This window comes from Nelumbo lutea, chromosome 4 (assembly GCF_056320005.1).
Source record: "Nelumbo lutea isolate HS-2025 chromosome 4, American lotus-T2T, whole genome shotgun sequence".
Classification (NCBI taxonomy): domain Eukaryota; kingdom Viridiplantae; phylum Streptophyta; class Magnoliopsida; order Proteales; family Nelumbonaceae; genus Nelumbo; species Nelumbo lutea.
In genome coordinates this window covers 49,424,237-49,496,325 of record NC_142687.1, presented here as the reverse complement: position 1 = coordinate 49,496,325, position 72,089 = coordinate 49,424,237, and the positions used below count along the sequence as shown (strand labels likewise).

At 39.7% G+C, this 72,089-nt stretch overlaps 1 protein-coding gene across 14 annotated transcripts; it reads left to right on the top strand.

Moving 5' to 3' along the window:
• The first annotated feature begins 20,051 nt into the window (after positions 1 to 20,051).
• LOC148855670 (uncharacterized) lies at positions 20,052 to 71,275 on the top strand. 14 transcript variants are annotated; one of them, XR_016112886.1, is made up of 9 exons: positions 20,235 to 20,376; positions 28,510 to 28,599; positions 28,677 to 28,794; positions 29,543 to 29,677; positions 37,587 to 37,643; positions 65,844 to 65,978; positions 69,544 to 69,618; positions 69,729 to 69,818; positions 70,039 to 70,356. XR_016112886.1 is itself a non-coding variant. In XM_088984371.1 (8 exons), the coding sequence occupies exons 2-7, from the start codon at positions 28,589 to 28,591 to the stop codon at positions 69,607 to 69,609; spliced, it is 522 nt and encodes a 173-aa protein (XP_088840497.1). In that variant the 5' UTR covers positions 20,052 to 20,376; positions 28,510 to 28,588; the 3' UTR covers positions 69,610 to 69,618; positions 69,729 to 70,012. The 14 variants fall into 14 exon arrangements, 8 of the variants coding, with proteins under 8 accessions (XP_088840497.1, XP_088840492.1, XP_088840491.1 ...); XR_016112883.1 differs by lacking the exon at positions 70,039 to 70,356 and adding an exon at positions 71,259 to 71,275 and having other exon boundaries at positions 20,052 to 20,376; positions 28,510 to 28,794; XR_016112882.1 differs by having other exon boundaries at positions 20,052 to 20,376; positions 28,510 to 28,794.
• The last annotated feature ends 814 nt before the right edge of the window (positions 71,276 to 72,089 follow it).

The window sequence follows — 72,089 nt, the reverse complement described above, 5'->3', positions numbered from 1 at the left end:
TCCCCCAAGAATCCAAAGCAACAGGAAACCCTCTCTAGTGATCTCGTCCATCATCGCAAAATTCGTAGTCAAAAGGATCCTCGTTGACAGTGGCTCCTTGGCGGATATCCTCTTCTACGAAGCCTTCCAGACGATGAAGATAGCACTGGAGCACCTCCAGCTAGCCGATGTTCCTCTAGCTGGCTTCTCCAATAACGTGGTCATATCAAAGGGAAAAATTACTCTACTTGTCACGGTAGGGATTAAGCCTTGGCAGGTAACGAGGATGATTCCAAGTCATGAAGATCGACTCACCCTACAATGCGATCATGGGGAGGCTGACCGTTCACGTGCCCAGGGCAACCATCTCATCATACCACATCACCCTCAAGTTCCCCACCGAGCATGGCGTTGGAGTCATTCGAGGGGACTAGCAAGTGGCCTACCAGTGCTATGTGGCAGCACTAAAAGGCAAGAATAAGGAAGCATTGCCACTACAGGGCTTCAACCTTAGGGAGGAACTAGCGAGACAAGGCCAGCCAACGAAGGACCTCATCTCGATTCCCCTAGATGAGACTGATCTCAAGAAGACCGTCCATGTTGAGTCCAACCTTCCCCTAGAGAGCCTATTCAAACTAGCCGAGCATGAACCCAAGCTCTAAGAGAGGAAGTTGGCAAGCTACTTGACATTGGCTTCATCCGAGAGACCTAAACCGAGCCTGCCCTAAGGACGATTTTCCTTTGATGAGGATAGACCACCTCATCGATGTCATTGCAGGGTACACTCTATTCAACTTCATGGATGCCTTCTCCGGATAAAACAAAATAAAGATGCACCTAGAGGACGAGGAGATGACCTCATTCTTCATTGAGCACTACACTTACTGCTACAAAGTAATGCCCTTCGGCCTCAAAAATGCATGAGCCACCTACCAATGCCTTGTCAACAAAGTGTTCAAAAATCAGATGGGGAGGAATGTCGAAGCTTGCATAGATGATATAGTGGTGAAGAGCTTGAAAGCCAAGATGCACTCCTTGGACCTGGCCGAAACATTTGACACCTTGTGGAAGTTCATCATGAAGCTTAATCCCAACAAATTTGTCTTTGGCATCACCTCAAGCATGTTCTTAGGCTTCATCATTACTCAAAGAGGCATTGGGGCTAACCCTGACAAGATACAAGCCATACTAGGCATGGCAGCCCCTCGGTTGGTGAAGGAGAATTAGAGACTCACCAGCCAGATAGCTGCTTTCAATCGTTTCATGTCGAAGTCATTGAGTATGCACTAAGGTTCGACTTCTTGACATCCAACAACGAAGCAGAGTACGTGGCCCTGCTTGTTGGTTTGCAGCTTGCTAGGGACCTCGGCTCCCTACACCTCGAAGCCTTCAGCAACTCACAACTGGTGATGAACCAAGTCAACGACAAGTATGAGGCAAGAGAGTAAAGCATGTCCAAGTACCTTACCAAAAGTTCAAGAACTAGCCCGCCACTTCTAACACTTCTCCCTGCAATAGGTCCCACGAGCCAAGAACACAAGAACCGATGCCCTTTCCAAGTTGGCAAGCACCTCGGATGCAGCCCTCAGCCGTACAATCCGCATAGAGAAGCTACCTTGGCCCTCTATACATTTTGCCCAAGTATTTCCAAGTCAAACCATCATTGGTGGACCCCATCATCGACTTCCTACTGACAGAACAACTGCCTGACGACAGGAATCAAGCCAGGAGACCTCGACGTCAGGCAGCCCACTACACCTTACTAGAGGGAAAATTGTACAGAAAATCCTTCACCTTGCCTTACCTCTGATGCTTCCGTCAGGAATAGGGCGAGTACGTGCTCCGAGAAATTCACGAAGTCATTTGTGGTAACCACCTCGACGGTTGAGACCTAACCCAAAAACCACTAAGGTAGGGGTACTTTTGGCCGACCCTCCACAAAGATGCAACTGAGCTGGTACGGAAGTGTGACCAATGCTAAAGGCATGTCAACCTTTTCCATCAGCCGGCCACAACCTTCTCGGCTCTCAGTAGCCCTTGGCTCTTCTTCAAGCAACAGTACACCTCGGTAGGCTATCCCCAAACAAATGGCCTAGCCAAGGTCACCAATAGAACTATATTGGATGGACTGAAGGCTGGACTTGACCAAGCTAAGGGCCTATGGGCTAACAAACTAAGTAGTGTACTTTGGGCATACCGGACCACACCTAGGATGGCCACGGGAGAAACCCCGTTTGGCATAACCTTCGGTATGGAAGCCATTATCCCAGTAGAGATCGGCCAGTCGATGCTCCCAATTGAATCATACGACGAAGCTGAGAACAGTGAAGCACTCAGAGCAAACATAGACCTACTGGAAGAAGCTTGAGAGCAAGAACAAGTAAGGGTGGTTGCCTATCAACAACGGGTGGCCCGCTACTACAACTCAAGGGTAAAAGATAGGAACTACAAAGAGGGAGACCTCGTCCTCAAGAAAGTCATGGTCCCCGACCCAAGTGTGGGTAAACTTGGTCCCAATTGGGAAGGCCCCTACAGAGTCAAGCAAGTCATCGGCCTCGGCACCTTCGACCTCAAACAATTAGATGGAAGGCCCATCCTTCAGATGTAGAACTCGGAGATCCTCTGGATGAATACCAGTAAATGCAAATTGTAATGAATTAAATGCAAAGCTCCTCTTCGGCTCAATGTTTAGCGTGTGTTCTCACTAAGTCCCTAGGACCCCTCGTCTTCGCGACTGGCTAAAGCGCGTAGCCTCGCCCGAGGACCATGCGCTCATGCCGAACCGTCGCCAGGGCACATAGCTTGCGACGAACACCCTAACTTAATGTCTTTCCAAACTAAAATATACCAGGATGGTCGAGGCATCGCACGCCTCGCTATCCACCTTGGCGGCAGATGGCCTCCTAGTCGTATATACTAAGCGCGATTAAATAGATGGCAACCCTGAATAACTCAGCGGTTCGCCTTGGCCCGAGAACCCGACCTCATTGGAGCGCCACCTTGGCCTCATCGAAGTAACCACTTGGGAAAGAGACCAGCCAAACAAGCTACGTCTCGGCCTCGGCTTCCCTCCCATGCTTTGGTAGACCACCTCAGCCTAGCCTAATAAACACTTGGGAGAAAAACGAGCCAACCAAGTTGCACCTTGGTCGCATACCTTTGCCTCGACCTCGGCCCCCTCAATAATCCAAAACAAACCATCACGAACCATTTTTTTGAACTGTGATCTCTTCATGGGCATGTACTGTATACTCATGGGCATGTACTGTATACCTTTGCTCCTTTCTTTACTGGGTCTAATGTCTCTCCTCCTTTTGTACTTCCACTTCTTGTTCTAGTTGATGATCTCATTCTTCTTGTTCTATTTGTGACTTAGCCCTCGCCTCTAGTTCAGCTTCCTATCGGACGACCACCAATCAGACCACTGTATACTCATTGGCATGTACTGTCTCCTCCAATTTCTTCTCCGCCGATAGATCTAGCAGTTGGTTCCACATCAATTTTGCCTCCTTCTAACTATGATTTTCCCATTACTTTGTAGAAAGGTAAACATGGTTACACTCTTCATCCTATTTTTAACTATATTTCTATTTCTCGCCTTTCTACTTCCCATTACCAATTTGTTTTTCTTTTATTCCCTATTTCTATTCCTAAGAATATAATGTATAGGAAGCTCTTATCTCTCCAAAGTAGCACCAAGCAATGGAAGAAAAACCCTCTACTCTTGCTCATAATCACATATGGATCTCACCACTCTTCCTTCTGACAAGCATGTTGTAGGCTATAACTGGGTATACACTATTAAATACTTATCAGATGGCAATGTAGAGTGGTTAAGAGTCTGGTGGAATGCAAAAAAAAAAAAAATCACATGTTTCATTTTTTTTTGTTTGTATCAATTCAATACAAGCCTATATTGAGTCATTTCAGGCCTATATCGGTTGATATAGACCCAATTAATATAAGTTAATACTGCATTTAATCAATATTCAAATTCAAATTCGAATTTATCACATGCCTTTAAACATGCCTTAAAATAACTCACATTTAAGCAATATTCAAATTTGAATTTATCATTTTCATTAATAAAAACTATAAATGAGAGCAAGGTTTTAGAAGGCTAAAGGCATAACTGAGGTGTAAAGGCCAAAAATGATGAGACATAAGTCTATAAGATTAAGAAAAAAATTAATTAAATTTTATAAATGATAAAAATAACATGTAACATACCAAGTAAGAATGCTGAAAGGTATAAATATCCATAACATAAAAGTTTATAAGCAATATGTTTTAACTTTTAAGCATTAAATTAAAATAATAATTAATCATCTAAAAATTATAAGAGTTTTACATTTTATATTTCAAAATGCAATCTTATGAAATTATTCATATGAAGAATCATATATATAATGGACATTGGATTTATGGTCATCCAAGAGTTGGGATGAAAAGAAACAATTTAGTTGATTTGATCTATGCAAAAATAAATAAATAAGAAAGAAAATAAATCCATTATGAAAAGAAATGAGAAAAACAACAAATTTGGGATGTTAAATTAAAATATTAAGAAAATTTCCACTTGATTTATCCAAGAGAAACTAATAACTTAATTGGATCTTTTTTTTTTTGCATAGAACTCTCTTAGGATAAAATACTAAAAGAAATTAATAGGACTTAATTTGCAAACCCTAGTCATTAATTCGTAATGGTCATAAGTCTACCATTGCACCATATTATAGTTGCTTGTCATAAATATATGTACTTCAATTCTTAATTAAATTTTCTCTTCTTAAGGAATCTTCATAATAAATGCTAAAATTGATTATTAACATTTATATACAAATAAAAAATAACATAAAAAATATATTGATTTTATGAAGATTAATACATTAAAATTTTAATTCTTCCATCATTTTTCAATAGTAATCAAATGTGTTCTAATGTGTCACAATGTATATAAATCATTAAAAGTATGGTTTTTTATGTTTAAATAACTCAATAATAGCCATATAGAATTTATATTTATTGTTATTATTATATTTTTTATGATTTCTTTGAATTTTCTAGTGTATCTACACGTATCTAGACTTTTTTCCATATCCATTAGCATCCAAAGAGTATCTTGATATGTCTCTTAAAATTGCCTTACCAATACATCTTATGTTTCTGATACATCGAACCTTGCTCTCATTTATAAGGAATAGATTATACAAAGACCTCTATTATTACTAAGATTGGCATGGTTCCTATTTTGATATCCCTCGCAACTATGTATGATTGACCCTTGTTTCAACTCGACAATAAGAATGCCTTTGTACATGATGATCTTCTTTAGGAAGTTTATATGGAGCAACCACCAAGATTTGTTGCTCAGGGAGAGAATGGTAAGATGTGCAAAAACAAGGAGGCAATTTATGGGCTCAAGCAGTCTTTGTGTGTGTGGTTTGGTAGATTAACTAAGGTGGCAAAAGATCTTGGCATGAGATAATACTAGGTTGATTATTCAGTGTTCAACTATGATTTGGATGTTGGAAAGATTTTGTTGGTGGTATATGTAGATGACATAATGAAGACCTTTTAGCATGATCACTTCCAAACAAAGGGCCTTGGTAAACTAAAGCATTTTTTTTTTGAAAATAGAGGTAGAAAGGTTGAAGTATGAGATTAATTTGTTCTAAAGGAATCAATGTTCTTGACATATTAGAGAAGATATGATTGTTGGGTGCCAAACCAGCTGAAATACTTGTGGAATCAATTGTCAAATTGATTACTAATGTAGGCAAGGAATTTGAAGATCATGGAAGGTATGGGAGGTTAGTAATAAGTTAAACTAGTTGACTATTATTTGGCTAGATATATCATTTGTAGTTAGTGTGGTAAGCTAGTTCATGTAGAATCCTCGGGTTCCACATTGGGATAAAGTTCTAAGATACTTGAAGGGAGCTATAGGTCATGGTTTGTTATACAAGACTGAAAGAAGTCTTGAGATAAAAGGCTACATAGATGCTAATTGGGCAAGTTCAATATCTAATAGGAGATTCACTTCAGGGTATTGTACCTTTCTTAGAAGGAATTTGGTGATATGGAAAGAGTAAGAAGTAGACTATAGTAGCAAGGAGTATTGCTAAAGCTAAGTATAAAGCCATGTAACACACTACGTGTGAATTAGTATGGTTAAAGAACCTCTTACAAGAGATTGGGTACTCGAATTGATAACCTTATAAATTTGTATTCTGACAAACAAACTGCAATCCACATCTCTTATAATCCAGTTTGTCAGAATACAAATTTATAAGGTTATCAATTGAGTACCCAATCTCTTGTAAGAGGTTCTTTAACCATACTAATTCACACGTTGTGTGTTACATGGCTTTATACATAGAAATTGATTGTCACTTTGTAAGAGAAAAAGTACTTAATAGTGACAAGTACTATACATGTGAACATAGAAAGTTGATGGATAGATTTATCCACTATAGGATTGAGTTAGGGAAGAGTGGATTGCATATGTAACAATATAGGACTATATGACATATACTCACTAGCTTGATGAGGAGTGTTAGAGTCGGATGTTAAAGAGTAGTTTGGTCCTTTTATCTCATTTTAATTGAGTAGTGTTATGTCTTTTATGTTTCACTTTAAGTGTTATGCCCCATACTTAATTAGGGGCATAACTAAACATCATTGTACTTTATATTAGAAACATATAAATATAACCTATCCAACTAGAGAGAAAATATTGATTTATCTCTAGATCAAACCAAGGTTTTCTCTTTTAACCCTTCTCTCTCTCTCTCTCTCTCTCTCTCTCTCTCTCTCTCTTATTTTACTTCTAGGATTGAAACCAATGCAGATCGAATCAATAACACCTTCCTTTACCCACATATCAAAGTTACTATTAATGATAAACAAATGTCATTCTAAATTTCTACGATACCATAACTTCATATTCTGTCTGAAATAGCACATCATTTATGAAATTATGGAAACTAATAAGAACCATCAAGGTAACAATTAATAAGAGTTAGGAGAGAGAGAGAGAGGATGAACTTGTAAATATTCAGACGTGGTGGTTCAACAAATGATTATAGAAATTGCATCTTCAACGCCCACTGTAAGAAGGGTGAGATTTAGACTGCAACAATGCAACTTATAGCTTTACCTCACCTATAGGGAAGAAATATTGTGGCTTGTCCTTCCATTTAGGTGATGGGTTATCTTCAATGATCGCAAAAGAGTGAGATCTAGATTTTTTTCTTGCAACATACAACACCATCCAACATTTACCATACAACCGATTTAGGATGAAAGAACAAGGGGGTGGGAGAATCGTATGGTTTGGATAATGACCCCAAAGAACCTTCAATAGAGAGGAAGAAAGAAGGGGATTAGAGGAAGGTTGGGAAGTGAAAAGGGCTATGTGTAGGGAATTGTTGGAGGGAGATTCAAAATTTTAGGAATCTCTATCCTACCTCTCTTGTTTTAAGTTTTTGTCTTTTCCTCTTCCCACTCTTGAGTGCATGGGAAGACTCCTTGTTCGACAATGCTTGGGAAAGGAATAGAGGTAACGTATATCTATAGCTTTGCACTCTCTATGGGTAGGGACCCATAAGAGGAAAACACTATAGATATCCCATGCATGTGAGGGGGGTTGGGGCACGTGGGATGAGTCGAGCCAGGCCGGATTAGGGCGAGGGTTCGGGTGCCTGTACCGTATGCGATGCATTGAATTAGTTATTGTTTTTTATCGGTTTAACCATTTGACTTTAAAATTTAAATTTACTTTTTGAACGGAGTTCTTTTCCTGTTCATGTCTCTTTCCTTTCTGTGTCTCTTCAAATAGGTGCACTATTCTGAAGAGGCACCTGTCTGAACAGACACCTATGTGTCCATTCGGGTATGAGAACACTTTATAAAAGGAGTGTTGGTCGACCCAGTTTACACACACCAACATTTTTGATAGTCTTGTTCTCTGTCTTTTGGGAAAATCTGAGCATCATCTCTTTATGGTTCGTGGAGGTCTAGTAAGCGAATGCATGCCTACCAGAAATTTGTGGGCAGTTTTATCTTGGCAACTGATTTGTGATCACTCGACTGCACCGTAGGGGAAAATGTGGTTTTAAGGAGAGTGACCAAGTGACATGACTCAGCCCTCCTTCTCTTTGTTTCACAGTTCTGCAACACCACACTCCTACTAGTGCTCAGTTTGGAAAGCGGTTAACAATAAGTTCCACCTGCCTTCTTTATTATTTTCCAACAATATAACACAAGGGAAGAAGAAGACAAGGGGTGGGAGGGTTGTTTGGGTTTGGTGGTGGAGTGATAGATTGAGGTCGGTGAACATGCAAGAATGTAGTACAACAAGTAAAGGATGGAGGGGGAAAGGGAAGTGGTCATTGGATTTGGTGGTTAAACAATAAATTGAAGCTGGTGAACATGCAAGAATGGAGCATACAGACAAAGGGCGTGCGAGGGGAGTGGTTGTTGGGTTTGGTAAGAGAAAGTGGGGCCGTTGGATAGGTAAGACTCAGGGGTCATTTTGATACATTGGTTACAAATCATCAAATGTACCACTAGTCATTCAAAACACTAAAGAATAAGGTGGTATTTGGTATTGTGGTTGTCCATGATATATTGCACTTAGAAACGCACTACAACTCATTTGTGTCATTTGGTTGTAGTGTGGTGTGGGCCGAACCACAATATATCGTAGAATGATCCACACCATATCGCAAAATCTCAACAACAAGTAAGTATCATGGACCACTCCACGCAACAGTGGAAAACTCTAGGATACATTGATCACTTGCTTTGTATCATTGTTTTACCCTAAGAAATATTACCGTTGTAGCTTTTGCTCTCCCATCACTCTATCTCATTGTTGCAAACCCACCACTGGAAGAAGGTGGCCTCCGCTTGCTGCTTGTCATTCCATGACCGCCACTATAAGTTTTTATTCATCCTTATCACCCTTGTTTTCTTTGTTTTCCACTCATTGTCGCTCTTTTTTCTTTTATTCTTAACCTTTATTTTCTTCATTATCCCTCTCTTTTCTATCGTCTTTATCACCACATGACAACAACAAGTGTTCCTTTCACCCTTACTACCTTTGTTCTCGACATCTCTCATATATAATACTTATTGTCATATAGATTTTTATTGAATATGTCTATATTTTACTAATCTTTTATAATTTTTATAAATAAATATTAATTGTCATAGAATTATTAATTTTTATAAAATTATTGCTCTCAACAATTTTTTTTATAAGAATAAGAATTATTCTTATATTTTGGTGTATTTTTTATTAATTTTTATATTTTAGTCAAAAATAAAATACAATATATTGTGTTGTTATGATTTAATTATATTATTTTTTATAATTTATATTGCTTACAAACAATATGTTGTTTATTTGTAATTAATAGTGTAAATCATCTCATATGTTGTAGGTGAGATGCATGGAATAAAACCATAATGTGGACTAAGCTACATTGCATCTTGTAGAATGCCTATGAGGGTGTGGAGTGGTTCAGTCCATCCATTTTTTGTCTATGAAAAATAGAAACCCTACTATGATTTGGTGTGGATGCATCCACGCCACAGGTGTGGTATGAATGAAAATACATCACTCAATTTTTCATCCACACTACAAAACATCCCTTTATAAATAAATTGATTCAGGAGGAGGGCAGCCAAACGATTTATCTTGTATGGTGACCTGGGGCATAAAAAATTCTGCCAAGATGAAACAATAAAAATCCCTATTTTTTAACCCAACAACAAGAATCCAGTTTTGGCAAGGCCCAAGCTTGGTTGTAACTCCTATCATAGGTGCTAAGCCCTTTTATACCCCTAAACATTTGGGTCTTTTGTGTGCCCATACTCTATGTACAAGGCATCATAGTCGTACATTGCACATCACAACATCTCCCTGAGTGACACCACCCATGTGAGTTGAGATCTTCTGTCAACAAAACATATTACAACCCTCTACCAACTTGATCTAACACCACACATCTCAGTATAAGACTAGGACCTACCATAAAAGTGGGACCCGCTATGTATGAGATGTGTAGTGTGAGAATTTAAGATTATGTTGGTAGAGGGTTGGAACGTGTTTTAATTGCAGGTAATCGGGACTCCACCCATGTGGGACATGTTTTGGATGTACCGTTTTAGTGTCTTGTGGTTGTGGGTAGTAGACACAGGCTCAATTATTGAGTTATGTCAGGTTAGACCCAGTAAAAAGTTGACCCAACTGTGAACCCGACCCTAACCCACCTAAAAAAATAGGGTTAGGGTTCCCATGTTCTGACCCGAAAGTGCATTTGACCCAATCCAACCCGGAAAAGATCGGGTTGTGTTGGGTTGGGTCACGAGTCACCCGTTAGGTCAGCCTAAAGCAAGGTTTGTAGAGTGAAAATTAAAGCTTGGATGGGGTGGGTAATTTTGTAATTATAGTTATAAATGAGTCCTATTACCAATGGGGCTAGGAATAGGATTAGGCTAAAAGCCTAACAATAAGCCTAGGAGGCTAGGAGTCTAGGATTAGAGTCAAACCAAGTCATTTTTGTTTTATTTTCTTCTATTAATTTTGTTTTTTCAAAAGTCTCTCTCTTTCTACTCTGTATTCTTCTTTAATCTTCTCCATTCTCACTTTTACGTTTTAGCCAAAAGAAGTAAGATGTATTTTTTTCAAGAACTTCGAAACTGTTGGTCTTGAACAACGAGGTATCACAAACTCCAAGGTTTGTTTTCTTACTCCTTTCTTTTCTATTTAATGTATCTAATTTTTGTATTTTAATTTTTCATTAATAGATTTTAGTTATTTAATTATTTTAATGGTTTATTTTGCATAGAATGATGAATGATATAATTAATCTTTTCTTTTCTATTTAATTATTTTTAATAGTTTTTAATGATTTTAGTTATATTTTCCTAATGATGAATGAACACAAATTTTCATAAAATTATTTTTTCATTTTTCTCTAAAAATATGATTTAAGGAATGAAAAATATGACTTGCTTGCTTTTTTTAATTTTGATTTTTTCCTAATCTTGTACATTTTCTTTATAAAATTCGAATGTTCTTTAATCTTCTTTTTTAATTTTATTGATCCAAAATGTTTTTGTTGCTTTTTTTAGCCAATGAATAATTCATTCAAAAATAAAACTCCTAAAAATAAAGAGGGAAATTGGCTAGAAATTTTGATTTTGAGGTTTATAAAGAATTGATAGCATTATCTATTATACAACATAGATATCCATTTTCATATGTTGAGCATGAAGAGACAAGAAATGTTTGGTGTTATCTAAATGAAGATGTCAAAACATTGACTAGGAACACTACTAAAGCACATTGTTTGAAAATCTATAAGAGAGAGAAACAAAGACTTGAACTTTCTTTAAATAATGTTCCTAGTAGGATTTGTTTGACATGTGATATGTGGACTTCTTTCTTTACTCAGGGGTACCTTTGCCTCACCACACATTATGTGGATCATATATGGAAGTTGAATAGCAAAGTTTTGAACTTTTGTCATGTTCCTCATCCACACAATGCATTTGCTTTATATGGAAAAGTGTATGATTTATTCATGGGGAATTGAGCATAAAATATTCACAATCACCTTAGATAATGCAAGATGCAATGATAATATGCAAGATATTTTGTGTGATCAACTTAAATCTTCTTTGTCTTGTAATGGTGTTTTTTTCATATTCGATGTGGTGTTCATATTTTGAACCTTACTGTACATGAAGGTTTGAAGGTGATTGGTGATTTTATATATAAAATAAGAGAGAGTGAAATATGTGACAGGCTCGAAAGCAAGGAAGATAAAGTTTGAAAATTGTGCAAAGCGTGAGTGTTGTCTTTGTTCCAAGGGTTTATGTTTGGATTGTCCAACAAGATGGAATTACACTTATATGATGCCTGAGAGGGCACTCATCTATCGCCGTACCTTTGTTAATTTGCAAAATGTGGACCAAAATTATATTTGGTGTCCAATAGATGAAGATTGGTCAAGGGTTGAAAAGATTAATAATCTTGTGAAGCCCTTTTATGATATTACAAATCTTTTTTCGGGAATTGAATACCCAACAGAAAATTTATACTTAAAAAGTATTTGGAAGATTGAGTTTTGTTTACTTGAAGAAATGGACAATCAAGATGATCTCTTTATAAGTGACATGGAACAAAGAATGAAGAGTAAATTTGATAAGTATTTGGATTGCTATAGTGTGGTAATTGCATTTGCTATGATACTTGATCCTCATTACAAAATGGGATTTGTGAAATTTTTTTATAAAAATTAAATGAGGAAATTGCAAATGCAAAATCAACCTATCTTTATAATCAGCTGTGCAGGCTCATTAATGAATATGCAAACAAGAACTCTAGTGCATCATCATCAATTACACATTCAGTAAAGAATAGTGATGTTAGAATTGATTTAGATGAATATGACGACATTCCTATAAGTTTAGTGTGTATAATGTAATTTAATTCCTTTATATTTCATTATATTTATAATTTTAAGACTTATGACTCTTGATTTTTTATGTAGAAATTTAATTACTTTGAGAAAGAGCAATTAAATTCAAATAAGTCAGAGCTGGATGTATATTTGGATGAACATAGACTTAATCACATGCAACAATTGAATGCTCTTTCTTGGTGGAAAGATAACTGTATCGGTTTCCTAATCTATCTTTTATGGCAATGGATTTATTAAGTATTCCTATAACTATTGTTTCAAACATTATAATTTATTTAGATGATCATATATATTTTTATTTAAGGACAAATCTCTTAAACTACCCTTATTGTTTAGTTAATTGACACCGATACCCTTACTGTTTAGCTATTTTCTTTCGGTACCCTTAAGTTTTCTGACAATTGTCCAAGCCCTCCCTTGCCGTTACTCGACCGTCGAGTCCCGTTTGCATGTGACACCACATGATTGATAATTTTATCCATAATTCCCAAACTACCCTTTTAAGGTAAAAAATATCCTTTTGGTTTTAGTTCGGGCTCGCTAGCTCTGTCAGCATTGGACTGATTGGACCGTTACTTGTCACCAGCACTAGAACTGTGGTGTAGGGCTCACTGGCGTCCTGTTTCTAGTCACCAGCACTTGACCGTTGTTTGTCAACATCGGCATCATCGATGCAGTGAACGTTTTCTTAGAGTAGGGATTGTCACCAACATCCTCTTTCAGAACGACGACGGTGTCGTTTTAACTTGCAGCGTCAGCACCGTCATTGGTGACCCCAAGGAGGGTTTTGAAACTAGTGGTGTTTTGGAACTGTGATGTGGAGGAGGATAATGGTAGTGACCAATGCACTGCGGTGTGGGGGAGAAGAGAGGAGAACGACAGTGGGATTCTGTTCGACGAAATGCCCAACCCTCCATCCTGGCACGCCGAGCCCCCTATGCCGCACGCCCAACTCCCCCCCCCCTTCCACCCCGTATGCCCAGTCACCCGTATGTGATATTTAATATATTCTTCTAATGATTGTAGGTACACCAATTGTGATCCATCACTATGAATGTGGTGTGTCCATGCGATGGAGAGTGTATCATTGTTGTGGTTAGGCATGGAAAGTTTAAGAACGTTGGCCGACAGTTCTATGAGTGCCATTACTATGTAGGTTATCAGTTAGGTAATTTTGTTATAGTTTGCCCAATATGTTCTATGTAGGTTAACATGTTCTATGTTAAATAACATGTATTTGTTGTAGTTTGCCCCCGATAAATGATGCAACTTTTTCTTATGGAAAGTTGAAGCAATGATGTGTCCCTGTGGCATTCGGTTATGCTGAGTGTTCACATCGAAAAAGCCTAGTAGCTAAGGAAAACAGTTCTGGGTGTGCATAAAGCCTTAGGTAAGAAAAAAAAATTATTCCAAAATTGTTTTGTTCAATGACTTATGAAAATTCAACTATTTTTGTATGATGCAAGTGGTTGTAAATTCTTTTCATGGGTAACACCGGTGGATAGTGTAACCATGAAAGCAGATGATGGTTTAGGATCTTTTGAAATAAATGAAAGGTCATCTAGGGACATATTGGATGAAGTAGTAGTTGTTGTACAATCTGAGAATGATAGTTTGGATAGGATGCCCAAATTTTGTGATAAATTATTGAAGCGTATCAAGGATTTACGCATAAAAAATGCATGATGTAGCTTTCTAATTTTGCATTAGTGTTTGAAGGTGTTTGTTTAATATGTAGAAATGACTCATAACTCTCTCTCTCTCTCTCATATATGTTTTATTGAACACTTATGAACCTTTTTTCATATATTGTTAAGTCTAATACTACAATATGTTTATTGTCCAATTATCATTCTGAAACAAATATCACTACTATCTGGGCCATGAAATAAGCTAAGCTATCATGCTTCTCTGGCATGAATTTTCATGAAATTGACATGTGGTACCCTTTTTTCTTTTCTAAAGTTAATTTCATATTAGAAAACATTTTTTTGACTCACACTGATAACAAGCTATAATATATTTAACTCACACCCATAACTTATAAGAAAATAAGTTCTAATATATTTGAACCTAATAATCCTTTTCTATACGGTAGGTAGCATGATGTGGACCTCTAAGAAAACAAGTTGTCTCTTGAATCCATATTCATGGGATGGAATGGAGCTAATTTAGAAAGCCCCTTCATCCAACCAGTTGTCTTTTGAACAGTGAATAGAATAATAACACAATCCCTTGTGGAGACATAATGGATCAAATGTTGTCTCTTGAATAGTGATATAAATTCTTTATATCTCCACTATGTACTTATAAATTCTGATATGTTGGATGCCTTGTGGAGACATAATGGACCAAAGACCAACAAGTGTAAGTTTAAATTCTGATTTGTTGAATAGAATAATAACACAGCCATCACAACTAAGTATAAGTTTAAATTTTGATATGTTGAATAGAATAATAAAACAAGCATCACAACTATGTATAAGTTTACATTTTGTTATGTTGAATAGAATAATAACCATCACAACTAAGTAAAAGTTTAAATTCTAAAAGTTATATGTTTGAAATATATCACAACATGGGTGTGTCAAAATATATCAAAGTTCAAAATATACCAAAGTTCAAAAAATAACGCAACTTAAAGTTATATGTCTAAAGTAACCCATGTCATCATATGGGCCCTCTCACGGTTGGGAGTATCTCAAATCCTAACTACTCTGTTCCTTTGCTTACACACACCAATTGGAATGAATGTCAGTACAAACTTCAACTAAAATACTAAACTATTATGATAACTAAAATGTCCTCACCTATCTTCCTAATAAAGCAATGTCTAGATGTTGCAAGTTCCCTATATTAGCTTTACCACCTCTACCTCCCCTAACAGACTTCCCCTCCCCCTTGTTCTACCACCCCTATCAGACATTCCACTTGTACTAACATTTGTTATTCTTGATGATGACCCAACTTGATAAGTTGTTGGAGTGTGATGGGGCATGTATGAATCTACAACAACTTGTGTAGAAATAGCCCATCTCCTAGGTGGAAAGACTTTCTTACTTGCAGTCTGGGTAGAATCATGATCAGCAAAAGGCCTCTCTTTACCTACAATTCAAATACCCTACATGGTACACAGTACACAAATAAAATACCTTTCATAAGTTCATCTGTGTTGAGGCTTGTGTGATTTTACCGTTGGAGTCTCTTTGTTCATATTCCGAGGAGGGGCTTTGTAATTCCTTCTGTTTGTGCCCTGTTATACTACAAATTGAACACCTAATTGTCTTACGTTCTAGTGGGGCACAATATAATGGGGTTGCTTCATCCTCTTCTCTTCTTCTTCTGGTTAGGGGTTGACCTGGCCTCCTCACTATGGAAGGTTTAATTGGGTGGTGTTGCATTTGTTGCCAGTATTTTTGTCCCGGAAGAGCATAAATAAAATGAATATACACCTTTGCATAGGTTGCCTTGTGGAAGGCCTTGTCACATAGGACCTCCACCCTACCTCTTGTAAAAGTAAGCACTACAAGTGCATGAGCACAAGGTAGGCCACTTATATCCCAAACCTTACATGTGCATGACATTACTTCTATCTTGGTGGCATTTTCAACCAAGTTAGCTCCTAATGTTTGATACTTATATTGTTCTGATTGGAAAACCTTAACAAACCTGTTAATGCATTACACAATAAGTAAGTACATGTACAATGAATTGCTCAAGCCAACAAAAACAATAAGTATATGGGCAATAAACATCACCAAGCTTCCCTTCTTTTTTTGTTAATGATTGCTTGCACCTTCGGCAACAGATCAGACCTAGGTGCAATGAATGCTTTGTGTCTATAATAAATCTTCTGCATCCATCTTTTCCTTATGTCCTCCAACATCTCAATAATAGGTATTACTCTAGCCTTCCCAATTCACACATTAAATGACTCTATCCAGTTGTTTGTTATGTTATTAGACTTAACTAATGGGTCAAACCCATGCCTAGACCATGTGTTAGGGGGGGATTCTGCTAATCCATTCAAATGAATCTCTAGATATGCTTTTGATTACTTCCATGTAATGAATAAAGTCAATATGGGTATATGATTTCCTAACAACCCATATGGCATCCTTCAATACCTTCCCCTTGAAGAGTTTTTTTAAATTGCTATAAAGATGTCGTAGACAAAACCTATGATTTGCACCAGGCATGCAACATGATACTGCTTCAACAATGCCCTGCAAACAAGCATCACATTTATTAGTGTTAGTTGTAATCAAAACAAAGGAAATTATGCATTAACTACAAACAAATATATGCATACATTCTATCTATCCAACATAAGTGTCCACCTGTGCGGGTCATCAATACCTAGAGCATCTCTTAACTCAACCAAAAACCATGCTCAATTGTCCTTGCTTTCAACTTCCACCATAGAATATGCAGTAGGAAAGATGCCATTATTGTCATCAATCCCTACAACTATGATATTATACCCCCTATTGCACCAGTCTTGGTGTGGCAACCATCCAGTCCAATAATCTTTCTGTAACTATCCAAGAACTCATCCCTTGGACCTGCAAGGCATATGAAGACTCTCTTGAAAAACCCATATGTGTCTTCTTCTGAGATAAGTGGGGCATGTAGCTTCACCATAGACCCAAGGTTGCTTGCAAGCAAGGTTGTACAGTATTGAGAGAGTATTGCATATAAATCTACCAATGATCCCATGATCCTATCAACAACCTTAAGCTTAGCCCTATGTATTTTCCTCCAGGTGACATTTATCCCAAACATTCTCCTAATTTCAGATCTAAGCACATTGCTTGACATGGTAGGATCAACCCTTAACATCCCTTCAATCTTTGTTGATAGCCATGTATTTGTTCCCTCCCTACTTGTAATCACCCTGATACAACTATGTGTATCATTGAGGGTCTTCACTATGAAACTGCCTCCATCATGGCTAAGGAATGCATGAATCATCGAGCCACAGTCAATTGCAGCACACACCCTAGTAAAGCTACACTTCTTATTTTTCTTTCTTTTGATCTCTGTACCCTCCACCACATAATACTGCCTCAATGCTTACCTAAACTCTTTTACATTGGTAAACTCCATACCAACCCAAAATCTTGGTTTGGAAAAGTCAAAATCTCTTGTATTGCCCCTTTCCCTTGGACTGTCATACTCACTGATAGGCTCATAGTTAGACAAATAAACATCACCATCATCATGTACACCCTCATTACCACCGTCCCCACCATCATCATCCAAACCCTCATGATCCCCATCACCCAAACCCTCTTGATTCCCACCATCATCATCTTCATAATCATCACCATCATCTTCATAATCCTCACCATCATCATACAAACCCTCAAATTCCCCATCATCAACATCATGATGACCATCTAACCCCTCATCATTGCCATGACTATGATCAACTACACCTCCTTCATCATCAACTACATATCAGCCAACATCATCTTGCAATTGTTCATTTCCCTTGCCACTGCACCCAGCATCCATACTAACACACTTGGCTTCGATATAAGTAACATAGAACATTATCTCACGGAGATCCCTGTGGATGGCAAAAATTACCATCACTTCATTTTCACAACCAAGAACACCTAAATGCTCATCTAAATCCCATTTGGTATTTTGTAGTTGATAATCACCGTGCTTCCAGGAGGTATAACAACCAATGAGCAGAAGTCATTCAAGATGTCTAATTAGCATATTCTATCACTGTCCACATTATCCACATGTCCAACCTAACCACTTACATATGATAACTTCTCATCTGTGGTCTTCCACTGACCACTATAATTAATGATAAACATATATCTACTCCCATCTATCACCTACATCATAGATAGGGGGAAATATAGTTACAACATAAGCTACACCATACTCTACAAAATAAACTACACTACAACCTACACTATGAGCTAGAACATATAAGCATACACAAGCTAAAACATAAGCTAAATTCCTCATCTATAACATTCCAATCATGGGCCTTACATTTATTTACTGGTATTGACAGTTTCATTTTGAAATAGTGTTTCAGACATTTTGTGGAGCACCTAGACCCATGTGTGGATCCCATGTGTATGAATTAAAGCTGACACATGGGTCCCAACACACCACATATACCCAGATCTATGAGTGGTCCCCCAAAACCTAGCTATCTACCTCAATTCCAAGTGTCATTTTACCCGGATTTGTCAACAAATCCCTGTAAGTGGTCCCCAAAAGACTAGCTAAAAAACATATAAAAAGCTGGATCATACCTCTGTGATGATAAAAAACGTAGGCTTTTAATATTTGAATCCCACTACAAAATAGTAAAAAGTTGTAAGAAAAAAATTCTAAGAACTAGCTAAGAGAGATGACAAATGTCGTCATTCCATTGAAAAAACATGACGGAAACGCATGGTTTTTCATACAAACCTATTGCACACCATCGTACCACCTGCCAGAATTTGCAACGAAAGTCGTGGAAGATGACTGTGGATCTTCTCTACTAGAACAATGATATTCTTCTCTGCTAGAACGATGATAAACAACATTCGGGAGAGAATAATCCTTTAATCGATCCCTCATTAAGGAAGGGTAAAAACATAATTTGCAAAATGGGTTCGATTTGAGTGAGAGTTAATGGAAGGGTAAAAATGTAAAATCAACTTTTCTATCCCAATTTAACGATGATGACAATTGTTAGAAAACTTAAGGATACAACAAGACAATAGCTAAACAGTAAAGGTACCGCGTGCCAATTAGCTAAACTGTAGGGGTAGTTTAAGAGGCTTACCCTTTATTTAATTATCAAATATATTTTTTACATTATTAATGCTTTAATATTATATCTTCTTTGATTTAATGTAGTTGATGATAATGAGACCAAGGAAACGATGGGATTGGAGGTGCACTTTTCAAAGTCAAGCATTCTTGAAGGATCATCATTGGAAGTTTCAAGTCTATTTGAGTTTTAGGAGGAACAAATTTAGAAATGATGGAATGTGTTTGAACTTAAAGTTATTTTGATTTTTTATTTAATTTTTATTGGAAGTTTATAACATTTGCATATATTTTTTGGCCATCTAATTAGTAATCATCTATTTACGTTATTTTTTTCTTTGGTATTTATTCTTTACTTTTATTGTTGACTTTTTTAATTTTATAGTTTTTTTGTAGTTGTTGGTAAATTTGTTAGAGGAAGAGTCAATCTTTCCTTTCATAAAGATCAATTGAATGCAAACTTTCTTTTCAATATTAGAATTTTAGATTAATTCATTTAATAGTTATTTAGCATCTTCAATTCTTCATGTTTCATTTTTAAAATTTTTAATAATTGGTAGAGTTGAACCAAATTGATCCATGGGTCAACCCTAACCCGAATGTTTAGGGCCAGGGTATAGCAATCTCTAACCCGACCCCAAATTAACCTGAAAATGCATTGGCCCAACCCGAACCGACCCGATTGCCAGGTCTACGTCAGGTTTAAGATTCATTTTAACACGTGTCTCTTGATAAGCCCATCTGAACTCACGAAAGGGATTTTGCTTTGACATACAAGGATTCTAGTTGCCCGACGGAATCACGAAACAAGGATTCAACTACCGGACGAAGACGTTGCCAAAAAAAAAAAAAGGAAAAACAAAAAAAACTAACTGATGAAGAATTCTAATTTCACAATATCTGATCGACGGTTACAATTATTCTTTGAATATCTCAAGACTCAAGGTTCCAATTAATCGGAAAGAAAATTAAGGCCATTTCGTATTTTATCCCAGCCAGACTCTTCACAATCTTCGCTTGGAGTCCGTGCGCGCGGAAGTTGCTTCGTCTCGTCAGCGGCCTCTTCTCTGGTTTCCTGTTTTATGCTCACAGCCAGGTTCTTTCTCTACTCCTGATCTGATTTTCTTTTGGTTTGATATGTAGACAGAAAACAAACTTCAATACAAAGATCCGAGCTTCATTGGTTCTTATCTTGAATTTGATTATTACTTGAAATATTGATCACAGTTCCTGATCTTCCATACTTTCCTTTTTGTTTACTTGTTTTTTCTGTTCCGCTTTTATGGTTCTTTGAGCTTTTGCTTGAATGACTCAGTGGACTTGGTTGACAACTGAAGTAGGAATGAAAATTCTGGCTTTTCTGAAGAAAAAAAAAAAAAAAACCAATGGAAGTTCTTGCAGCATGTAGAGAGACTATTGGAGTTTGAGTGGTTCGTACCACTACAATTTCATCCACTAAACCCAATAGCGAACCAGGACAATTCTTTCCTTGTTTTTATATGGTAATCAAATTAAACAAAATGAACATGAACAGAAAATTAAGCAAACATTTTACAATCCACAAGAGACTAGAGAACCGTTCTTTTAACGTGGTGAAACCCCAAACTGGGGAAACATCCACGGCCAATAGATGGCAAAATTTCCACTCAAATGATTAAGGAAGAAGTGCAATCGGGAGAGTGGTTACAGGCCACTTGCCAATGGATACTAGTCATTCGACAACCCCAAGATTCCATCCTTCTTCTTTCCCAAAACCTCTGTTTTTTCTTCTCCATACCTTTTTTATTCAAAGTTTCCACTAAAATGATTAAAAAAGAAGTACAATCAGGAGAGATGGTTACAAACCTCTTACCTATGGGTACTAGTCATTGAACAACCCAAAGACTATCCTCCTTTCCCAAAACCTCTGTTTTTATTGTCCTTCCCTTTTCGCCAGCAGTGGGATGATGGAGCGGCTGTGGTTTGTGGAATTTCTGAAAGTTGCAGATAGTGATGAGATTTAAGCTGAAAGAGGAAAGGTGACTCTCAATCTGGCAATCAAGGGAGTTATGGTTCTGCTGTATTGAGAGATGAGGGAGAAGAGTGTAGTTCTCCTAGGAGTGAGAGAGATGGAAATGAGGGCTTTGATGCCTCTTTGAGAGTGGTTGAATTTTCTGACTGTTCTGATTTTTTAGATTGTTCTGATTGTCTCTAATGAGATATGATCTGCGCATGTATTCTTGTTTTGGAAGCTTCTCGATTAATCTTTTTGTATAGTTGTTTGCACACCTTTAGGGTGCCACGAGAAAAGTGAGGTTATGATTGGCATAGGAATATCTTTTGTCAGAAAGGTATCCCGGTTAGATATGTCAGGTCAGCATAAGTAGTTATGGGAAAGGAATGTGGGGAGCATGGTACTAGACTGAGCATCTTTTCTTAGGTCCATGCACATCTCCCAAATGCAGACTCGGCCACATGTCGTTGTCTGTGGTGCTGTTTCACATATCAAGATATTTGAAGGATGGCGTTTCATAATGCTTTATCGGATAGGGTGGCTGTTTTGCACACCCATTCAGACTTGCCAGTAGTGTTGGACATCTATGCTCTTACGCCCATGTAGAGCATTGGGAACGTTGTGGTCATGGAACCAACCTCACATCCTACTTTCCCCCTATCAATTTCAGATCAAGCCTTTCCCATTGGAAAGCTTTTGGTTCCTCAAAAGCCTCTTAATTAGATGAGGAAAATTTTCCTTTCACCTTTTCCATGGAAAACCACTTTGGGGTTAAAAAAAAAGACATACCCACAATATTTCTTCTTCTCCATTTCTTGTCATCCTCGTCTTATTACCAAGTACAAGGTCTTTTGTAGCCTGCTTAATGGGAACGGATCATGTATTGTCGGTTAGATGGTGGTGTTATCTCTCTCATTGAGGATAGATGATTCAAATAACTGTAAATTCTCAACATTTACCATTGAATACATCTGCATATACTGGGTAGATGAAGTTTTAAAGCATTCTGATAATTTTGTTCTTGGTCTGGTTACCAAGAACAGGCAGTGGTCTGCCTTGGCCGAATGATATAAGGGTGGCCTAAACCCTATTTGTGGATTTGTAGATCCGGAATTTTGTGAATGTTGAACCTCTGTAGGTCACGAATGACCTGGTTCAATTTACTGAAGTCCTAGAGCAGCCCTATTGATGCTTTGTGTGGCCTGTACTAGCCTTGGTGAGGTCTGGTAGACCTGTTAATGTGTGTAACTTCTTTTTGATTCAAAGAAAAAAATACTCTTCGAAGTATGGGCTGCTGTCCTCTGTGTGGACTGTAGGAACAGAATTGGTGATCATTGATAAGTGATTACGTATGGCTTTTGAAGACTCTACAACTTCAGGATCCACTTTAAATCAGAGTGGTTTGAACAGCGGCCATGATACAACAAACTTCGCAATGACTATTACCCCCTTAGATGGTAGAAATTACTTGGGATGGTTCAAGGAGATGTGGCTGTACATTATAGCTAGGGGTTAAGCTGGATATATAAATGGAAAAGTGAAAGAACCTAGGGCTGGCAGTGCTGAATATGACAAATGGGACCAAAAGAACTGCTTGATTATGCCTTGGCTTTTGACATCCATGTTACCCTCTGTTAAGCAGAACTTTATTTGGGCTGGAACAACAAAAGAAATATGGGACCAAGCAAAGCCCACTTACTCAAAACAAAGACATTATGCCAGAATCTATCAGCTTCAAACAGAATCCTCAACATGTAAGCAAGGGGAAAGGAGTTTATCAGCTCACTATTCTGCACTCACTTAAGTTTGGATAGAGTTAGATTACTACCAAAGTATTGAGTGGGAGAGTGAGAAAGATGCTAAAGCCTATGAACAATTGGTCTCTCAACAGCAGGTCTTTGCCTTTCTACTATGTATGGACCTATCAGAGTGCAGATTTTGGGCAATAAGGACCTCCCTTCTGTCCAAGAGGTGTATTCTCTAGTGCAATTTGAGGAAAGTAGGAGATCAACTATGAATGCTCCTAAGGGGGAGTCTATTGCTCTAGTAGTAAGAAATGACCCAAGCTCGACAAAAAGCTGGGGGGGGGGGGAGGTTAGAAAAGAGTGGATGATAAAGATAAGTTGTGGTGCACCCATTGCTAGAAATCCAGGCATACTTGTGAGACTTGTTGGGAACTGAATGGAAAACCTAAATGGGCATAAGAACTGAGCAAGAAATCAACACAGGAACAAGACAAGAAACCAAGTCAGAAGAAGTTCACTTTAGCAAACTTAGCATCTCAAAAATCTTAGAATAATCTTTCTACTATGAGTTCTACTCAGGGTTGCCCTCCTAGTTCTGATCTCAGGGAGGATATTATTTTTTTTTGGAAAAGGTAAAGTAACTCCATGGATTATTGATTCTGGATCCACACCTTCGACTTCTTTTGCTTCCTCCTCAAGTAACTCAGCCTTTGCTTTCCATGTATCTAGTGACACTCTAGAATCTCCATGGATTATTGATTCAGGTGCTTTAAACCACATGACTGGTAAGTCAACCTACTCTTTGAACTGTTTAGTAACCTTTTTTCTACATTCTTGTGTTTTTCAAGATTTGGCCTTTGGGAGGACGATTGGTAGAGGAAAGTCAAGAAACATGGTTGATGGCCTCCATGTGTTGGAGAATAAAGTTGGTCTTGTAGTCTTAGAGTTTGTGTGCTAGTTGAGTAAAAGTCAAGTTGTTTTGTGGCACCATAGTTTGGACCATATGTCTTTTGAGTTCTTAAAATACTTATTTCTAGAATTGTTCAAGTCTGTGTCGGTTGATGATTTTCAGTATTAAGTTTGTCAGTTGAGTAAGTATTGTAGAACTTCATTTTCTTTACGTAATAAAAGATTAGATTTTCCCTTTTATCTTGTGTATTATGATGTGTGGGGCCCTGTTAATATTCCAACTGAGAATGGCTACAAATACTTCATCTCTTTCATAGATGACTATTCTCGGTACACTTGGGTTTACTCTATGCACTCCCGAGAAGAAGTCTCTAAACTTGTGAGAGATTTTTAGTGCATGGTCTATACACAATTTCAGACGGAAATTTGTGTTTCAATCAGACAATGCAAAAGAGTACTTCCATGGTGATCTCACAGAATTTTTTGCATCTAGTGGCTCCCTCCATTTGAGCTCCTATGGAACCTTGCAACAAAATGGGGTTGTAGAGAGAAAAAATCATCATTTTCTTGAAGTTGCTCAAGGATTACTTTTGCAGATTAATGTTCCAAAAAGATTTTGGGTGGATCCAGTCTTGACTGCTACTTATGTCATCAATAGGTTGCCATCTCGGTTACTGGGATATAACTCCCCTCATCAACTCCTCTTCCCTAAGGCCCCATTATTTCCTATACCCATGTGAGTCTTTGGTTGCCAGTGTTTTGTTCATGATTTATCCCCTACCCATGGTTTGACCCTAAGGCTATTGTTTTTGTTTTCCTTGGTTATCCTCTTTCTCAAAAGGGCTATCGTTGCTTTGATCCTAGTTCAAAAAAATACTTTGTGTTCATAGATGCCACTATCTTTGAAAATGTTCTTTTTTTCCCGTTTCTCTTTAGGGGGAGAGTTCAGGTGAGGAGAAACGGAAGCAAACATAGGATTTTTTACCTTCTCCTCCTAACCCTCCTCCATTCCGTGTCTTCCATAGACAGTGCTACAAAAACCAAGGCCAACAAGGTTCAACAGTCGTGGAGCAACACGAAACTATGTCACCCAATGCCATCAGACTTTTAGAGGTTAGATCCCTAGCCCCATCCAGGTACCATTGTTCTAGTTGTTATTCCTAAACCTATTGATGTTGATATTTGTGATCTGAACCTTCCTATTGCAAAAAGGAAAGATGTTAGGTTGTGCACTACCCACCACCCTATGGATCATTTCTTATATATGAAAACATTTCACCCTCATTTCATGCCTTTCTTTCTGGCATTGATAGTATCCCGCTTCCTAGGAGTGTTGTAGGGTCCTTATGTGTTCCTGAGTGGACAAATGTAATGAAGGAAGAAATCAACACCCTACACAAAAATGGCAAGTGGGAGTTAGTAGATCTTCCTAAGGGAAAGGAACCTGTGGAGTGAAAATGGGTGTTCTCTGTGAAACATAAGGTAGATGGAACAATGGAGAGATACAAAGCTCGCTTGGTAGCAAAAGGTTTTACTCAGGTTTATGGGGTTGATTATGCAGAGACTTTTGCACCTGTGGCAAAGATGAATTCTATCTAGATTCTTTCTCTTTAGTAGCAAATTTGGATTGGGAACTCCATTAATTAGACATCAAGAATGCCTTTCTAAATGGTGATTTGGAAGAGGAGGTGTACATGATCCAACCTCTTGGGTTCTGTGCTAAGGGCAGTGAACAAAAGGTATGCAAATTAAAAAAGTCTCTATCTGGTCTAAAACAATCACCGAGGGTTTGGTTTGGCAGATTTCATCAAGCAGTTCAACAGATGGGTTTTAAACAATGTCAGACTGATCACACTCTCTTTGTGAAGAAAGAACAAGGAAGAACATTAGCCTTGATTGTTGACATAGTCATTACTGGTGATTGGGTCTCAGATATTCAGAGGGTAAAGAACTTCTTGGTCACTCAATTTGAGGTAAAAGCTCTAGGACCTCTTCATTACTTTCTTGGAATTGAAGTTGTTCACTTCCAACAGGGTATCTTCATCTCTCAAAGGAAGTATACCCTAGATCTCTTGAAAGATATAGGAAAACTTGGAGCCAAACCGGTTGACAATCCTATAGACGTAAATCACAAACTCGGGGACTGCAATGATGAGCACATAAAAGATGCAAGGCAGTACCAAAGACTTGTAGGTAGACTCCTATACTTGTCTATGACCAGGCCTGATATTGCATATGCAGTAGGAGTCCTTAGTTCATGCATGCTCCCAAGGCTGCCCACTTAGAAGCAGTAGATCGGGTTCTTTGGTACTTGAAGAAATTTCCAGGGACAGGCCTCCTCTTCAAGAATCATGGACATATGAAAGTTGAGGTTTACACTGATGCAGATTGGGCTGGCTCTATAGATGACAAAAAATCTATAAGTGTCTATTGTACCTTTGTGGGGGGAATCTTGTTACTTGGAGAAGTAAGAAACAAAAAAGTGTGGTGGCTAGACAGATCTAGTGCAGAAGTAGAGTACAAAGCCATGTCTCATGGAGTTGCTGAAATACTATGGATTAAAAACCTGTTAGGTGAATTGGGGTTTTCCCTTGATAGTCCCATGTCACTCTACTGTGATAATAAGGCTGCCATCAATATTGCTGGCAATCCTGTTCTCCATGATAGAACCAAGCACATTGAAGTGGATAAACACTTTATTAGAGAGAAACTGGAGAAGGGAGAAGTGTGCACTCCATATGTCAGCTCCGAGGAGCAACTTGCAGATGTTCTCACCAAAGGATTGAACTCCTTGCGGCATTATGATCTTTGTGACAAGTTGGGGATGATTGATATCTACACCCCAACTTGAGGGGGAGTGATGTAATGTTCAGTTGTTATGTGCCGCAAGGGTGCAAGGGCTGTCTTTTCCTTTATTTTTTTGTTATGTTCGGTTACCCTAAGATATAAATACAAAGCTGGCGCTGCCAGCCTACACTTTTTGCCTCTCCATTTTTCTTCTTCTCTTCTCCCTCTTTCTTTCTTCTTCTTCTTCTCTGAAATCACCAGTCTTTCCTGGATTACCCATGCTGCTTCCAACAAAATTAAGCTTAATTAGATTACAACTAGGAGCTTTCCACTTAGGGGAAAATGCTGCCCATGTGATTGAAAAGTTGGTTACACCATACGATCCTCTTGCAATGTCATTCATAGAAAATGGGTCATACAAAGACAGTTTTGACCCAATTATCCACCTTAATCAAGATATTCTCAAATGCCACCTCCTTTGAGTAAGAAACCTCTTTGAATATCCTCCCATTTCTTTCTTGCTATATAGTCCAGAGGATCACCCCCCTTACACAGCCCCCAAGAACCTTCCCTCACATCTTAGAAGTTTTGAAGAATGATTCATCAAACAATCTTCTCACATCGCTAGGTGGATCCTGGTCTGCAGCCAAACAAAGAGAAGACTTGCTCCCAAATGCTAGAAGTGTAGGGGCCGGAGATTGATAAGTTAGAATTAGTCTCAGCACTTGCTCTACAAAGGAAGCACAATCTTGGCATTATGCAATAGTTGGGCCTTTTCTTTTGTAGGACCTCACAAGTATTGATTGTTCTATGTGCTACTTCCCAACAAAAAGCTTTTATGTTGGGTTGCATTGGTCCTTTCCAAATTGCTGTAGCTTGAAATACAACAGAGGTCCTACAAAGGAGGTTGATAAGAACCATGAAGATTTATAATCCAATCAAGATGATCACTGTTCAATGGGTCAAGGAAAACACCATTAAGAGAGCAAAGGAGGTTGATAGCAAGAGAAGACTCAGGAATCAGGATCTCTCAATCCTCCTCTAAATCCCAAATCCCAAGAGAACCCAGACTGAGAAGATCCACAATAAGCAATAGAATTGTTCTTATGGAGGGAGAGGGAATAAAGAGATGGGAGCTTGTCTTTCAAGGGTTTGTTGCCCCACTATAAATCTTCCCAGAATCTCATCTTTTTCCAGTGGGAAGCATCAAATCTTGTATAACAAACCAAGGACATGGAAATGTTGTAAATGGATTTCCAAGTGGCTGTCTGCTGTAATCCTACAGCAGAGAATTGCAAAAGAACTGCCATGCAGCAGCAGGAACATTAACATACTCCCAGTGAAGAATTATGCACGTATCTATCAATTGATCCGGGATAACTCTTATTGTTATCATGGGGAGAGACCCTTGGTGAGTTACTTTGAATCCTTAAGGAGTATGTGGACAGAACTGGACAAATTTAATCCTTATATGCCAGTTTGTGACAAAGATGCATGTATAAGAACGAATTAGATAGGACTAAACTGTAATATTAAATTTCCCTTAATTATACATTTTGTTTGTTTCAATGACTTATTTTTTCCTGGCAATACTTCGACTGGTTCGTTCACTGATAATAATTTGGTATTATGATTGTTGATTATGGGGTTTTGGTTCTATCTTCTATTCGTGGAGGTAGATTATAGTTTAGTTAAGCACAACTTCCATGTATTTATCAATAGTTATCAAAAACTTAATGTATTTTTTTTCCTTGGATATGTTGACTGGCTTCTATAATGAAACTTTGCTTTGCAGGATATGACAAGCATTTTATCAAGTTACTCCTGCAATTGGCCAGGAGTTCAGGAGAATCGTTTTAAGAGCAGAGTTGATAATGTTAAATATGTAGGATGTTCAGGCCTACATTTCCCTTTCGGGGGATCAGTATTTGATGGTCAATTCCTTGTTCTTGGTGGCTACAGGGAAAGGCCTAGGCTCCATGGACCTGTATTTTCCAGTGCAGTGGACGATGGTATTGAACCAGATGACTCAGAAGACGAAAGTAGAGAGGAAGAATCTCCAAAAAATGAAATTGGAAGAGTATGTTGAACACCTGTTTGTTTCCTTTGCACCTGGTGAAATTTGCAACATTACTTGGATGAGAACTCTGGTGTCTGGTTGGAATATTGCTCTCCTATAATCAGAAAAACTGACAACTCTGACCAGTCTATTGCTGGGCTAATCATAACATGGTCTACGGCTTTTGGTCCAAAGTTTGAATGGTCTTAACATTCTAGCTGTTGATTGTATAGGGTTTCTCCCAATTATCATCATCTGCCATTTTCTTTGTTCTTCAAGGTCTTCCATCCATACTTTAGTTGTTGAATAATTTTTAACCCATAAAACTGACTGACCATGTCTATATATTGATTGAGTACCAGCTGAGCCAATATTTCACTTAAATTTCCAATGTTCTCTTGCAGCTGTTATGTCATAAAAAACCACTGGTTCTTCCATTAACATATTTTTCCAAGGCAAAATTGTGTTTTAATTTTTTTTTAAAGTGGTGAAGTTCTTTGTTGGTTTGACTTAACCTAATCTTAATTGGTGGGTTGAACTCATTGATTGGGATGCCCAACTCTCATCATATGCACCACTTATGAGCTGTCATTGACTGATACTTCTGTGGTCTACCATCACATGAAATGTAATTCTTCATTTAAGTTCATATGCATGCTTTCCTGCACCAGAAAGCCCTATATGATGTGTATATTCCACCTGTATTTGTATCTATAACATGAGGAAGAATACATTTTTAAGATATTAGCTTTCTCAATCCTTTTTTCAGGCAAACAATGAATTGTTTCGTGAAAATTTGGAGAGAATTGTTGGGACAGATGATTCAACCTTCAGTGGAATAGACCTTGCTACTCTTATTAGAAATAAGTATGGGAGGTCCTATGACGTCCAATTAATAAAGAAGGTATTGTTTGCTTTTGGAAATTTGTGGCTATGTAAATGTTTAAAAAATAATTGGTTATGATGAAAATATCTCGGTCATTGTTCTTTCTTTTTGACATGTTTTTTCTTTCAGATATTGAGTTATTATCAATGAGTTGAATTACTTAATCACTTTGTACCTGATGGCTACAATAAATGAGAACTGAAATTGAGTCTTCATACTACTACTACTACTACTACTACTACCCCCCGTTGTGTAGCCCTTCAAATGATAAAAAAAAATACTAATATAGTTATAGTGGCGATAATAATGATAGTCATCATCATCATTTTATTATCTAAGCCTTGTCCCAAGTCCCAACCATATGAGGTCAGTGATAGGCCCCAATTAATGCCAGGAAGAGGAAAGGTCAACAATCAGCTAAGGGGGGGGGGGAATAATTGAACAATTAATCACATGAGGGCAATTATAGCTGGAGGGAATAAGGAGAGTCTTGGGGCATTTATAGCTATGACAGTTATGAATAAGAAGAGTTTTTGGGCATCTATAACTAGGCCAGCTGGGCATTTATAGAGGGAGTCAGTTATGCTATCAGTAGAGTATAAGAAGGGGCTTTGGGGGATGGGGGTGGTATGTTTTCTTTGAGTAAAGAATATTGTGAGTGTTTGGGAGAGCTGGCAGTCTCTCGAAGAACCGACCAACTGTTAATGTTTTCTGCTGAATGAATACTAGTTTCTTTTGTTGATGTTTGAGTGTGTGAACACTGCTGTAAGTCTGTGAACTGCGTGTCAAATTTCTGGGTCATATCAGTGGTATTAGAGCACGTCTTTCCTCGGCCATGGTGACAGCTAAGGAAGTGGCATCGCAGGTAGAGGGTTTCGAAGAATTCTTGACTTCTCTGCATTCTGAAGTGGATGGCTTGCGTGATGAGATAACAGCTGGACTGTCGAAGATCACATCCCTGGAAGGAGGCGTTCAAGACTTGGTAAGGTGTTTTGATCTGTTGCTGCAGCAACAGTCATTGTCAGCTCCTTTGTCTATAACTGACAATGTTCCTCCTGTATTCGCATCAAGTCGTGCGGCTGACAAAGGGAAGGGTGCAGCTTTCCCGATGTCCCCTTCAATGACAGTCCCGGAACATACATCTGATTCACTTCCTCGGAAGTTGGAGCTGCCTATTTTTGATGGGGAAAATCCAGACGGCTGGCTTTTTCGCGCGGAGCGCTATTTTGAGATTAATGGCTTGCTTCCGGCAGAACGTCTGCGGGCAGCAGTGGTCTGTTTAGAGGGTGATGCACTGGCGTGGTATTATTGGGAGGATGGTCGGCGACCCTTTCGTAGCTGGGCAGAATTCAAGGAACTCCTCCTTGAACATTTCCGATCAACTCAGGAGGGAAACTTGCAGGAGCAGCTTCTATCATTACGTCAATCCACTACTGTCAAGGAATATCGTTGCCATTTTGAGGTGCTTTCTGCCCCTTACGTGACCTACCAGAATTAGTCCTTGAAGCAACCTTTGTGAATGGGTTGCGCCCAGATATCCAGGCTGAACTCCGACAGATGGAACCCGTTGGACTGATTAGAAAAATGGTTGCATCCCAGAAAATTGAGGAAAAGAATCAGGCCTTATGGGCCTATCAATCCAGTTCATATCCTCGTGGGCTCATGACGTCCCTCTCTAGAACCCACTTTAACTCACGGGTTTCACAAGTGACTACTTCTGCTGTCACCCGACCTACACGAGCCGCAATCCCTCCACCTACACCAGCCCCTATTGTTAAGACCCCACCTCCTACTTTCAAAAAGATGACCGACAAAGAGATGTAGCAGAAACGAGCGAAGGGTCTATGCTTCCGTTGTGACGAGAAATACAGCTCGGGGCATCATCGTGCTTAGAAATCACTTCAGGTTTTATGGGTTCAAGATGACGTGGAGGAACTTGCGTCTAATTTGGACCGCACTTCCGGGGACACTGAAATTGCTCCGGCTCCAGAATCATCCATGCTTTGTGTTTCGTCTCTTGTTGGGTTGTGTGCGACAAATTCCCTTAAGGTACATGGACGCATTTTGTCACGTGAGGTGGTCATATTGGTAGACTCGGGTGCATCCCACAACTTTATCTCCGAAACTTTAGTGGAAGAATTGAAATTACCCCGCACCCTTACACACGAATTTGGAGTTCAGATGGGAAATGGCGAGGAGGTGAGAACTTTCGGAGTCTGCTGTCAGGTTTGCCTCAACTTACCCGAATTGGATGTCATTGCTGATTTCTTTCCTTTAAAGTTGGGCTCTACGGATGTCATTCTTGGTTTTCCTTGGTTAGCATCCCTCGGGGACTCAGTGATGAATTGGGGCAACATGTCTATGAAGCTCAATTTGGGAGGTGTCCGGGTGAAATTACAGGGCGATCCTTCTCTCTGTTCTTCTCAAGTATCTTTGCATGCTATGATACGTAACTTACAACATGAGGGACATAATAGGGGTTTTCTACCTCGATATGATTTTGATGTTTATATCCACTATGGGACTGATGCTTACATTTGTGGAGAAGAGACGGCATTGTTGGAAAGCCTTGAAGGAAAACAAGGAAAACCAAGGTTGAAGCCTCCTTTTCCAGCTAAGGCAGGGCTATATGGATGTCCAACAACTGTTACAAATGTTGAAACTGTGGCTGTTTCCCCCACCATGTTAAGGTGTGGTCCTGAATGGTTTGCTAGTTTTGGCAGGAAGAACAATTCTGGGACAAAGCTATTCTGTGTCTCAGGCCACGTGAATAAGTCTTGTACAAATGAAGAGGAGATGAGCATTCCATTGAAGGAGCTGATAGAGAGGCACTGTGGAGGAGTTAGAGGTGGATGGGATAATTTGCTTGCAGTGATACCAGGGGGTTCTTCTGTTCCACTGATTCCAAAGCACATATGTGATGATGTGTTGATGGATTTTGATGCACTCCAGGCTGTCCAAACGGGTTTAGGGACAGCTGCTGTAATTATGATGGACAAGTCAGCTGATATTGTGGATGCGATTGCTAGGCTCTCTTACTTCTACAAGCCTGAAAGTTGGGGGCAGTACACACCATGTAGGGAGGGGACAGGATGGCTGTGGAGGATCATGGAGAGGGCTGAAGGTTGGAAACGCGAAGCTGGAGGAAATAGACATGCTTCAAGAGGTGACAAAGCAGACACACCTTCTGTGCATTGGGCGATGCTGCTGCTTGGCCTGTGCAGGGACATATCAGTACGCGGTGTGCGTCCATCCACTATGCCTGGAGCTACTGGTTTGGGGGTTCTTATTCATTGGATGGGCCTGCCTGATTTTGAAGATTCTTGGGAGCCTTTTGACTTACTTCGAGACCAGTTTCCTCATTTTAACCTTGAGGACAAGGTTAGACTTTGGGCGGCGGGTAATGATAGGCCCCAATTAATGCCAGGAAGAGGAAAGTTCAACAATCAGCTAAGGGGGGGGGGGATAATTGAACAATTAATCACATGAGGGCAATTATAGCTGGAGGGAAGAAGGAGAGTCTTGGGGCATTTATAGCTATGTCAGTTATGAATAAGAAGAGTTTTTGGGCATTTATAACTAGGCCAGCTGGGCATTTATAGAGGGAGTCAGTTATGCTATCAGTAGAGTATAAGAAGGGGCTTTGGGGGATGGGGGTGGTATGTTTTCTTTGAGTAAAGAATATTGTGAGTGTTGGGAGAGCCGGCGGTCTCTCGAAGAACCGACCAACTGTTAATGTTTTCTGCTGAATGAATACTAGTTTCTTTTGTTGATGTTCGTGTGTGTGAACGCTGCTGTAAGTCTGTGAACTGCGTGTCAAATTTCTGGGTCATATCAGTCAGCTACATGATTCCTGTTTCACCATTCCATTTCTATTCAGTGCCAATGTACCATATAAATTGTTAAATTATGAGTGCTTAAATTGTTTCTTACTATTGAAAGTTGTAACAGAAATGCACCTATTGGCTATTTTCCATTGCTGTTTTTTCTTTCTTTTGTTTCTTATGGACATAGTTATTCGGCCATGGTCCTATTTTATTTTTGGTCTTTTGTTACTGTTGCCTTACTAGGGTTACTTATGTAATTTTACACACATTTCCAGCAGCTATATAAGATAGTAGGGGTCTCATTATAGGACCTATGATCTGATTTTCTCTTCCTTTTTCTCTTCTTATGTTTTTTCTTCTTTTAAAACCTGTTTTTATTTGTTCTTTTAACACCATTTTCAACAAGATGGTATCAGAGGAGGACTCAGATGATGACGAAAATGTTGATAATGAACAAATTTGACTATGGGGTTTCTTTGGTGTTTGTTCTTTCTTATGTTATTGTTTTTGGTTAGTTTCCATTCAGCTTTTGTTTAGTTTCATTGATGCTTTGATCTCTCCCTTGTTAGACTTGATAGCTTAAAGAAAGATTGGTTCTGAAAGCAGAAAGGTCATAAAAAATTCAAATTCAGTTGATAGGTTAGGTGAAGAGAGCGGGTCAGGTATGAGGTATCAAGGGCATTTGGGCAGGTTGAAGAAGGTGATCAAGTTTTCAAAGCTGCCTTGCATTTGGGCAGGATGGAAAATCACTTCAGGAACAAGAATGACAGCAAGGGGTGGCTTCTAGGGCCTATCAAGCCAATGTTGAAAAGAAATGGAGTAATAAAGAGGGTCTGGATTGAGGCTAGAAAAGGAAAGTAAGAGGGGTGGGTTTGAGCAATAGCCAAGTTTGGCAAAAGTGGTAAGAAGAGGATCATTGGTGGTTCAAGAAAGCTGCTCGATGATGGTCCATCTCCTGTGAATGGTGATGCTGGCCTTCTATCTCCGGTCAGTAGGGAGCCTGATGGGAACTATGTATCCCTAGAGCTCGGGGGAACAAGTAAGACACCTCTAGAGATCAGCTGCGGTTCTGGAAGCCCAGTTTTGCTGCCTTCGTAGGATGCGGTCTCCATTGAAACAGTGAGGTTGGAAGGGGGAGGAAAAGGCTCAGGAAAGGATTGTTAGCACCAAAGTTGAGCTGGAAATTGAGGGTGAGGTTGGGGGAAAGGAAATTTCTTGCATTGATGAGCTCACTGGAGGAAAAGCTGAAAGGTAGGTTGAAGAAGGTCTGCATTATGAGGAGGTTGAGGTCGGAAGGTTGGGTTGAAGGAGTAATCATGAAGAGAAGGAGGATCAGGAATTCCAGAGGAGTGGTGATGTTTCTGACTCTAGTGTGATCTGGCCACCGCAGAATATTGATGTAGTTGAAGAAGAATCACAAGGCATGGCTTTACAGAAATTACTTGACAGAGAAGTTAGGATAGGGAAAAGCTTGGGCCTATTTTTTTTTGGGGTGATGAGGAATTTTCTAGGAAGGCATTTGAGGAATTTGAAAGAAGAAAAAAGGAAGAGAAAGAGAAAAACGAAGTTCATTTGCAATGGAGAGGGGAATGGAATGAGGATTTCTCAACCCAAGAAGATATGCTCACAGATTTAGACTGATGGAGGCTTCGGGATAGGGATCTTTGCTTTTGTTTAGTGTCAGGCTAGTGGCCCTTATTTTATGGGGATATGTGTTGGGTTGGTGTTTTCGTTTTTATTTTGGGTGTTTAGGCAATGCTCCTGGTTGTAAGCTGCGGTTGTATTGGGCCTTATTGGGTCTCCTGAGTCGCCTCTCATGCTTTTGGTGATATCTTATCACCTTCTGTTGTACTTCTTGTTTTTATGTTAATGAATTTTCTCTTTGTCCTTCAAAAAAATATGACTTGGTAGTTTGGTGTCTCTAGTCTAAATCTTTCTCCTCTTGGGGTTCTTGTTATCAGATATGGTTTTTACTATAACTAGTAAGCCACAATTTTACTATAAATAGTAATTTAGGAATTACTATAAAATATAAATAGTAACTTAGTGAATTACTATAAGTGGTATTATTTGTTTTCTTAAAATAGTAATCATATGTAATCTTTAAATTGCCTGACTTATAGAAAATTTCAGAGAAATTTTAAAATTTTTTGATGTCAAGGATGATGCCCTAGAGGTTGTGCCCAAAATCAAAGGAAAATTGGAGATCTACTTTAGTTTTGATTGTGGTCATTGGAGATTGTTTTGCGGGTAGTGATGTGACTTTGTTTATAAACTTGCCTATTACTATAGAGCCAGAAAACCCAAATATACTCCTATAATCTCCAACACTCTCCTTAGTAGAAAACCCAAATACGTCTCTCTACACCCTCCCTCAAACTTGAGATGGGGAAGCCTGCTTGAGTTTGCAAGTAAGGATGTAAGAAGCCTCCACGGAAATTGATGAAATAGCAGCCAGGAAACTTGAGATGTTGAAGTAGCCTCTTAGAAACCAAAGTTGGATTTTTTAAAGTTTAATGAGGTAGCAAAATGATATGAACTCGTGTCTAAAATCAAGGGTAGAACCAAGTCATGTAGTAATCACCAAATTGACATTGGCCAACGAAAAACCAACACATGTCATGCCAAAGAACTGAAGTTAGCCATCAAAAGGCCAATCACAATCACCGAATTGAAGAATCAACCATGTCAAACAATTAGATAATCATAAATGTCAACAGAATTACTAAATCAGAGTTGGCTAGTGGAAAGCCAACTATTAGCCAACTATGATTAACTCCATAAACTAGATCAAAGAATCATAGTTGGCCAACCGAAATCCAACTATGAATTCCATAAACCAAATCAAGGAATTGGAGTTGGCCAACGGAAATCCAACTATGAACTCCATAAACCAGAACAAAGAATCAGAGTTGGCTAATGGAAAGCCAACTATTAACTCCATAAACCAGATCAAAGAGTCGGAATTGGCCAATGGAATGCCAACTAGAAATCCATATACTAGGTCAAAGAATCGAAGTTAGACAATGGAAAGCCAACTAGATTATTGAATCAAAATATCATGTCACCTATGGAGATCAAAACTCCCAAGGATTTCCTCAACAATAACTCAGAACTGATGTGCCTAATAAAGGATCATTGCTGAAATTTTCATTAATCATCTTCCATGCAAAACATATATGAGATAAATAAACTAGATATTGATTAATGATAATAGATCCAATAGTCACCAATCTAGTCCAAATATCAAATCAAGTCACAAACAAGATCAGATCAGAACTGATCATAACAATGGAGGACCAATGCAGAAATTTTGCACCATTGAGTTGAGACATTTTCTCAAACATCAAGTAGTCACCTTGAGATCCAGTATCACATGTTGATGGTGATAACCATAAATAGACCATAGAAGTTTCAAAGCTTCTATAACAATTCTTTGAAAAGTAAGAACTCCCAAAGAAAATACCGAACTTAACTAAATGATCAACAAGTAGCCGTTAAGACAATTAATCATATAGTTGATATGCAACATAGAAACCAGAATTTGGTTGAAGATATGCACTAGTTTAGATGCTAGGGAGTATAATCCACAAGACAAGGAAAGCAAATATAAATCCTTCCTTAGAGGGAGTCCTTTTTGAGAGCCAATATAAGAGGAAACCAAAAAAGATACTTTAATGTCATTAAAATATAGACAAGAAGATGCCCTAGATTATCAATCAGATCAAATTTCTTTGCAGAAATGACCCGTTGGTCTTCTTTTACTCACTTCACTCGCTAACCGAAGCTCTGAGAATCCCCTATTTGCTAATGTTGTTTATTCATTCATCCTAATAAAAGATTGTTGTTAGAATTACTGCTAGGCTCTTAATAGACTGTTATTATTAATTTTTCTTTGTTAATTTGTAACCAAGGGTACTATTGTAATTTTCTCTTTTCTTTATACACCCTAATATATAAGTCAGTGGGCAGCCTCCATAGATACTTTTCCAGAAAATATTCTTTCTTCTTCTCATCTTTTTTCTCTTGTAACTGAAAATTTCTTCTTTTTGGAAGTGTATGTGTAGATAGTTGTTACTAACCTCCATGATTTGACATAGGAGTTCATGGGAAGAAATCTCTTGGCATTAAATGTAATGTGGAAATACATGGAGCAGGTAATTGCATTCTAGTATGACATGTATGTGTATTTGTAAATGGATTTTGGTTCTTTAAGATGTAATTACAATCACTAGTAGTAGTAGTAGCAATTCTTTGAGCTTGTTGTAATGGCTCAAAGAAATTGCCTTGAGATCCCAAAAAGAGCACCATTTTGAGTTTGTTAATATTGATGAAAGTGGAAGATAGCTAGTTTATAGAGTCCATTTCTCATAACGTGCCAATCTATTCTCTCCATTATTTTTCTAATTTAATTTTTTGTTATTTGTTTATTATATTTTTGTTAGAAATGTCATCAATCTGATTGTCAACCTATTCAACCTTTTTGTTTTACCTAGAATATCTATGAGGGACCATAGAATTACCCTTTCCCTGTAAATGTCTCTTGTCCTTGAACCCCAAGCTGACCAAACAGTGTTATCAATATGGTAAGGTGGCAAATAGACACTTGGTCCCCTATGGTTGATGCAATGACTAGTTGAGTGCAAACAAGAGATATTCTAAGTTATAAAATATTGGTGTAATCTCATTAATAAGTTAATAAGCACTACTACCCAATGTTGGTCAAGGTTACTTGGGGTTGGGATTGTTGATGGGTGGGTCGGGTAGACCCATTTTGGCTTTATACTCTGGATCAATAGGGGTGGGAGATCGCTAAGAACTGAAGTGGTGGCTCTTCTCCAAGGTTTGAGATTGGCTAAACAGCCGGGCCTTTAACAGATTGAAGTGGAGGGGGATTCTAAGTTGGTAATAAAGTGTATGCAAACAAATAGCTTGGGGATCTGGACTCATAGACAGATTGTGAGGGAAACCAGGTGCCTAACAAGGGAGATTGGGGCAAACCGTGTCTCATTGGCATGTCATAGATGGGAGAGTATGCAGCAGCTTATGCCATCATTGAACAACCATTTCTTGGAGAAATTTATATTAAAAAGGAGGGAATTTAGAGACAATCAATAAGCTTTCCACTGATTTAAAAAAGAAAAAAAAAGTGAAAACTATTTTCTCCTCTTCTCAATTACAGGAACAATATTTGATGTCTTATTAGGGGTGCAACTTGGGCAGGCCCAACCCGAGCTCGGATTGACCCAGCCCACAATTTTACTAGTTGGGCTTGGATTTTCAATCCTCGGTGAAGGAAGGGGAAATCCATCATATGGATGGCCAAACCATGCTAGATGGCTGGGTGAAATTTCAAAAATTTTCTTTTACCCTTCCGAGAATCGTATTCCTAGTTTTAGAAAAATCGCATTTTTCAAGGATTGTTCTTGCACCGAAACCGGACCAGATCTGAAACCAAAAGAAAGGGAGTGTTATCTTGAGAGCTGTACTTGAAGTAGAGAAGAGAAGTACAATGATACAAGAAGTTACTAGAATGCCCCTGATTAGTGATGGGACACCCAGACAACTTAAAACATTAAATAGGATTAGGCCCATTAACATAGGCCCAGTACAAGACAACTTAAACTTAAGTATAGGCTAATAAGAACTCTTATCCTCCGAATACTCATACATACAAAGACTTCAATCCAACACTCCCCCTCAAGCTAAGCATGGATATCAATCATGTTTAGCTTGCCAAGCATGTCCCTAAACTTTGCTGCTGCCAGCCCTTTAGTCAGTACATCTGCAATTTGCATCTCAGATGGAGTATAAGGCACATAGAGTTCACCTGAGACAATTCTTTCTCTAACAAAGTGCCGATCAATCTCAATATGTTTTGTCCTGTCATGCTGCACGGGATTGTTGGCAATGTTGATGGCAGCTTTATTGTCACAATACAGCCTGAGAGGACCTTCGGCCTTAATGCCAAGTTCATTAAGAAGAGTTTTGAGCCATAAGAGTTCAGCAACCCCGTGGGCCATAGCTTGATATTCTGCTTCCGCACTTGATCTAGCCACTACTTTCTGCTTCTTACTACATCATGTGACCAGGTTTCTTCCCACAAATGTACAGTAACCCGAGGTTGACTTTCTGTCTCCAATAGACCCAGCCCAATCTGCATTAGTGTAGGCTTCAATTTCAATTCTATTGTTTTTCTTGAAGAGAATTCCCTTCCCTGGGCAAGTCTTCAAATATATGAGAATCCTTTCAACTGCTTTCATATGAGGGATCTTTGGAAAGTGCATAAATTGACTGGCAACATGCACAACATAAGCAATATCTGGCGGAGTGAGGGATAAGTATATCAGCTTCCCTACCAATTTTTGGTATCTTTCTCTATCACAGTAGTCCTCCCCTATTGATTCCTGCAGGCCATGATTCTGTTCTATTGGAGTATCTGCTGGCCTGCACCGCATCATGCCTGTTTCCTCTAGGAGGTCAAGAACATACTTCTGCTGACATATGTAGATTCCCTCTCTTGACCTGGCAACTTCAATCCCAAGAAAATATCTCAAATGACCCAAGTCTTTGATCTCAAATTCCGAAGCTAGAAACCCCTTCAGTCTTTTTATCTCTTCCAAGTCATTCCCGGCAATTATCGTATCATCCACTCTGAGTGTACCCCACTTTCTTCATGCCCCCACAAAGCCTCTCAAACCATGCACGGGGAGATTGCTTCAACCCATATAATGCTTTCCTCAGTTTGCACACCTTTCTACCAAAATCATAGCCTGGTGGAGGTTCCATAAATACCTCTTCATGAAGGTCACCATTTAAGAAGGCATTCTTCACATCCAGCTGATGAAGTTCCCATGAAAAATTTGCTGCTAGGGATAGGAAATCCATCATATGGACGCCCAAGATTGCGGAATAAAGGGGGCGAATTTCAAAAATTTTTTCTTTCCCTTCAACTGGGAATCGAATTCCCTATTTAGAAAATCATATTTTCAAGGATCATTCTTGAACCATAAACTGAACCAGATCTGAACCAAAAGGAGGAGAGAGAGATAATACCTGATACAGAGAAATAATATCTCTCAATGGAGGTGTTCACGCCCAAGGTAGAAATCAAAATCTGCTCCCACTGAAGATGGCGCAGTGCAAGGTGGAGCAGAATCAGCAGTGTCCTTCCTAAGAACTTGATTCTTCCCAAGAATCACCTGGACAACTAGTGAATACAACTCCTACCAATCTTTTCTGCAAAAGATTGGAATCAAGATCCAATCTTGATTTCTCCCAAGCAATGGAGATCGAACTGCTATAGGCGGCGACTGCAGGAAGGAGGCGGCTAGAGAGAATTTGCAGGGTGCAAAATTCTCTCCTCTGTGATCTCAGCTCTGAAGACAAGACTTGAGTCTGTTGGATGTTGTGTCTAAAGGCTGCCGCCCCCTCCTCCTTTTATAGACATAAAGGGATCAGCTCCTAATCCCATTAGGAGTTGCTAACCCAAATCATATCTAGATTAGAAGTCCCTTTAAGATAAGGGATAATCCTTATCTTATCTGTAGATTAGATCAGCCAGCTCCTAATCTAATTAGGAAGTTTCCAAATCTAAATCTCATTTAGATCTTGGACTCTCTGAGTGGATAGGGTGTGGGCCTAATCCTATCAGCTGATCTTATCTCAGAATTCGCCCCTTAAAGACTAATCAAATTAGCCCAGTTCGAAATGGGCTTAAGGCCCATTTAGGGTTATGTATTCATTAAGCCTTCCAAACTGCTGCCCAGTTGGGTTCCTTGTATGGCGTGGGACCCAAACATTGATCTACACATAGCCACATGGGTTCAGTCCAGCCATTGTTACAAGGCTTGGCCGAATACACTGTTATGGACAGTGCACCCCTTGAAACCCATCAGATGGGCTCTATGGGCCCAACACTCACCCTAAGTGGTCCCTGGGCCAAGCCACCTTGTAACACCCAGGGACTGTGGGCGGATGCAAGATTAGCCCATCAGGTATTATCCTCAATGGCCTTACACTTAACCTCTCAGCCCATAATGATCATACACTGCCCGACAAGAGATGACCTCTCCCTCGGCTGCAAGGAACAGTGTTGCACTCTCTCAAGTATGGATCCCGGGAATTAAAACCTTTTGCAAACATTTCAAAACCATAATATATATATACTTTTTATCTCATATAAAATATATTTTGCAAAACAAATTTCAACGATTGAAATCGGCTGCCGGTAGTCTTGGTTTCCATCAGTGAGAGTGCATCCCCGATCATTACCTTTGTTCGACAAAGGGGCTGATCCTGTCACTATGATCACCCACTCAGATGAATTCTCAGACTGTCCCAACATACCCAGGTTTTGTCCCCCACTAAGGATCTCACTGATTGGTATATCAAAGACAACCTAATCCGACACCTAGTGCAGTATCATAATCGAGTCTAGGGGTCGGATGTAATTTTCCAGTTTTGCCCATCAATCTCCAAGGTCCAGGGCAATACTGGAAATCTGGTCCAGTTCAAAGATTCAATTAATCCCACATTGTATGTGCCTAAGGTCTCACCTCGGTAGCTGAGACAAGCCACCCCAACCGACTTGGTGGCACCATAGTGTCAGCCTTGTCAGGATAGGTCTCCCCAGACCGACCCACTGGCTGTGAACATTCTAAACTAACACGAGTCTCATTAAGTGTCCAGTTTAAGGGTATTACACAGAAACATACCAAGGGAACATGAATCAAATATGCACTTTTATTCATTTACAATAAATTCATAAAGTACATCATTTTGATTGAAGCTAAGGGCATACAAAACTGTCAAACAGCTCCCACTTGCACTTTGGTCCAATCAGGTGCTAGCCGGACTCCCATGCTTTCCACGTGTTTCTCAAACACTTTCTGTGATAGTGGCTTAGTCAATGGGTCTATCACATTCTCCACTGATGCTACCTCTTAACATCATCCTCTCATAGGTCTAGTGTTGTCATACAACAGTGGAAGGGGGGATGTGCTGAATTCCAAATTCAGGAATGAACACCTTCATTCAAAAGGCAGCCTCACTTACAGCAATGCGTTCGGATTGGGTTGTGGACTATTAATTTGCTACTTAGGACCCCTGTTTCCTGACATTCAGGAAACAACACACGATCCTATCGTGAAAACATATCCAGATTTAGACTTTCTATCATCTGGATCCGACTGGAAATCGACATCTATATACCCTTGGATCTGTAGTGAGCTACCATCGACTACTAGACAAAACTCTTTTGTCCTTCGAAGGTACTTAAGTATGTTTTTCACAACAGTCCAATGCTCCTGGGTTGGCCTGAAATCTGCTTACTACACTCACTGCCTGAGCAATGTCAGGTCGAGTGCACAGCATGGCATACATGATGCTCCCTACGGCAGAGGCATAGGGAACGTCTTTCATGCCATCAATCTCCTCAGAAGTCTTGGGAGACATCTTCTTGGAGAGAGTGACTCCGTGCCTGAAAGGAACATTTCCTTTCTTGGAGTTTTCCATGCTGTATCTTTTGACTATTTTGTCAATGTAGGCAGATTGGGATAATCCTATTATCCGCTTTGATCTATCTCTATAGAGTCGAAGACCCAGTATATAGGAGGCCTCTCCAAGATCTTTCATGGAGAATTGCTGCAAAAGCCATACTTTCACCATAGTCAACATTCCTACATCATTCCCAATGAGTAGAATGTCATCTACATACAGAACCAAGAAGGTAACCTTATCTCCACTGTATTTCCTGTAAACACAGGGTTCATCCGGATTCTGCTCGAAGTCAAACGACTTGACGGCAGAGTCAAAACGGATGTTCCAACTTCTAGAAGTTTGCTTAAGTTCATAAATGGATCTATTAAGTTTACATACCATGTTTTCCTGACCCGCAGCTATGAAGCCTTGCGGCTGCTGCATATAGATATCTTCAGTAAGATCTCCATTCAGGAATGCAGTTTTGACATTCATTTGCCAAATCTCATAATCATGGTATGCTGCTACAGCTAGCAGGATCCTAATGGACATAAGCATGGCTACAGGCGAAAATGTTTCCTCATAATCGATGCCCTCTTTCTGAGTGTACCCTTTCGCCACCAGACGAGCTTTGAAGGTCTCAACTCTACCATCGGGGCCCTTCTTCCTCTTGTAAATCCATTTGCAACCGATTGCTTTTACCCCGGAGGGCGGATCTACTAGAGTCCAGACTCCATTGGTCTCCATTGAGTCCATCTCTGCTCTCATGGCCTCCACCCACTTCTGGGAATCTTTGTCCAACATAGCTTCCGCATAAGTCACGGGATCCTCCTCACTAGTCAAGGTTTCTACCAGGTAACTATCCTGGTCATAACCATAACGGACTGGTGGCCTGGATACCCGAGTGGATCTTCTAGGTTGGTCACTACCTAGAACTTGTGGGACATCTCCCACTGCTCCTGAGCTCTCCTCATCAAGAACAATTTCCTGACGATGGGTGTCCAGGATGTAATTGGTCTCCAAGAACTGGGCATTTCGACTGCAGAACACTTTCCGCTCACTTGGGTCATAGAAAAGGTAACCTACAGAGCCTTTTGGGTAGCCTACAAATAGGCAACGACTGGTCTTGGATTCCAACTTGTCTGCACTCGTTCTTTTGACGTGTGCTGGACAACCCCAAATCTTCAAGTGTCTGACACTTGGTTTCTTTCCAGTCCAAAGTTCATATGGAGTGTTCAGAACTGATTTGGTTGGAACCTGATTCAGCACGTAAATCGCAGTTTCTAATGCGTAGCCCCAAAAGGATGTGAGTAACTCTGAGTGTATGAGAAGTGACCGGACCATATCCAATAAGGTCCTATTCCTCATCATCTGAAACACCGTTAAGTTGTGGTGTAGCAGGATGAGTTAATTGTGATAGTATCCCATTGTCCTTTAAGTAGTCCCTGAACTCGTCAGAGAGATACTCGCCACCTCGATCAGATCGAAGGGCTTTAATTTCTCTCCCCACTGTTTCTCGACCTCTTGTCTAAACTCTTTGAACTTTTCAAAGGATTCAGAATTGTGTCTCATTAGGTACACGTAACCATATCGTGAGAAATCATCTGTGAAGGTGATGAAATACATGTGTTGATTCCGTGTCCTAACACTCAGGGGACCACATACATCAGTATGTATTAGGTCAAGTGTGCCTGTACATCTTTCAGGCTTACCGTCAAATGGCCGTTTTGTCATCTTGCCTTGTAGGCAAGGCTCACAGGTGGGAAGATCTTCTACAGTTAGAAAATCTAAAGGACCATCCTTTACCAACCTTGTGATTCGGTCAACACCGATGTGGCCAAGTCGGTAGTGCCACAGACACGTGGGATTAACTGTATCACGGGCTCTCTTCTTGGGGATTTCAGCCGATGTAGTTTCGGTTATGTTAGTTTCTAGAGACCATTCTCCAGTTCCCCGTATGCGATGAATATGTTATTTTTTTTCAATAGTAATCGTATTACTAAAGAAGACAGAATAACCATCTGCACACAGTTTTGAAACAGAAATCAAATTTCTTCTTAAGTTTTGTACATAAAGACAATCTTTGAGTACAATTTTTCCTTCTCTAAAATTAACTCCACGGTTCCTATTGCCGCGGCTGCAATAGTTGTAGTAGTCCCCAAGTAGAGAGTGACTTCTCCTTCACTCAGCCTTCTGCTTACCTTGAACCCCTGCAGTGAGTTACACGCATGAGTTGAAGCCCTAGAGTCAATACACTAGGACGCAGAAGCTACCAATAAATTGGTTTCTATAACACAAGTTTCGAAATTACCTTTCTTGGATTCCAGGTAGGCAGGACAATTCCGTTTCCAGTGGCCGGTCTTCTTGCAAAAGTGACATGCATCTGATGTTTTGTCTTTCTTTTGCCTTTTGCCCTTGGTGGCTTTCTTCTGAGGCTTCTTTGCCTTCCTCTTTCTCTTGCCCGTTTTGCTAGCTTCAACAAGCATAGCTACAGGCTCATCCCTTTTAATCAGTTCTTCAGCTCTTTGCAACATATTGCTGAGCTCTTGCAAGCTGACATTCAGCTTGTTCATGTTATAGTGCAAAACAAATTTCAACGATTGAAATCGGCTTCCGGCAGTCTTGGTTTCCATCAGTGAGAGTGCATCCCTGATCATTACCTTTGTCTGACAAAGGAGCTGATCCTGTCACTATGATCACCCACTCAGATGAATTCTTAGACTGTCCCAACATACCTAGGTTTTGTCCCCCGTTAAGGATCTCACTGATTGGTATATCAAAGACAGCCTAATCCGACACCTAGTGCAGTATCATAATCGAGTCTAGGGGTCGGGTGTAACTTTCCAGTTTTGCCCATCAATCTCCAAGGTCGAGGGCAATATTGGAAATCTGGTCTAGTTCAAAGATTCAATTAATCCCACACTGTATGTGCCTAGGGTCTCACCCCGGTAGCTGAGACAAGCCACCCCAACCGACTTGGTGGCACCACAGTGTCAGCCTTGTTAGGATAGGTCTCCCCAGACCGACCCACTGGCTGTGAACATTCTAAACTAACACGAGTCTCATTAAGTGTCCAGTTTAAGGGTATTACACAGAAACATACCAAGGGAACATGAATCAAATATGCACTTTTATTCATTTACAATAAATTCATAAAGTATATCATTTTGATTGAAGCTAAGGGCATACAAAACTGTCTAATAGGAATTACCTTGGATTGTAGAGACAGATTGATCCGAGTCCAACTGGTTGCTGTCATGAGATTGAGGGCCCCTTTTTCTTCAGTTGTATGTATCTCTTTCTGTTGCCTACTGGAGCCTTCAGGAACATCTGCAGCATCAAGAGAGGTAACTAGCACAGTGGGAGCCTCACTGGGTTGACCTAGAATGCCACAACAAGGAGTAGGAGGAGAGGATGGAAGACCCGAGATAGATAGGGGAACAAAAAAGGAGGGAGAATGAGAATCCTCTTCCATCCTACTAGTCTCCCCTTGAAGAGGATTCTGAGAAGACTGAAAATAGGGTTGAGACTCAAAGAAGACCACATCTCTGGTGACATACTTTCTCTTGGAGACGGGGTCATAACACTTGTAACCCTTTTGTGTAGGAGAGTACCCTTGGAATATTCCCTTTCTAGCCTTAGGATCTAGCTTGGTCTTCTTTGGATCATTCACATGTATGAAACATATACAACCAAAGACCCGAGGAGGAAGGGAAAAATCTGGAAGAGTGGGACACAAAACAGAGAAAGGGGTTTTCATACCCAACACCTTAGATGGCATCCGATTTATCAGATATGATGCAGTAAGAACCACTTGAGACCAGTATTGCTTGGGGACTTTGTGTTGGAATAGTAATGCTCGAGCTGTCTCCAATAGATGTCTATTCTTGCGCTCAACAACCCTATTCTACTGAGGGGTATAAGCACAGGATGACTGATGTAGTATGCCAACATCTTCCATGAATAAGTTCAAGGATTTTTGAAAGTATTCAACAGCCTTGTCTGGCTTGAATTGGTTAATCTTCTTATTAAACTGAGTTTCAACCATCTTGCAAAATTCCATAGTTATCCGTGGCACTTCATCCCGTCCTTTTAACAGGTAAATCCATGTGCATCGAGAGTAGTGGTCAATAAAATTGATAAAGTATCGGAAGCCATCAAAAGAAACAATGGGTGAAGGGCCCCAGACATCAGAATGAACCAAATCAAAAGGAGCACAAATATCATTACTGGAAATTGGATACACAGTTTTACATTGTTTTGACACTTGACATACTTCACAGGTTAAACTTTGACTTGAAATGCCCTTAAACAGTTCTAGAAACAACACTTCTAATGAGGAGAAAGACGCATGACCTAGCCTAGCATGCCAAAGATGCAACTTAGCTTTTGATTCCACACTCTCCGGACGAATACCAGCAGATGCTTGTAAGGCTGAACCGATGTCTACATCAAGATAGTAGAGTCCTCCATACTCATGACCGCACCCAATCGTTCTCTTTGTCAATGTAGAGAACACTGATGTGGGCCCCACAGCTACGGTCCCACTGTGTTTGTAGGGTAGAAGATGTTCTAGTCTGCCTAGGGTTAGCTATTGGTCATTTAGTTGTTTCAGTTGTTATTTATTTCAGTCTTATTTTTTGCTCTATTTGTTATATAAAGACTAAGGGCAGATCTGTCCTTTCCATGTAATGAGCATAACCTATAAATATTAATTAAAGTGGCGGCGGCAGAACATTAAGCTTCAGCTCCTCCTTTCAACCCTTGTGTTCTACTTATTCTCCTCCCTCTTCCTCTTCTTTCCTCTTACCTTTCTTCTTATCTTCGATCCTGAAATCCATTAGGGTTCAAGACTGATAACAGTCCTGAACTTCTTCTTGGTATCAGAGCTAGGGCTTCTCATGTGAGTCTAGTCCAGCCGACCACATGAGAACCATCTAAGGCTGGAAGCTGAGAAAACAGAGTTCGTTGACTGGTTCTTGGAGATCTCCAGAGGATTAGCAGCTGTTTGAAGAAGTGCCACAGTTGCAGCGAGTTGGTGATCAGGAAGAATCAGAGAAGGCTAGGGTTCGGGTAACCTTGGTAGGCAGCGAACTGCATCCTATTGTAAGCCTTTTATTTTCTGAGAGAAGTAACATCAGAGAAGATAGGTTGGACCTATCCAGCAAGGGTGGCCGAACCACTCTAGGGTTTTATCTCTCTATTCTCTAGGGTTTTGTCTTATCCCTACGGCAAACCCTAGTATTAGGCCGAACCTTGTGATCTTATCCCTGTGGCAAACCCTAATAGTTCTCCTCAACATTGATCAGTTTTAGGGTTTCATATTAACCCTAATACAAACCTTATCCGTACGGTACTGTCTGGAGTGTATGACTCTTAGGACTGATTAAAACCTCAAATTGGCTTCAACATATCAGATTGCTCTTCAAACTGTTTTTCAGTTTTCTTTTGGGGTTTCGAACACTTCTAAAGGGGTGAAAACAATTCGAACTGTTGCTGTTGTGTGTGGTTATTGATTTCAGATCAGTCTTATACATGTTTCGTGCACATCTACCGTGAGTACAGATTGGTTCTATACTGATTTTGTGACTGTGGTTGGGAGTCCTAGTGCTGGTTTTGACTGCAGTAACCATAATTTTGAGACTTCTGGTTCTTGACCGAAATGGAGTTTAAGAATCAGGCAGAAGGCAGTTTTGGGAACAACAGTTATGGTGGTGGTTCTGAGACAGGTTTTCAGATTACAACCGTAAAGTTTGATGGATCAAACTATTTGGAATGGGCCCAATCAGCCATGTTGGCTATTGGGGGAAGGGGCAAAGTAGGGTATCTCTTGGGAGATGTGGTAGAACCTTCCAAGGGAGACCCTATGTATACCAAGTGGGTCCAAGGAAACTACTTGGTTATGACATGGCTCTGTAATTCTATGCAGCCCCATATCAGCCGAAATTACTTATGGGCAAAGACAGCCAAGGAGATATGGAATGTGATGAAAGAGACTTACTCCCAACTCCTTAATGTTGCCAGAGCATATGAGTTGAAATGTGAGGTGAATTCCCTTAAACAAGGAGAGAAACCGGTGTCGGTCTACTTCTCTACCTTGAAGTCCCTGTGGCATGAGATTGATCACTTATAGACTCTTGAGTGGGAGAGTCCCAAAGATGCTCAGATACATAGAAAGCACATCGAGACAAACAGAGTGTTTGAGTTCCTGGTAGGAATGAATTCAGAATATGATATTGTGAGGCAGTAGATTTTGACCAGAGATAGTGTGACCCTCTCTCAGGCATACTCCTTAGTGCACAGTGAAGAGACCAGGAGGAAAGTCATGATGCAACCTCAACCGCTTACACCTGCCTTGGTAGCTGTCAAACCCAAAACAAAGGGTGATTCAGAGAGGGACAAAAAGAAGGAAGATAAAAGGGATGTGGTGTGTGAGCATTGCAAGAAACCTAAACACACAAAAGAAACATGTTGGAAGCTGCATCCACATTTGGTCCCGACAAAGTTGAGAAATAAAAGGGGTAATGCTCATGTGGCTATGACTATTGATTCAGCATCCTCATCTGGCATGAGAGGCACACCATTAGAGACCTTAGCTGTAGTTCGGGCTGCTCTAATACAATTGGAGAAGGAAGTTGGCAGTTCAGCTCAGTTACCGCAGTCATCATCAGCTCCGACCACATCGGCCTTTGCACACTTAGGTACTCGAGCCTCAGCCTACCATGCCTCCGCTCCAGGTACTACTGAACCGTGTTAGGTAATAGATTCAGGTGCATTCGACCATATGACCAGCTTGCCCTCTTTGTTTACCACTTATCACTTATCTTCTGGTAGGGATAAAGTATCTATAGCTGATGGCTCTCTTGACCCTATTTCTGGCAAGGGTGACATCAAACTGTCGGATACTATATCCTTGTCCTCTGTCTTGCATGTTCCTAAACTGGATACTAAGCTCCTTTCCGTTAGTAGTATTACCAAACATTTGAACTGCTCAGTAACTTTCTTTCCTGACTGATGTGTTTTTTAGGACCTGGAGACGAAGAAGGTGATTGGGACTGGCTGTGAGACGAATGGGATCTGTCTGCTCAGGGAGAGTTCTCGTCGGGAAGAGTCAGTGGATAAGAAGTTACTTGTTTCTCAGGTTGTGAGTCCGGTTATGCTTTGGCATAACCGATTGGGTCATTTATCTTTTCGGTCCTTGAAGAGTCTGTTTCCTACTTTGTTTGAGTCTGTTGAGTCATCTCAGTTGAAGTGTGAAAGTTGTGAGTTTGCTAAACATTGTAGAAACTCTTATTCATTGAGTAATAAAAGGAGTAATAGTTCTTTTGATATTGTGCATACTGATGTTTGGGGGCCATATCACATTCCTTTTATGGGTGGATACAGGTATTTTTTGTTATTTGTTGATGACCACACCCGATTTTCTTGGGTTTATCTTATGCGATCACGAGATGAGGTGCCTGCTCTGACCCAAAACTTCCACCAAATGATCCTAACCCAGTTTGATGCCAGGATAAAAGTGCTTAGATCTGATAATGCAAAGGAATACTTTGCTAAGCCATTGCTAAACATTGCAGAGAGGAAGAATAGGCACATCTTGGAGGTGGCTAGAAGTATTATGTTTACCTCCAATGTCCCTATTCGCTTCTGGGGTGATGCTATCCTTACAGCGGTATATCTTATTAATCCTTCTCGGGTTCTTGATATGAAACCTCCTCTTTCCCTTCTATACCCCAATGAGGAGTTGTTCACTATTCCCCTCAAGACATTTGGTTGTACTTGTTTTGTTTAGCTTCTCGGTCCCCATCACTCTAAGATTGAACCCAAGGCCTCCAAATGCATATTTCTTGGTTATGTACAAACTCAAAAGGGTTATTGTTGTTATGATCCTGTCTCAAGGAAGAAGTTTGTATCCATGGATGTCACTTTCTTTGAGGAGACACCCTACTATTCTCGGGTCTCTCCTCAAGGGGAGAGTAGTGAGCGTGGAGATTTGGGTCCTTTTCTTAAGGGGGAGTGCAGTGAGGACAGGGTTAATACCTTTGGGGCTGTTCCCTTACCTATTCCAGTTGGTGATGAGGGCTGTAGTAGCGAGGGTGGTCAGAGGGATCGGGAGTTGAGAGTCTATCACAAGCGATGCAGGCAGGTTGATCTCGGTCATCAGCAGTCCCAGCCAGCTCCAATCTCTTCTGCGGCTCCAAGTCCAGATATTACAGTCCCAGGGCCCACAGAGACTCCTTCCATTGTTGCTACCTCACCCTCTGCAGATGACCTTGACCTTCCCATTGCCCTCCGTAAAGGAAAACGACATTGCACCACATCTACAGCCCACTGCATCTCCCAGTTTTGTCCTATGATTGCCTATCTCCCTCCTACAAGTTCTATCTCACCTCCGTTGCTGATGTCCCTATTCCGAGAACAGTGCAAGAAGCCCTATCAGTCCCGGAGTGGAGAGGTGCAATGCAAGTTGAAATGGACGCCCTGTTGAAAAATAATACCTGGGAGCTAGTTGACTTGCCCAAAGGAAAGAAACCAGTTGGATGCAGGTGGGTATTTATTGTGAAGCACAATGCGGATGGTTCCATTGAGAGGTACAAAGCTCGGCTAGTTGCAAAAGGGTTCACTCAGACTTATGGTATAGATTACTTGGAGACATTTGCCCCGGTAGCCAAGATGACCACCATTCGGGCTCTATTATCTCTTGCAGCAAGCTACACTTGGCCTTTGTACCAAATGGATGTTAAGAATGCCTTTCTGAATGGGGACTTGCGGGAAGAGGTTTACATGCAGTTGCCTCCTGGATTCTATGATACAGAGGCAGGTAAGAAGGTCCGCTGGCTCAATAAGGCATTGTATGGTTTGAAGCAGTCACCTATAACTTGGTTCGACAGATTCAGACTAGCCCTTGGGAAGTTCGGTTATGTACAGGCCCAGTCAGATCATACACTGTTCATCAAGAGGGTGGAGTCGTCACTGACACTACTTGCAGTTTATGTTGATGATATTGTGGTGACAGGAAATGACAACCATGAGATTGAGTTCCTCAAACAGCTCTTTCATCAAGAGTTTGAGGTGAAAGATCTAGGTACACTACGGTATTTTTTGGGTATTGAGGTTGCTAGATCTAAACAGGGGATCTTTGTCTCTCAGAGGAAATATGCTTTAGATCTCTTGGCTGAAACTAGAAAGCTAGGTGTCAAACCTGCAAATACACCCATTGAACAGAACCACAAGATTAGTGCAGAGAGTGGGGAGCTGCTTGAAGACAAAGTTATGTTCCAGCGGTTAGTGGGAAAGCTCCTATATCTATGCCTTACCCGACCAGACATCAGTTATGCCGTTGGTGTTATCAGTCAGTACATGCATTCTCCTAGAACCACGCACCTTCTAGTAGCAGAAAGAATACTAGCATACTTGAAGAGATGCCCGGGTAGAGGTATACTGTTCAAGAACAATGACCACATGAAGGTGGAAGTCTATATGGATGCCGATTGGGCTGGGAGTGTCGATGACAGAAGGTCTACCTCTGGATATTGTGCTCTTGTGGGAGGTAACTTGGTTTCTTGGAGGAGTAAGAAACAAAGTGTTGTCTCCCGATCCAGTGCTGAAGCTGAATACAGGTCAATGGCTAATGGAGTGGCTGAAATTCTTTGGCTGAGATCACTACTTGAGGAGTTGGGTATTGAGTATGAGAAGCCCCTGATGCTGTATTGTGATAATCAAGCGGCTATTAATATAGCACACAACCCAGTGCAGCATGACAGGACTAAACATATTGAAGTTGATCGACACTTTGTACAAGAGAGGGTCTCATCACAAGAAGTGTGTCTCCCATACATCACCTCCAATATGCAATTGGCAGATATCCTCACCAAAGCTGTACCACGGAAGAAGCTAGAGGCAGATCTATCCAAGTTGGGAATGATAAACATTTATTCCCAACTTGAGGGGGAGTGTAGAGAACACTGATGTGGGCCCCACAGCTACGGTCCCACTGTGTTCGTAGGGTAGAAGATGGTCTAGTCTGTCTAGGGTTAGCTATTGGTCATTTAGTTGTTTCAGTTGTTATTTATTTCAGTCTTATTTTTGCTCTATTTGTTATGTAAAGACTAAGGGCAGATCTGTCCTTTCCATGTAATGAGCATAACCTATTAATATTAATTAAAGTGGCGGCGGTAGAACATTAAGCTTCTTCTCCTCCTTTCAACCCTTGTGTTCTACTGCTTCTTCTCTCTCTTCCTCTTCTTTCCTCTTACGTTTCTTCTTATCTTCGATCCTGAAATCCATTAGGGTTGAAGACTGATAACAGTCCTGAACTTCTTCTGTCAATCTGTCCTGGAAGACACAATGAGTAGGAAAAAAAGTTATGCTACAGTTCAAATTTTTTGTAAGTTTTGAAACAGACAAAAGATTTGAGGTGAGACTGGGAACATGTAAAACTGATTTAAGAGAGAGGTCCTTGCTTAGGTCAACCATTCCCTTTCCAGAGATAGTGGAGAAAGACCCGTCAGCAATTCTCATCTTATCCTGACCAGACAACAAATGATATGAAGAGAATAGGGAAGACATATGTGTCATGTGGTCGGTTGCACCGGAATCAATAACCCAAGAAGTAGAATCAGTAGATCCAGTGGCACTGAAGGCAGAGGCTGTACCTGATTTGGAAAGAGATGTAGAAGCAAAAGAATTATTCATTAGACGGGCCAATGCCTTGCTAAGGCTCTCTACCTCACTGCAGTGAAGCCCAAAGCACAAGTTCCAGAGGAATCAGCAACCTGTCCCATAGGAGAAGAAGACCCTGTTGGAGTATTCTGTGAGTTGTCATCATTGTTGCTGGTGACAAGGTTCCCACTTGCCACAGGCTTGTTATCCCTAGAAGAAACTTCTCTGGATATTGGATACATCTTGACTGCAGCCACTGTGAAGGTGACACTGACTAAGACTAGCCGAAATGATCACAGCAGGTTCTGAAGCAGTTCTGAAGTAGGTTCTGATTTGCCAAAGTGATTACAGCAGGTTCTGACAGCACTTGACACAGTTTCAGACTTGCCGAGACTGTCACAGTTCTGAAGCAGTTTAGTTACAGCAGCAAGCAAAGAGTTCTGGGCTGGTAACCGACCTGAAACTAAGGGTTCTCAACTATTGTGCTATGCAGACTCCACTTGAACTTAGAGTACTGCAACTGTAAGGAGAATGTCCCTCCTTCCGGCCAATACTAGGACTGCTGACATCAGTCCTCAACTAGGGTTCACAGTGCTGGACAATCTGGAGCTGGCAGCTGCCTAGGTAATCTTCACTTGAGCTGAAGCAGTTCGGGTACAGCAGTGGTGAGAGGTTCTGGACTGATAACCAACCTGAACATGGAGTTGTTTGCCACTGTGCTATGTTGGTTTTGCTGGGGCTTCAAAGCTGCAGTGAAGCTGATAACCTGTAATCTTTGGAGCTGATAACCGACCTGAAAGATAGGACTCTTTACTACTGTTCTGTGCGAGTCTTGCTGGAGTACTGAAGCTACGACTGAAAAAAGATAGGGCTCTTTACTACTGTTCTGTGGAGGTCTTGCTGGAGCACCAAAGCTGCAACTGTAGAGGAAGCTCTCCCCCTTTTGGCTAGTGCTAGGACTGCTGAAATCAGTCCTCAACTAGGTCTGTCCTATACAGACCTCTCTTAGTAGCTGAATAGCTACTATTTGCTGGAAATAACCTAGTAGGACATCTACTTCTGGGTCTTACTTCCCTTGAGTCCTACAACCAAGAGAAACCCTAGGTTCGAACTTGCTTTACTCTATTACACCCCTAGGTCTTTACTGTAGCAACCCAGAAAAGGAAGAGAGAAGATGAAAAGACAGCAAGAGAAGAGAGAGTGCACCGGCTGAAACTAGGAAGAAACTAATGCTCTGATACCATGTTATCTTGAGAGCTGTACTTGAAGTTGTTATCTTGAGAGCTGTACTTGAAGTAGAGAAGAGGAGAAGAACACCACTGATAAGCTGTGAATGTCGAACTCAACTGCTCAGTCGACATTACTATTATTTATATTATGATGTAGTACAATGATATAGGAAGTTACTGGAATGCCCCTGATTAGTGATGGGACACCCAAACAACTTAAAACATTAAACAAGATTAGGCCCATTAACATAGGCCCAGTACAGGACAACTTAAACTTAAGTATAGGCTAATAAGAACTCTTATCAACCGAATACTCATACATACAAAGACTTCAATCCATCAGGGAGAAGTATACCTGATACGGATTCCACAAATGTAGCTTCCAAAGTGGTAGTTCATGCCAAAAGATAGTTCCAAAACCAGCTTTTACTGAAGATGGCACAGCTTGAATTGAAGCTGGTTCAGCAACATAGTTTTCAGCAAAACTGTGATCAAACCTTGGATCGAAGAAGAGAGGTGAGCACGAGATTTCTCTGAATTTTTCTTGCAAAATCAGAGATAAAGAACTGATCTTTATCAGTCCCAAAGCTGTAGTTGAATTGGGAGAAAACTGAGAGACAAAAGAGTGTAGAGAGGACCAGAAAGTACAAAATTATGAAGCTTTATTGGACTAGTCCACCCCCTCCTCTTTTATAATCTCTTATAGAGCTATCTCCTAATCTAATTAGGAGATAATGCAAATCTAAATCAGATCTGGACTCTCTTTAGAGATAGGCCTTATCTTCTTATAAGATTAGGTGTTCCATACCTAGATCCAAACCCAGATTCACCCCATGTCACATGACAGCTTAAGTAGTCATGTGACATCTTGATTAATCTTATTAATCATGGGCTTTAGGCCCATTAAGCAAGTGGCTCACATCCTTAGGTAGTTGCTGGCCCATTTGGTTCACTTTGTATGGCGTGGAACCCCAACAATGACCTTACATAATCCCACATAGGTTCAGCCCAGCCTCTGTGAAAAGGCTTCACTGTCAAGTACAGTGAACCCCTAAGTCCATTTATATGGACTCTTAATGGGCCCAACATTTACATTAAATGATCCTTGAGTCCAGCCATCCTATGAAGGCCCAAGGACAATGGACTTAAGTAAGATATAGCCCATTAGGTAAATATCCTTAAATAGTCTCTTACACTTAACCTCTCAACCTATAATGATCTAACACTACCCAATAGGGAAGGACCTATCCCTTGGCTGCAAGGTGTAGTGTCGCACTCTCTGCTCGGATGGGTCTTGAGAACTAAAACCTTTTGCAAACATTTTTCTTAAAACACATATATATATATATATATATATATATATATATTATCATATATATATATTTTGCAAAACAAGTCTCAAACAAGTTTGAAATCGACTGCTGACAGTTTTGGTTTCCATAAGAGAGAGAGTAGTCCTGATCATTCACTTTGTCCGACAAAGGGGCTGATCCTGTCACTATGATCACCCACTCGAGTGAATTCTCAAACTACCCCAACATACCCAGGTTTTGACCCCCAAAGGATCTCACCGATTGGCATATCAAAGGCAGCCCAATCCGACACCCAATGTAGTACCATAATCGAGTCTAGGGGTTATGTGTAACTTTCCAGTTTTTCCCACCAGTCTGCAAGGTCCAGGGCATAACTGGAAAATGGTCCGAGTTCAGTGTTTCAATCAAAGACACACTACATGTGCTATGGGTCTTACCCTAGCAACTAAGACATCTCCCACTACTCTTGAGCTCTCCTCATCAAGAACAATTTCTTGACGATGATCGTTCAAGATGTAATCTTCTTCCAAGAATTAGGCATTTCGACTACAAAACACATTTTGCTCTTTTGGGTGATAGAAAAGGTATCCTATAGAGCCTTTGGAGTAGCCTACAAATAGGTAACGATTGGTCTTGGATTCCAATTTGTCTGCACTTGTTCTTTTAACATGTGCTAGACAACCCCAAATCTTCAAGTGTCTTACACTTGGTTTCTTATCGGTCCATAGCTCATAGGGAGTCTTAGGAACGGATTTGGTTGGAACCCGATTTAGCACGTATATAGCAGTCTCCAATGTGTGTCCCCAAAAGGATATAGGTAGTTCTGAATGGACGAGAAGTGATCGGACCATATCTAATAGAGTCTGGTTTCTCCTTTCTGACACACCGTTTAATTGTGGTGTAGCAGGAGACAACTGTGATACAATCCCATTGTCCTTTAGGTAGTCCTTGAATTCGTTGGAGAGATATTCACCTCATCGATTTGATCGAAGGGTTTTGATGTGTCTCCCCAACTGTTTCTCGACCTCTTGTCAAAACTCTTTGAACTTTTCAAAGGATTCAGACTTATGTCTCATTAGGTACATGTAACTATACCGAGAGTAATCATTGGTGAAAGTTATGTAATAACAACGCTGGTTCCGTGTCCTAACATTCAAGGGACCACATACATCAGTATGTATCAGGTTAAGTGTGCCCATAGATCTTTCAGGCTTTCCCGTAAATGGCCATTTCGTCATCTTACCCTGAAGGTAAGGTTCACAAGTTGGAAGATCTTCTACAGTTAGAAAATCCTAAGGACCATCCTTTACCAATCTTATGATACGATCTATGTTAATATGGCCAAGTCGGTAATGCCACAGGCACGTGGGATTAACCGTATCACGTGTTTTTTTCTTGGAGATAATTTCCAATGTAGTTTTGGTTATGTTCATTTCCAGAGAAGGACGAAGGACATAGAGACCATTCTCAAGTTCTCCATAGGTAAGGAATTTGTTATTGAATTTAATAGTAATCTTATCACTAAATAAAACAAAATAACCATCCTTACACAATTTTGAAACTGAAATAAAATTTCTTCTTAGTAACGGAACATAAAGACAATCTTTAAGAGTTACAACTCCTTCTCTGAAAATTAAATCTACAGTTCCTATAGTTGTAGCTGCAACTGTTGCAGAAGCCCCCAAGTAAAGAATCACCTCGTCGTCATTCAGCCTTCTGCTTTCTTTGAACCCCTGCAATGTATTACATGCATGAGTAGAAGCCTCGGAGTCAATACACCAGGGTGCAGAAGTGACCAACAAATTGGTCTCTATGACAAGAGATTCAAAATTACCTCCTTTGTTCTTGGATTTCAAATATTGAGCACAATTCCTCTTCCAGTGTCTGGTTTATTTGCAGAAGTGACATTCATTTGATTACTTTCTTCTGCCTTTTCGGCTTGCCTGTTTTCTTCTGAGGCCTCTTCTTGCCCTTCCTCTTTCTTTTGCCCGATTTTCCACCAACAAGCATGGCTACTGGCTTATCCTTCTTGATCAATCCTTCGGCCCTCTGCAACATATTACTGAGTTCCTAAAGGCTAACTTTTAACTTGTTCATGTTGTAATTCATGACAAACTGATTGAAGGAGGGAGGGCAGAGAGTTTAAGACGACATCAGTCTTTGTGTCATCGTCAAGTCGAGATCCAAGTGCCTCCAATTCGTTAATGTACCCCATCATCCGCATGACGTGGTCATGAACCGGCTGACTCTTAGTCATCCTCGTGGTCATCAACAGTTTGAGGACCTTCTGCCAAGCAGAACGATTCTACTCCTCATACATAGTCTTTAGACTATCTAGAATGTCTTTACAAACTTCGATCTTATCGAATTGCCTTTGGATAGCATTATTTAAAGATGCCACAACGTAACACTGGGTAAGAGAATTTTTCTCTTCCCATTCCTGATATTCCCTTCTATGGGCCTCAGATGCCCTGTCACCCGGACGTTCCAGAGCTTGGTTTTTGTAACCTTGTCCAATTTCTCGGACATAAGGACCAGATTAAGGTTACGGTACCAGTCCGCATAGTTGGGTCCCTTAAGTTTGTTGCCATCCAACATTTTGGCGAATTGTTTGTGTGCCATTTCTGATAAAAGGCAACATATATTAGTACACGGCTTAAAATTGTTTCATGTTATCTTATATAGAATGGTCTTTTATCTATGTTCTATCTCCATTTATTCATCTTTGAGATTTCCCTCCTATCTCAGTGATGAGGACACAGTGCATGTCCCTGGAAATGTGGGAAATCACATAGGTGCATGGAGCCAACTGTTTCAATTGTAAAACCCCACCACTTTCTGTGAAGGATCATATCCATCCATCAATGAGCTTTCCCTTTGTCCTCCATCAAACAAGGTTCATTGCCATTTTAGGTTAAACCTTTCTGTCTGGTAAGTGCTGACCCGTCATATCATGGACCCCAAGGTACCATGAAAGAGCCTTCCATTTTAGGATAGGCCTCTCCCACCTCGGTCTATGACGTTCCTATCATCTCATGAAGCAATCCCACCGACTGGACCAACAAAATGGATAGCCCAATTTTATGGTGCATCTCCACTCACCGATTCAGCCCGCTTTCATGCTAATGACGGAAGGACTTTAGAGAATTCATCATATGATATTTCGTATCTCTTGCACGCATATTAATCCAGAGGGAACAAGCAAAATAGTCCCTAGGTCTGGTTTAGGTCATACCAAAGTGGCTTCGGCTGACTTTCATAAAGTCAGATTCAAATGGGCCCAAAATGGGCTAAGGTTCCGCGGGGTTCCTCTTGGGGAGGAAGCTAATCAGGGGGCCCATTGAAAAGGGAGATCATCTAATGATTTGTGGGCATCATGGCAATGATGTGCATTCAGCCATGATGTTCACAGAAAGCCACATACGATTAAACATGGGCCAAGCACTTATGGCCCATGAACGAATCACATTCAGCACATCACAAGCACACACATAAATTGATCCAATCAATTAAAAGGCTTGTAAAACCTTAATTAATTTAAGTTAACACACAATCAGCCCAATAAAGGCCCATGAATTATCCAATAATTTCATCTAGGTATATGGGCTAAACTGCAAAAAGCAGTTCGGCCCACATAGCAGTTATGTTGAAATGGGCTGATATTGCTTTAACTTAACAAAAATTAGGTTTTCAAGAGAGGGCTGAATCGGTCCATGTGATAGGCCATCAAACCCTTGGCCCATAACTGAATTTGAGCCACCTAAAATGTGACCCATGGGGTTGAGATCAGACCCCATTGAACCATTGGTTTGGTCCAACTAGTTTGGACCAAACTAGGTCAAATCGGCCTAGGGTTTGGTGCCCAAAACATGCAACAATTAATGAGAATTCGATCTGAAATTTTTAATAGCTGAATATTGACAATCAATCACAGCAAAAACAAATAATCTGGGGCTACAAGTGTCATGGTCCAAATCTGATCCGGACGAACTGCAAACCTGCAAAAAACTGTTAATCGCAGATTGCAGTTTTTCTGCAAAAACTTTCTTCTCCTCCGCACACTCCAACAAGTCTTCCAATGTAAAAAAATAGAAAACCTAATTTTCTATTAATTACATCAGAATAAATCCTAATACATTTTTCTAAAAAGGAAAAAAATTATTTACAGACCAAAGATCAAATAAATAATTTTGGGTGCATAGATCTTGGCACCAATTAAAGAATTCGATCTCCATCACACAAACAACCCAAGAATCAAAGAAAATATAATAGAACAATTCTATAATAATATCAGAATATAATAAAATTAATTTCAGACCAAATCGCCCAAAATATGAGAACCGATTTCTCAGAAAATTGATTTGGGTTCTGCTTCAGATCTGGTTTATTTCGGTTCAAGATTGAACCTTTGGCTCTGATACCACTGAAGGAAGGGGAAATCCATCATATGGATGGCTGAACCATGCTAGATGTCTAGGCAAAATTTCAAAAATTTTCTTTTACCCTTCCGGGAATCGTATTCCCAGTTTTAGAAAAATCACATTTTTCAAGGATCGTTCTTGCACCGAACCGGACCAGATCTGAAACCAAAAGAAAGGGAGAAGTATACCTGATATGGGTTCCACAAATGTAGTTCCCAAAGTGGTAGTTCATGCCCAAAGAGTTCCAAAACCAGCTTCCACTGAAGATGGCGCAGCTTGAATTGAAGCCGGTTCAGCAACACAGTTTTCAGCAAAACTGTGATCCAACACCTTGGATCGAAGAAGGGAGGCGAGCACGATATTTCTTTGAATTTTTCTTGCAAAACTTAGAGAGAAAGAATTGATCTTTATCAGTCCCAAAGCTGTAGTCAAACAGGGAGAAAACTGGGAGACAAAAGGGTGTAGAGAGGACCAGAAACTGCAAAAATATGAAGCTGTCTTGGACTGGTCCGCCCCCTCTTCTTTTATAACCTCTTATGGAGTTATCTCCTAATCTAATTAGGAGATAATCTAGATCTAAATCAGATCTGCACTCTCTTTAGAGATAGACCTTATCTTATAAGATTAGGTGCTCCATACCCAGGTCCAAACCCAGATTCACCCCATGTCACATGACAACTTAAGTAGTCATGTGACATCTTGATTAATCTTATTAATCATGGGCTTTAGGCCCACTAAGCAAGTGGCTCACGTCTTTACATAGTTGCTGGCCCATTTGGTTCACTTTGTATGGTGTGGGACCCCAACAATGACCTTACATAAGCCCACATAGGTTCAGCCAGCCTCTGTGAAAAGGCCTGGCCGAATTCACTGTCAAGTATAGTGAACCCCTGAGTCCATTAGTATGGGCTCTTAATGGGCCCAACATTTACATTGAATGATCGTTGAGTCCAGCCATCCTATGAAGGCCCAAGGACAATGAACTTAAGTAAGATATAACCCATTAGGTAAATATCCTTAAATGGTCTCTTACACTTAACCTCTCAGCCCATAATAATCCAACACTGCCCGATAGGGAAGGACCTCTCCCCTGGCTGCAAGGTGCACTGTCACACTCTGCTTGGATGGGTCCCGAGAATTAAAACCTTTTCCATCAGAGAGAGTGCAGTCCCGATCGTTCACTTTGTCTGACAAAGGGGCTGATCCTATCACTATGATTACCCACTCGAGTGAATTCTCAGACTGCCCTAGCATACCCAGGTTTTGACCCCAAAGGATCTCACTGATTGACATATCAAAGGAAGCCCAATCCGACACCCAGTGCAGTACCATAATCGAGTCTAGGGGTTATGTGTAACTTTCTAGTTTTGCCTACCAGTCTACCTTTGTATCTATCTAGGCTTCCATCAGATTTTAGTTTCACAGAGTAGACCCATTGACTTCCTATAAGAGATGTCTCAGGTGGAGCTTTGACCAGGTCCCAGGTGTCATTCTCAAGAAGGACTTGAATCTCAAAGTCCATGGTATCTTTCCAGTGTGGTTCTGCTATAGTCTGCTAGGAAGATCTGGGAATGTTTGTGGTAGATAAAACAACGGAAAATGAGCTATGTCTTGTGAAAAACCATAACGGTTAGGTGGGTAAGTAATTCTAGAGGAATGGCATAAAGTGGGAGCATTGGGTTCAGGAGGAAGGTCTGGTACACTTACTGAGGTAGTTGGAGTGACCGGATCTACAATTGGAGGCGAAGCAAAGGGGGGGGGGATGGAGATTGAAGAAGGTCGTTGCTTCCTAAAGTAGGTTTGAAGTTGTTGCGGAGGTGACAATGGAATATCTGAGGTACCTGTAGAATCAAAATTGTGCAACAAGGAAATAGAAGGAGCTAGGAATTTTACAATATGTTCAAAAAAGGACACACTTTCAAGAGAGATTCTAAGACGACAAACCGAAGGATTATAGCAAAGGAACTCTTTATGTTCAAAACTATACCCCATAAAGGCACAAAAAGCTGCTTGTGTAGTTAACTTTGTGCATTCATGAGGTGGAAGATGGACAAAACAAGCACAACCAAAGACCTTGAGCATGGATAGGTTTGGGGGTTTTTAAAAGAGAGATTGAAAAGGAGAAGAGTTATTCAAAACAGATGATGGAAGACAATTTATGAGATACACAACAGTGTTGGCCGCCTCCACCCAAAACCAAGAGGATACATGGGAATCCTGTAGAAGAGTTCTGACTACACTCAAGATATGCCCATTCTTCCTTTCTGCTACCCCGTGTTGTTGTGGGGTGCCTGGATAGGATTTTTGAGGTTGAATTCCATTTTGTTTTAAATAATTTTGGAAATCCCCATCAATATACTCTCCTCCTGAATCCGATTGTAGCACACAGATTCGAGCATCAATTGGATAGTAACATAGGTGTGAAAATGTTTAAATAAAGTGTACACTTCAGATTTCTTTCGAAGAAAATAAGCCCAAGTGAAACGAATGCAATCATCAATAAAGGTTACAAAGTACTCATATCCCTGTCGTGAGACAATTGGAGACGACTAGACATCATTATGTATTAAATAAAAAGGAATTGTCGCGTGCTCAGAATGAGAAGGAAAAGGTAAAATATGACTCTTACATAAACCACAAGTGGCGCAATCTTTATTCACATTCTTAAAGGAAACAGTAGAAACAGGTAAACTACTAGAAGCAAATAATTGATCAAGTTTCTTAGTAAATGGATGGCCAAGGCGTTTATGCCACAAATGCCAATCATTATTATAGTTAAAAGATCCAGAGCTAGAAGTAGTAGAAAGCAACCACGAAGTAGAAGCAGGAGCAGTCTTATTCTTCTCAAATTCTAAAGCAAATTGTCTTCCCAGTTTACGCTCCTTCCCCTTCACCTCCCCAGTTTGTCAGTTCTGTATCAAACAACCATCAGAAGTGAATGAGACATTGCTACCTTCCTCTACAAGTTGGCTAACAAAAATCAAATTGGTGGTAAGCTTAGGTACAAATAAAATTTTGGATAAATGAGACAGAGATGATTTAGAAGTAGATAAATACAAATCATCACAACCAAGTATGTCTAGTTTTTCACCATTTGTAGTGATAATATGTCTATTGGGAAGATGGGGTTTGGGATACTGACCGAGAGTGGCCCTTGTCATATGGTTAGAGGCTCCTGAGTCAATATATTAGAGGTAGTTCGGTAAAGGGCAATAGGTCGGTGACTTACCAGACAGACCAATAGTAGAGAAGGCTGAAGAGATGACCGAGGACATGAGCTGTTGAATCCATTCTTCAGACATGCTGCTGGAGGTGTCGTTTTGACCAACTACAGAAGTAATAGAGGAGGAGGCATTTGAACCATCTATAACAGTTTGATATGCCTTTCTTCTAATTTGATCCACTACCTTTTCTGAGGTCAGGTAGGATATTCAGTGATAATGTGGCTGACCTTCTTGCAATAGGTGCATGTGTTCTTCTTCTTACAATGGGAGACAACGTGCCCATACTCCTTACATTCATAACACCGTATCTTAGAGAAATCCTTCTTCCCTTTTGGTTTAGTTGCCAGGAAGATGACATCAATGTTGGAATCTTTCCTTCCATCCAGTGCAGTCTGTGTAGTCAATTTGGTTCCGCTCTCAAAATCTCTCCAAGGATAGTATCTAAGCGGGAAGTGTTCCTCGTCTTAGGATATTAGATCGGACAATTTCAAACTCAGGCCTTAGATGCATTAGGAAATGCATAATTTTCCTCCTGTCAAAGTGTTCCTTCATGTACTTCACGCAACAGTCTAAAGGATCATTTCCCATGTGAACTAACTCATATTCTACCCAAAGGTTGATGAATCTGGCATAATATTCTTGGACTTTTCTGTCTTCCTGATAGTATGAGAAGATGTCAATCTCTATCTGATACTGTCTAGAAGTGTTCGATTGTTGATAAACTTTCTCGAGATACTGATACATCTCATGGGCTGTCCTGTACCCTCTCATAGGCATAGCAATATCAGTTTCGATTGAACCTAGAATCCATGATGCAATTTTTGTGTTGTCGATCTTCCACTGATTAAGTCCCTTAATGTCAGAGTCATCAGGTTTAGATACAAATCCATCTAGATATCCCAAAGACCCTTAGCTTTGACATGGAACTGAAAGTTGAACTTCCATAATGCGTAGTTCGTACCATTTAACTTAATAGGAAGAACCTCCATCCTTTTTTATGCCATTGGAAGACAAAAGGCAACAACACACACTTCCAGAAACCAAGATTCGAACCAGAGAAAGAAAAGGAGAATACCTTTCAGCTGATGTTCATAAAAGGCAACTGTATAGTTCTGCCGAACTGAAGAGTGGATCAAAACCCCTCAAAAACAAAACCAATCCAAACCAAACGAAAAGGGTTAAGTAGATCTGCTCTGGGCAATACTAGATCTAAAATTTCAGGCTGATCCAATGTCTCTACAAGGAGATCTAAGAAGAAAGTTGAATCCGATGGCGCAAAAGTCCAGGAAACAGATCTGTAGCCCATCTAGGAAGAAGATTAAAAGACAATCAAGAACTTCTCAAATACTGTTAGAGAGTTCTTGAACCAGTAGTAGCCAAGATGTTCAACGAGATGTTATGTGAAGATCAGGTCGTAACCTGCTCTGATACCATGTCAGAGTCAAGTCGAGAGTTCAGAAAGAGAGAAAGAAAGAGACAACAGATTTGGTGGGTGTGACCCCTTGTGTCAGTCGACACCCTAAAAGATATATTTATAATAAAAAGGTAAAAGGACAAATCTGCCCTTAGTGTACAAAAGAAAGAGTACAAAGAATAGTTATACAACAAAGAAAAGTAAAAGTACAAAAATAGTCCTGCGGCTAGATCTCACTGTCTCTACACAGGTCAGGCTTAGGCCTTAGGCCCAATTCTTAGGGTTGGGCCTGGTTAAGCTTAAACCTGGCCCAGCCCATCCGACTTGCACCCCTATGTCTTCTCACCTTTTCCCCATCACGCAACAGTTTAAATTGTTGGATTCATGCAACTTTGATTATTGACATGCATCTGTTGTAATTTTTCATATCTCATAATTCTGGGCCCCTAATGTTTACTCATGCTTTTTGACAAGTTAAGTAATTGCCTATTACTGATGAAAAGGTTTCACTGAAACTACCAGTACTTAGATTAATTTATGCATATGTAGTCATACATTTTAAACTTCCAGAATAGTTTCATGACAATGTTTCTTGATTGGACACCTTCTCTTAGAGATCCTTTCCACTGACTGAGGAAGAGTATCTACTGAGGCTTGATGATATTGCAAACACACTGAAATGTTGGGGAGCTGTCTCACATATAAGGAATAGCCTGGCAAAGTCAAAGGAGCGGCCCCGAATAGGAAAGGTAGAATGTTGCTCTGATTTTTCCATATACACTATGATAACCATCCATATTATCTATACTTTGAAAAAAATGCATATCCTTATCATTTGGTCTTGATAGAAGGGAAAATCTATATTTCAACTTCCATTGGTCAATGTAGCATATGATCCAGACAATAAAACTGCTTGGAACAAAAATAAGAGAGAACAGCCCAAGTGAATGACAAAGCCCAAATTTTTTTGGTGTAAATAAAAAGGAATATTTAGGAGTACAAGAAAGGTGAAAGATATCACACACAATAAATAAATATCATCCCCAAAACCATCCTCCATCCTATAAAACCTTTGGACAAAAAATTCATCCCAGACCAGACCTTCAAAATCAGAACACCACACAACTGAAAACCACACTCACACAAGAAACCCAACTCTCACCATCACCCCTGACCCATACACTCCTCATTCAATGAGCACCTTAAATCACAACCCTATGCCAGAACTATCAACCAGAACCATTCTTCTTTTCCATCTCCAAAAAATACTTTCTTGCAAATTCTTCCCCCTTCCAGAAAAAAAGAGTCCCAACATTTTGCTTACTTGAACTTCTGTGTCTACTTTCTTTCCAAATCCAACCTTCTCTTTTTCTCACTTGGTCTAAAATCACCTCATCATTGTCCTCTTGGTCCTTAGAATTCTTTTCCTCATCCTCACTCTTTTCCTTTGTCATCTTTTCTTCCTTCGTCACCTTCATCTTCTCCATTTTTCTTGCAAACTATCAGAAGAAATCTACCACCCATCATTGTTCCAAATTCTATTTTTGGCTTCACATGCTTTCTCTTATATACCTTCTTGAATTTATTATAGAGGTCTGCACCCAACAGGCCATCTTTCAATCAATAAAAAAAATTTGTAATGTGAACTAAATGTCCAGTATTTGATCCTTTGAATTTCTTCATAACCAGCGAGACTCCAACTTCTACAGTGCACTGATCGACCCTTTCATCTCCAGAACCAGCATGAAAATTGCTGACCCTTTCATCTGCTTGTTCTTCTAACCCTTGCTGTGTATTAAACTCTTTGATGCCTTCATTCTCTTTGATCTCCTACTGCTTTTCTTTCTTCTGTTGCTTTTCGAATCTTGTCACCACCCAAACCCAGTTCTCCTTAACTGTTTGCCTCAAGTTTAACTTTGTCCTGTTTATGTCATCCCCTCTCTTCGAGCTAAACCCCACTTTCTTATTATTTCTCTTTATTTTTCTGAAAATGCACTCCCCCTTATAAACGGTTAACCATTGCCTTTGAGCTATCCACTTTAAAAACTTTATCCTTTTCTTTTTAAAACAGCCCAAAACCCCTATTCGATGTTAAGTCCTTAAAACCCTCAACTTCTTCCCCACTTAAACTAACCAACGCCGCCTCCTTACACATTTTTTTGTAGTTTCTCCAATCTCCACCTGTCCCAACTTTAAACCCCCTCCAAATTGATCAAAATATCCATGCCACCACCTGACTCATCTTCAACCTCTAGCAGTGACTTTTCTACTTCTCCAAATTCTTTGGTTCAGACCCTTGTGTTCTAATTTCTTGCTGCTTCTGCCTCTCATTGATTTCTCTCCTTGCCATTGTCTCTCCCTCAAAAGTTCTAAAGTCTTCCCCTTCAACAAAAACCCTAAGTTCGTAAAGCTCTCTTGCATTAGAGAGATTGATAGTGGGTGGAATGCCTTCCAATTCAATTAACCTCCACCAAATTGCAAAATCAACCATTTTCTTTTTTCTATTTCTATCATCATACGTTAGAAACTTTCCACACCTGTTCCTGATCTCCAAAAGTGCGCCTAGACTCCAGGCACGCAGAGGGATCCCCAAAACTCCAATCCACACCACCCTCATTCCTCATCCACCATGAATCGCACCAGAATCTGGAAACCACTTGTCATTTCATCAAACTCCTTATTTTTCTCAATTTCTTGCATTAGCACCAATTCAGTCACTTCTTTATTACGAAACATTAGAAGAAGTGGTCCTTTGTTCAAACTTCAAACTTCTTACTCCAATCAACCTGTCCTTACCCCATTTGAGAGATGCCCATGCTTCCACCTTGTCCACATTTTCTTTGAGATCAACTATTCTTCCAACCAGACAAGCTTCCAGGAACTCCAATCTTTCATGAAACTTTCTGATATCCCTATTTTCCACAAACCATCATCTACCAACTACCTTCCCTATATCTCTAAGTAAATCCAACACATACTCTGTGAAACATAGATACCATTTTTAAAGATAGTTATTGTAAGAATTTCCTACAAGATATTCTTTAAAAACATCAAAAAGTTATCTTAGAAACAAAAAAGTGTAGAAGTAGAATTTTATTCACTAGTTGAAACAAGCTCTTACCAATGCTCCTATGCATACTATTTTGAACAAATTACAGCCTTAAACTAAGAGCAGAGCAACAAACCCTTTGTTTTTAATTAGAAATTTAACAACCAGCTCAATGCATTAAAAAGATTAGTCAATAGAATTAATTTAAACTAAGCAATCTATTTGTGGGTTCATTAATCTTATTTTCCACTCAATACCCCCACCAGATGCAAACTAGATTCAACAATACTCGTTCTTCTCTTTGTCATTGGATGGTTGCTTTGACCACATTTCTTTTTTCAACAGTTCATCTGATGCAAACTTATGTAGGCCTTTCTGTTTGCTCCCTCCTTTCTAGAGAGGATCATTTTGATTCAAGTTGCTAGTTTTCCACTCAATACCCTAACCTTAGGCCCTTAGGGTTCTTTATCTTTTCTTTCCAACCTTCAGCCCCCAAGATGGGTACTAATGATCCTTTTGCCTAATGCACCCTAAATATGTTTTTTTTGGGGAAAATTTCCCCCTTTTCTAGTAAGTGCTTGTTTTAAGAGAAAAATAGATGTAATTTATAAAACATCTGTTAAGTAAAATACAATGAATGTTTATGAACTGGTCCATTAAGACAACTTCCTGGAAGTCCCTTCTTTTTCTTTCAAGATTTGTTGGGAAGTGGAGAAAACATACCTATGCACAAAAATGGACTAGCTAAGGGATGCTGATAGATTCCAGCCAAGTGATACTCTTGGCATAAAATGGTGGAGTGATAAATCCATTTCAATTAAATTGTTATACAAATGATAATGTAAATGCTTATAAAAAACAGTATACAGATGATAGTAATTGAAAACCTAATAATGTCTTTGATAACGATTTATGAGCATCTTGATCCACATTTATGGGAGGTATATGTCAAACAAATAGATAGGGTCCATTACTTGGTGTAATGGTAAATTCTCAAGCTGGCAAACGTGAGAATGCAGGTTCCAGTCTGAGCGCAGACACTTTGTGCGGAAAGTGCAAAAAGCTTTAGGTCCATACCTACTCTACCCCTCCCAAGACCCTAGATAGCTGGGACCAACATTGGGTAATGGCTTTTTTTATATGTCAAAGGAATAGATAATGCACAAATGTAGAGAATCCATGTTCTAATGATAAGTTTTCTTTATCCTCATTGATTATGTCATCAGTATTTTATAAAATTAGTTTGCTGTTTTTTATTGTCTCAGGCTGTTAGTATTTTCATTGATATGGATGAGACTGGAGGCCGTGCAAATGAGTGGATTTACAAGTAAATAATTTTGGTGAGCCAGATTTTTTTGGATTCCCTTCCTCTGTTCCAGTTTTCTTGTAATGAAAAATCTTATGCTTACCCATGAAATTGACCTTACTATCACTCATCAAATTTGGTAAGCTTTATTCAAGTCACTCTACATTGTGGAAGTAAAAGATTCATTGTTTTGTCGAAGTCTCTGAAGCTGGTGGAACAATGGAGATAAAGAAGGTTAGGTGCCTTACATTTTTCTTTTGGCATACAACTAAGCGTTTATATTTATATGCAATCAAATGTAGTATAATCACTTCTACGTTACCATCAGCAGTTCTTTCATGTAAACAAAGGCTATTATGTGTATCTTTTTTTGATGAATACTATTATGTGTATCTTCAGTTATCTATTTATGATGTTTTTATTTTCAACAAGGTGCTTTCTTTGTTTTTCCAAGGTTTAAAGCTTCAGTGCGGATTACATGGTTGTTTTGGGTTACCAGCATGTGGCATGGGTGGAATGGCATCATCTAACTCCATTTCAACTTCTCATATTAAAAATTATATGCTAGTAAAGGGGTTTGAACCCAGACCATCACATGGAAGGCACAAGTTCTTTCTATTGCACCATATAATGGAAACTTGTTAAAAGCTATGGGTTTTATGTTTTATCTTTTAAGAAACCTTTTATAAAAATTAAAACTAATATCTTTTATATATTAATGATATTTATTATATTGTTTTTTAAGAAATACATATATATTTTAATTCTTTTATCAATCGTCCATATTTTACATGAATTATTGATGTGCATGTTTCTTTTGTTTTCATACCTTATTTATAGTCATTCTAGCTTAGATTTGATGATCTTGATGTACTTTTGGGACTGGGGCTGCAAATGCTATATGTTTGTCTTAATTCTAATTTGAATTTGATTGGCTCAAGGGTGATTCAAATTTGATCTATGTATAATTGTGTATATGTATAACCTAATTAGTGTTAGGATTGGGGGTTCAGCAGCTTGCGCAGTAGGCTAGTGTTGACTGTTGACATCAACCTGACCTAACCCATTCCTACTGGCACCCCTAAGTAAAATTGGTTTGAACTTTGTATTTTCACTAAAGAATCACAGGTTCATTATCCAATTGTAATCTCAATCCAATTAAAATCTAGGATTCAATTTGAATCCGAATATTAACAAATGAAATTTAAATCTAGGTATAATTGAATCCAAATATTGACAAGTATATCTGATTCAATCTCATTTATTTACAGTCCTATGTGGGGCCTATGTGAGTTAAGCATGTGTATCTCAATTCTTCCATCGTATCCATCCATTTCTTAAATGCATCCTGACATATCTCTTAAAATTGTCTTTCCAATACTCTTTATGATACTTGTAAGCTTTGTATTAATGTGCCTTTCTATGCTTTTGTTATTCCATAGTTGTAAAATATATTATGGTAAACAAAGCCTAGCATCTATGTTGTTTTGACTCAAAAGAAGTATAGAATAATGCTTTTGTCTGCATCACTCACCTTTGTCTATAGGATACAAGGTTGTTTTTAGTCACCAGATTTTGAATTATGTATAGATCCATAGATCCAATTCTACCAAGTTCAATTGATTACATCCCTCTCACCATTGTATGAGATTTGTCAATCTCTCCACTGATCAGTCTAGGTGTTGATGGATTCAAACAACAAAAAATGATGAAGGTGAAGAAGATATCGTCCAGAAGTTTGTAACCCTTAACCCAGATGATCAAAGGAATATACAGGCATAATGTAAAGATGCGAAGGGTTCTTCCCACTGGAAGAAGTGCTTAATCATTGGAGTTTTGACTGGTCTACCAATGAAATAAGCAGACTAAAGAGAACTTTTGGAGACTCTGTTCCATCCCGCATGGTGGACTACCATAGTGGTTTTTCTCTTATTCAATTTCAGTAAAGACTTGAATGAGACTATTGTCAATGGACGTCCTTGGAGCTTCAACGACAATTTTATCATCATGGAGATATATTTGCTGAATTAATCTCCCCAATCCTATAGGTGAGATTTGATATTATCGTCATGGAGATATAAGCAGACTAAAGAAGGTTAATTTTATTGTTAGTGGTTCTTCTCTTACCATCCTAGGCACCAGTAGGTTTTACACCATGAGAATGAAGTGTCTACTTATTTATTTTTTTACTCCCAACAATAAAATTAACCTTCTTTAAGAGGGTTGCTTGGGATGGTAACTATAATTGGTGTCTCTCTTTTGTACCCCTGCTGGTAAAACTAACCTTGTATAGAGTTTTCATTTTTTTTTTGGTACTCCTAACGATAAAAGTAACTTTCTTTGAAAGGGTTGCCTAGGATGGTAATAACTATAATTGGTGTCTCTCCTTCTTTTATACCCCTGTTGATAAAACTAACCTTTAGTATAGAGATTTTGGGATGGCAATGCCCATTAGAAATGTCTATTGTACTCTTGATGATAAAACTAGACTTCGTCAAGAGGGTT

What these genes read in the sequence shown, in the direction of transcription:
- LOC148855670 (XM_088984366.1), top strand. Translation starts at nt 28,513, where the DNA reads ATGACAAGCATTTTATCAAGTTACTCCTGCAATTGGCCAGGAGTTCAG. An exon ending in CAAAAAATGAAATTGGAAGA is followed by an intron (nt 28,795 to 29,542) that starts GTATGTTGAACA and finishes TCCTTTTTTCAG; the next exon opens with GCAAACAATGAATTGTTTCG. An exon ending in TGTGGAAATACATGGAGCAG is followed by an intron (nt 37,644 to 65,843) that starts GTAATTGCATTC and finishes ACCTTCTCTTAG; the next exon opens with AGATCCTTTCCACTGACTGA.